This window comes from Lathyrus oleraceus, chromosome 3, assembly GCF_024323335.1.
Source record: "Lathyrus oleraceus cultivar Zhongwan6 chromosome 3, CAAS_Psat_ZW6_1.0, whole genome shotgun sequence".
In the NCBI taxonomy this organism is placed as follows: Eukaryota; Viridiplantae; Streptophyta; class Magnoliopsida; order Fabales; family Fabaceae; genus Lathyrus; species Lathyrus oleraceus.
The window spans coordinates 298,633,281-298,705,369 of record NC_066581.1 but is presented as its reverse complement, the minus strand read 5'-3'; the positions used below and the strand labels follow the sequence as shown (position 1 = coordinate 298,705,369).

Below are 72,089 nucleotides of genomic sequence, written 5' to 3'. Positions count from 1 at the left end.
GGTATTTTGTGAAAGTTTATTTGTGCAAACATGATTGAAGAGATGAGAAAAGAATATACGAGTTATTTACATTTTTGTGTTTGGATGGATAAACCCATTGCCTACGTACCATCTTAAAAAAGATTAGGATCAAAACCTCGTAGTTCGGGGTAAAAATTTCAAAATGAGTTGGTGAATTGATTGGTCCAAAAGCCTCAAGGTCTTTTGTTATCCAAGGGAGAAAACTCAACCTAAAACCACAAATCCACCATGTGAGGATAGCTTCAACATGCTAGTGAGGGGTTAACCCTATAATAAGCATGGAAGACTCATTGTCCATCACTAAGGATATAGGTGAGTATTACATCTACCTCAAGGATAACTCAAACCTGATAGCTAAAGGTTATGAAAAGATTTGATTAAGAAAGTGGCCATTGAAACCACAAAAGTATTTGAATGAGTGGTATTTACCAATGAAAAGTATTTACAAAATATGGTCAAAGTTGACTTAAAGATTCAATTCAAAATGAGTGTTATGAAAAGAAAGTTGATCAAACATGATGAATTGAGATACTAGGGAGGCATATTTGATGGATGAGAGCTTTGGGAATCATTTCCATGCTTGCTTTCATCTTCTCTTGGCCTTATCATTGCACATAGGATCTCCTAGAAACTTTTAACCTTGTGACTGCTCAAACTACAAACAAAAGATGTTAGTGACATATTTTTGTGCTTTTGGTTAGCAAATAAAAAGGAGAAAAGCAATAATATACAATTCAAGTATGCTTGGTGATCTCAACCCACTCACAAAGGGGTCCCACCTAAAGGGAAGAAGCCAAGATGGCTATGATCCTTGAGGTTATGCAAATGCCATGTTATGATGTCATGAGGGATCTTAGGGCCAAAATTGGGGTCTTACAAAAACATATCAAATTCAACAATTACATTTCAAAACCAAATACACATTAATCATAAAAGACATTGCAAAACACAACATCTTCAAATTTCCATGAAATTTCTCTGTTTTCAATTTGGTTTTCAAATTCTTGTTCTTCTTCCTTAATTCTTCATATAAGGTCTTCATATATCCCATAGGTGTCACAACTTCGAGCTCTGAGTTCATAATGCTTCCATCTTTATTTCCAAATTTTGCTCCAAGGTCTTCATCCCATATGAACAAATTAAACGTATCAACACTCCTCCAATAGGCACATCTCTAAAACAACATTCCTTTATTAGGTCCATTCTTGCATTGGTATAAAACCATATGAACCTGACACCCATAAAACTTCCCAACTCACGATTTTACAGAGGTAGACGATATTAGGTAAGGTAAGAATGAAGATTTTATGGTAATACGAAGGAAAGATGAAAAATAAGGAGGCTTGGGTGAAAGTGAACGAAGCTTTGAGGAAGATGAACGAAGAAGCTAGACGAAGAAGATGAAAAAAAACAAAGTTTAGGGGAACGAAGCAGACAAAGAGGAACAAAGCAGATGAATAAGGATTTAGGTAAAAATAAAAATGCATAAGCTTTAACTTATGGCATTTTCCACGATGTCATTCATGAAAAAAAATAAAAATTAATCCACTTGTCTTGCCACGTAAACATCTGTTAGTGGCATTTGACGTTAGGGACTAATTGTATGGATAAAAAAATTTAGAGGGACCATTACTTAAAGGAAATTTGTAGAGGGACTAAAAACGAAAATTTCTATATTTATAAGGACCAGAAACTTATTTAACCCTTACAAATACAAGACTTCATCTAAATCGTTGGATGTGATTCTTTATCTTCTGTCAAATCGTGGCATTCAAATTTAGCATTCTTATTGCCTATAAAGCGCGAAATTGGAGTTTATTTCCACTTTTTAATTTCTTCTTCACTTTTGAAACCAACCTCATGCATGATCGTAAGGCACATGGTGTTGTAATAAGCTTAGAACCTTTGTTCAAGTGTGAGGTTTATGAGGATGAGTTAAGGTGGTGGTTGGAAGAATGATCTAGATGTATGACTTATGGTAAGCATTTGTTGTTTGTATACATTGGAAGAAGGCACAACCACCAACATTATAGTTTCCTCCTTATGATGATGATTATCCCCAGGTGGATAAAACAGTTATGGGAATACCATCCTTCTATACTTGTGATAATATATTAGAGTATACTTTACAGGATGTGGTTCCGTCATTATATTGACAAATGACATTCTCTGACAATGATAAATGTATGCAGTCGATTTAAGGTGTGTGGATTCCCTGATATGAGTGTTTATTCTCCCATATGATATTAGTTATTTCTTTAAACAATCTTGGAAATGGAGTTTTGAATAATTTGGAAATTGCTCTTTTGCAAATGTATCCCATAAGGTGGACATAAGTGAAGATGTTCCAAGACTGATGAGAGTATAAGAATAGATCCTTTACGTTGACCTTGTTCTTCCATTTGTTCCATGTGTTAAGGAAATTTGTTGATCCTGACCATCCTCAAGGGTTAATCTCCTTGAAGAAATGTCGCAAGATCTTTGAAGTGTACATGGATAGTTACAAAAACTTCAAATATAAGTATTGCTTTGTTTCCTCCTCAATTGTACCGCCAACAAAGGCTATGTAATACTTCAACACGGGCCTTTGACGATAAAGAATGAGGGGTATCCTATTGAGAAGCGATGGGATAACTCTGAAACTATTATTTTAGACAACTGTTTCATGTCCATCTTGAGTTGGAAATAGGGGTATATCCACATGCTCATGAGTGTGGTACTTCCCCTTTACGGTGAACAAATATTTTGTAGTTTGGAACATCAATCCTACCAATTACTTTCATCAATATTTTGTATTATTTCATAAGGTAATTGCCATTATGTGCAATTAAGTTACAACCAATTTCTGCCAATTTGTGCAAAATGTGTCAACTTGTTAACATTATGTACACCAATTTGGATTGTCATATGCAAATTAAAACAATCTATTTCAACACCTTTCCTTAATAATACAAACCCAAAACACATCACATATCTTAACAAAACAAGCCCAAAATGCACATTAATTAGTTCAATACACTGCAAACTCTTCCCTGACATTGCATATTTCAAAGAAAACACATCAAATTCAACAATTACATTTCAAAACCAAATACACATTAATCATAAAAGACATTGTAAATCACAACATCTTCAAATTTCCATGAAATTTCTCTGTTTTCAATCTGGTCTTCAAATTCTTGTTCTTCTTCCTTAATTCTTCATATAAGGTCTTCATATATCCCATAGGTGCCATAACTTCCAGCTCTGAGTTCATAATGCTTCCATCTTTATTTCCAAATTTTGCTCCAAGGTCTTCATCCCATATGAACAAAATACACGTACCAACACTCCTCCAATAGGGACATCTCTAAAACAACATTCCTTTATTAGGTCCATTCTTGCATTGGTACAAAACCATATGAACATGACACCCATAAAACTTCCCAACTCACGATTTTACAGAGGTAGACGATATTAGGTAAGGTAAGAATGAAGATTTTATGGTAATACGAAGGAAAGATGAAAAATAAGGAGGCTTGGGTGAAAGTGAACGAAGTTTTAAGGAAGATAAACAAACAAGCTAGATGAAGAAGATGAAAAAAAAAACAAAGTTTAGGGGAACGAAGCAGATGAATAAGGATTTAGGTCAAAAGAAAAACGCATAAGCTTTAACTTGTGGTATTTTATACGATGTCATTCATGAAAAAAGAATAAAAATTAATCCACTTGTCTTGCCACGTAAGCATCTGTTAGTGGCATTTGACATTAGGGACTAATTGTATGGAATTTTTTTTAGAGGGACCATTACTTAAAGGAAATTTGTAGAGGGACTAAAAATGAAAATTTCTATACTTATAAGGACCAAAAACTTATTTAACCCTTACAAATACAAGACTTCATCTGAATTGTTGGATGTAATTCTTTATCTTCTGTCGAATCGTGGCATTCAAATTTAGCGTTCTTATTTCCTATAAAGCGTGAAATTGGAGTTTATTTCCACATTTTAATTTGTTCCTCACTTTTGGAACCAACCTCATGCATGATCGTAAGGCACAAGGTGTTGTAAGAAGCTTAGAATCTTTGTTCAAGTGTGAGGTTTATGAGGACGAGTTAAGGTGGTGGTTGGAAGAATGATCAAGATGTATGACTTATGGTAAGCATTTGTTATTTGTATACATCGAAGATTAGATTGGAAGAAGGCGCAACCACCAACATTATAGTTTCCTCCTAATGATGATGATTATCCCCAGGTGGATAAAAAAGTTATGGGAGTACCATCCTTCTATACTTGTGATAATAGATTGGAGTATGCTTTACAGGATGTGGGTCCGTCATTATATTGGCAAATGACATTCTCTGACAATGATAAATGTATGTAGTCGATTTAAGGTGCGTGGATTCCCTTATATGAGTGTTTATTCTCCCATATGATATTAGTTATTTCTTTTAACAATCTTGAAAATGGAGTTTTGAATCATTTGGAAATAGATCTTTTGCAAATGCATCCCATAAGGCGGACATAAGTGAAGATGTTCCAACACTGATGAGAGAATAAGAATAGATCCCTTACGTTGATCTTGTTCTTCCATTTGTTCCATGTGTTAAGGAAGTCTGTTGATCCTGACCATCCTCAAGGGTTAATCTCCCTGAAGAAATGTTGCAAGATCTTTGAAGTGTACATGGATAGTTACAAAAACTTCAAATATAAGTATTGCTTTGTTTCCCTTTCAATTGTACCACCAACAAATCCTCTGCAATACTTCAACCCGGGCCTTTGATGATAAAGAATGAGGGGTATCCTTTTGAGAAGCGATGGAATAACTCTGAAACTATTATTTTAGACAACTATTTCATGTCCATCTTGAGTTGAAAATAGGGGTATATCGACATTCTCATGAGTGTGGTACTTCCCCTCTACAGTGAACAAATATTTCCCATTTTTTTATCACGGGATCTTTTTATCTAGTCCTGAAACACACATTGATAAGAAGGTTTACCTATTTAATAAGGAAGTGAGGTTGAAGAATACCCTTGTGATGTTTTATGGCAAGTTTGAGTGTACTTAATAAGTCAACCTTGATAGTGTTAAGTCACCCAAAAAGAAATATTAATATATTTAAACTTGCATGTTACTTGAGGCGACTACCAAAGAGAAAAAAAGTAAGATTATGAATGAACTCACTATATGCTTTATTTTTTTTCTATCAAGTTTTATTATTCTCGTGACCTGATTATATTATTTCTTGTTGCATATACTATGAATATCATTCATGTGATATTATCATTGAAGAATGAAAGGAAGTCCACCCCTTCCCCATCAGTGATTCTAGAGGTACCTGTAACGGGGTATTCGTTACCATTAGAGATATTGACTAAATCCAAGGTAAATCATACAAGTCGAGTCGCCACCGCACTTCTATTTATCCAAAGGAATGGTTAGAAAGCGGACAAAAACCTAAAAGTTTTATCGAATAAAAAACTAGTAAAAATGTCAAAGATCTGGGTAAGGGGGTTGGTTATGCAATGGGAAGGTATTAGGCACCCAAAGCATCCTAGGTACTCCTAGGGAGCCCTTTTCACATTTGTTGCAAAGGTTGTTACTTTTTATTGTTTGAAAATTTATTTGTGCAAACATGATTGAAGGGATGAGAAAAGCGTGTATGTTTATCTAATGTACTACTTACTAAAAGAAGGGTCAAAAGAAAATGACTCGCACGGACGTCGCATCCACTGCATACGTATCTCATCTGAATCAGAGAATCAGAGTCTTCGTAGCTCGGCTACCTATGGGTTAAAGAGGAGTGTGCTCGCTAAGACATCGCGTCTTATGCCTACAAATCTCATCTGGGATGAAAATCAGAGCAAAACGTAGTTCGACCACCTATAGGGTAAGGGTTGTGTTTCGGGGTGAACGACGTTACTACGCAATCTACCGGATGCTCGACCTTTGGAGACTTACTCGCCTGTAGTAGAAGGAGATAATGTGTTCTTAGGAGAAGAAAAATCAATGAGTTTGGGGTTTTAGGGATGCTCATGCAAAAAGGCAGTCCTAGATGAAGGAACCGCGCTACCTTAAATGACATGCCACGAGAGGCTATACGAAACCTAAGAAATCGGTAACATGCGGGAAAAGTAAAGGGATCGAGAGATCTACCGTACGGATAAAGATCCGAAGTAACAATAATTAAAGAGATAAAAAACCCAAAGATCTCTCAAGCTAGCACCATCAAAGAAAGTGAGTCAGTACAGGTAATCGGAATAAACCTCCAGGTGGTATCCCATAAATAAAGTGGAACACCAGGCAAGCCATCTCTACAAGAGTCATATGAGCCCTCACAAAACAAAACTCAACAAACAGGTTAGGGAAACAAGATAGGGTAATCAAGAGTTGCCCCCAAATCAAAATGTAACCACATGAATCATGCCATTAAAATTCACAAAAAGCTCACATAAAGCAACCAAGGGTAGGAGGCCTAAACCTCTTGTCAAACACATGCATCAAAAGGGTATCAAATTCACCCATAATACCTCATACATTCAGAGCATTCAAATTAAAAGCATAAAGTAATGGGAATAAGGCAAACCTGACTGGAGAGATCGAATGAAATTGAGGTGCCCGGTTGGGTTTGCAAAGCAATCTGAGGGTTTATATGAGAGGGAATTGGCTCTTTGCCGATGAGTTCCCTTCAGTCTCTGGAGGTTGCTCTGAACTCTGTTAGCTCTTCTCTCACTATCTTTTTCCCTGCCAGGGTAATAGGAATAGAATTGTCTTTTGTTTCACTGAAACTCTGAATTTATAACCTGATTTTTGTGGACCTGTGGGCTCAAATGAGAGAGGCCCAAGTCCAAAATTTTTCTGTTATATTTTATTTATTTATTTATTTATTATTATTATTATTATTATTATTATTTTATTTTATTTTTTTCGTTTTTTGTTTATTTTTTTTAAACACGTGGGCTTCGCCTAGCCAGCATGACAATTCAAGAAATTCCTCTGAGCGTAGTTGATTCTGGTGGCTTTTCTTGGGACTCGCTAGGCGACCCATTCTGCTCGCCTAGCGAGCATGACAGCTCAGGCTCTGCTTTTCGCTCCTTCAAGATTAGTGTTCGGAATGATGATACTCAAGCTTCAAACAACAGATGCTAGTGACACATTTTTGTGCTTTTGGTTAGTAAACAAAAATAAGAGAAACAATGATATATAATTCAAGCATGCTTGGTGATCTCAAACCAATCACAAAGAGTCCCACCCAAAGGCAAAGGGAACCAAGATGCTAAAGATCCTTGAGGCAATGCAAATGCAATGTTATAATGCCATGAGGGATCTTAGGGTCAAAATTAGAGTCTTACAGATGCCCCTATTTAAGGTCATTCTAGCCGGAGAAGTGAAGGTTAAAATCTTCGTCTCGACGGGGTAGAATGGGCTTAAATAATAACAAAGAGACGAATTTTGGTCCCTAAGAGACCTCATGATGCAAATGTAGGTATGAAAAATGGTAGCACTCTGTGGAGATATGTGTCCACAAAAGCAAAGAAATCAGAAGCCACTGATAATCCATATGAGCAATTCACTCCATGGGACCAAGACCCTGGGGACTCTTATGGGGATAAGAAAGAAATGCGCGAGCAGGTCACAACTCAACGCGTGGGGAACAGAATTCCAAAGGGAATAAATCCATTGGAAAGACTTGAGCTGACTCGAAGATGCATGTATTGAGGAATATGCCAATAGAGCAAAAAACTATCCACAGCGGATACTTCGGATAGAATCCGGATGAAAACAATCCACTAAGGGACTTCGCTGGGGATGTCTAAAAAGGACTCTTCTGGGGAAGCAGCGAGATAAGGTATTACCGGTTACTGGGTAATAAGCTCAAAGAGACACGTGATCTGAACGCCAGGCATGAGGGCGAGAGATACAACATGCTCAGGAAGAGATGAATATCCAAGACCGGCATAAGGGTGAGAGATATCAAAACTTCAAAACGTCTGAGGAAAACCTAAAAGGTATACTTCAACTCAGGAACTCTGACTCCACAGGGGACAAAAAGTCATAATAGGGAGTAGAGAGGAAGGAACACCAGGGATACCGGTTACTGGGCATATAATAGGTGACCAACCAAGACGTGAATTGGGGAATATTCCCAAGACACTCATCATCCAAAAGAGGGCTAACAGCAAACTCGATTACAGGATGGATATTCGACCCCACAAAGGGGATACGAATCTTACTCAACTGGGGAAGAACAAAAGGCTTCAGACCCGAGAGTGCATGAGATATACTATCTATTACCGTCGGAACATAGATAATATACTCGCATGGACGATTATCGATAACCGGTTACTGGGTTAATAAAGGATAAATCGACCGAAAAGAAAAGGCATCGGGATACCGAAACTAGGTATATAATGATGACCAATTCAGGGGAGGAACAATCGTTACCAACAACAACAAGGTAGACGAGAGATGACCCGCTGAGGATAAATTGCATAATCAGGGCAATTATCCAAGCAGATGAGGGGATATCATTACCGAATATTGGATGAAGATAACTGTCACCAATTAAAGATGAGCAAAAATAGTTACTCTGCAAAAAGGGAAGAAATAGGGTTTACAACTACCTGTATGAGGGTAGAGAAACACAGACTCCGCCGGGGATAATAATTACTAATTATTGAGCAATTATTCATTTACCACGGGGAAACAGGAAAAGAGTCTCAAGAGACCAATCTAGGATCAAACTAGATAGGCACACCAAATCAAGACTTGTCCCGGTGAGGATATAACTCAATGGGGAAAACCATCCCAATATATGTGTTGGGAAGGAACAAAAACAATCAACATCCACGAGGATATGACCCGGTGGGGAATATGGAAGAAAGGATAGACGCTTTCTGCCTATGGAGCTGACTCTATATGGAAAGATCAGACACACACATCTGCTTGGGGAAATATATCACCAAATAGCAGGAGACAGCAAACAACGATATATGGCAAAGAATGCAACATGAATATCTGAATGTTATAATTATGCATGTATATGCGTGGTTTATGTATGATGTATGCTGACAAACAGACATATCTAACACAACCAGGTCCAGGAATCAACCACCCGGTACTACATCTCACGAGAGAAAGCCAAGTTCACCGAAGAGTATCCAATCTGCTGGGGATCATAGATACCAGGAAGCAAAGTACTCTGCAGGGGATGAATCATCAATCATTCCAAGCTGGGGACGAGAGTTATCACAGACAAGGTCCACCACACCAACAACTCTACTGGGGAATTTATCCGAGGAGATAAAGGATTTATCGGGATCAACCACCAAATACCGCTCTTGCCCAAAGAGATCCAAGTTGCTGAGGAAGAAAGATTGCTACTCTGCTGAAGGGAAGAGAGGTGACTCTCAATAAGCAATCCACTTGGTAGGATAAACCACAAGGGGTTCCGGAGGGAGGAGATACAGTCATGCCAGGAATATGGACAAAAATCTTACCCTGTTGGGGATCGTACCACCCTTGGGAGAGCACTGAGGATCTCCTAAGTATCCTTTCGTCATTGTGAATGTTCACTTTGTTTAAAAACAAATTATAAAAAATTTGATCGTTTAAAACAATGATATTTTCTTAATCAAAACATGCAAAACATTTGTTGAATAGAAACAGATAAGAGTGCCAATAATTGGATAAAAGGCTCAAATTTATTTGATAGAATGGTAGTCTGCGAATGGCAAGACTCCATAGATCTTTACAAATTTGAAATTGGTGATATATGTTGGAAAAGGGCTACATTGAACATAATGACCATTTCTCCACCAATTCTGAATCCGATGTATTTGAAGCTTTGGCTGATAATGAGCAAGGATCTCTGACGGACGACAGTTGTAGAACAAAGTCTTGTCAGGATGCAGTTACTTGCCAAATCCCTAGTTTTTGCCTAGATTGCCCCAGGATGAGGTACTCAATCTAGCGGGATACATATATCATTATTATATATTTTTTTGTGTGTCTAACTTTTGCCTGGATCGCCCTTTCGGGTTTTCAATCCACCGAGACGCTCATTTTTGCCTAAGCCGCCCTTTCGGGTTTTCAACTTAGCGAGCTATTCAATTTTTATTTTTAGGCGAAGTTTTTCTTGACTGCATCTGAATTCACAGGACGAGTGAAATCCTCCCCATCCATAGTTGTAAGTATCAAAGCACCGCCTGAACAGGCTCTCTTAACAACATATGGACCCTCATAGTTCGGAGTCCACTTGCCCCTAGAATCGGGCGCGAAAGACAAAACTTTCTTGAGCACAAGGTCACCTTCTCGGAACACATGAGGCTTGACCTTCTTATCAAAAGCTTTCTTCATCCTTTGCTGATATAACTGACCGTGGCACATGGCAGTCAATCTCTTCTCTTCAATCAAATTCAGCTGGTCATAACGACTCTGAACCCATTCAACATCAGTCAACTTGGCTTCCATCAAGACTCTCATTGATGGGATCTCCACCTCTACAGGGAGTACAACCTCCGATCTTGACTTAGCGATCATATCGTCAACGTACACCTCAATCTCCTTGTGCATCATATCTTGAAACAAGGTAGTCATAGCTCGTTGATACGTGGCTCCGACGTTCTTCAAACCGAAGGGCATCACTCGATAACAGAATGTTCCCCAAGGTGTGATGAATGTTGTCTTCTCCATATCCTCGGGTGCCATTTTAATCTGATTATATCCGGAAAATCCATCCATAAAAGAGAAGACTTTGAATTTAGCTGTATTGTCTACCAACATATCAATATGTGGTAGAGGGAAATCATCTTTCGGACTAGCTTTATTCAAGTCTCTATAGTCCATACACATCCGGACTTTTCCATCTTTCTTAGGCACGGGCACAATATTGGCCACCCATTGAGGATATATAGAAGTCACCAGGAACCCCGTATCAATTTGCTTCTGAACTTCCTCTTTGATCTTCACTGCCATATGTCGCAACGTGAAAAACAACCGGCGGAAAAAAACATGTTTACAGAGCCGCCACTGACGCTATTCATCCTATGACGGAAAGGGAGCGCAGGACTAACCTAAGAAAGGGAAAAGGAACGGTCTTACGACCAGAGATTACAAGGTACGTGAGTCGGTTACGCAAGGGGAAGGTATTAGCACCCCTCACGTCCGTCGTACTCGACGGGATCCACGCTCAAAAGAATAGGAAAAGGTTGCTAAATAACTGCTCAAAGAAATGCACGCACTGGAATAATAAACAGGTGGAAGAAGATGGAGGAAGAGGACTTGGCAGGATGTCGCATCCTGGGCCTACGTAGTTTGTCAGAAACAAACATCAGAGTCAACGTAGTTCGGGGAAATGGGAAACATGCTCGCTAGGATATCGCATTTTATGCCTACGTATCTTCTCTATCCAGAGAAAGAATCAGAGCACTCGTAGCTCGGCTAACGTACGCCGAAACAAAACACCGAACCGGAGACGCTGAGACACCAAAAGAAACACTCAACAGGAAACGAAATGCCAATATATGGACTTACACCCAACTCCTGACAAGCAACACACACAAAGGAAACAGAACGCCAATACATCGACTTATATCCGACTCCGAACAAACAACACAAACAAGGAAACATAATGCCAATAGATGGACTTACATCTGACTCCAAACAATGGCACACGCTAACCAGCGAACACCAAAGAAAAAGGTTATCAGATTGACAAACTAATAGGGAGTCTAGAACTCGAGCCTAATAGTTGTCACACACATGCAAAGAAGAGACGCTGAGACGTCAAAAGAAACAAAAAGGTTGAACACACAAACTAATAGGGAGTCGGGAACTCGAGCCTAATAGTCATGCAAACACACACAAAAAGAAAAAAAGGTTGCCCGGAGAGATCTCTCTCGATCTCCTGCCTACGTATCTCATCTGGTATGAGAATCAGGGCGACGTAGTTCCCCTGAACAGGGGAGAAACTCTTTCCTAACCAGAGACCAGGGAAATAACAAACTAAAAGGGAGACTGACTCGAGCCTAATAGTTGTCATGCAAACTATAACCCTAGGTTGAGGTCTCTAACAAGAGTTTGACCCACACAGGAAGTGAGTCAACTCAAGCCTATCTCTACGTACGTTCAACTTCCTCGAAAGTTGATCATACGACTCCTACAGAAAAGGAGGTAAGAAGTGGAAAGCAGATAAACATACCAGCAATCATCACACTCTATATACAAACAAGAGGCTCAGACAAATGGTTGGGCTTTAGTCAAGAGGGGTCATATCAACCTCGACAAACAAGCCAAAACTGTAGGGGTATGCTGAAGCTCTTAACCACTAACATTGAGAGTTAGGGTGAAGCTGATCAAATATGGAAATCAGGATTAGACCTCATGCTCTTAACCCTGGCCTGGGTGAGCTCAACTCAAAGAAAGCACGGGGATCCAGAAAGAGGGACCCTATTCCACTTGACCGACTCTATACAAGGATCTTGGGTACATTGTTCAAGAGCATCAGCACGTAGTGCGAGCATAATGAACGACTCACAGAATAACAGGGGATTGATTGCTAATCCCTTCTATCTGTCAATTGCCTCTTCACTTAGGAGGACTTAACAAGTAACATGCCTCACTTGGAGGTCTTAGGCACAAATGTAAACAATCACAATCATTGCCTCTTAAGGAGGACTTCAGCCAAATGCCTGCCAAAAAAGTGACAGGGCTTCCAGACTACATGGAGTGAGAAGGCTAAACTACCTCAGTGGTGTATCAACCACACTCCAAAGAAAAGCAAAAGCTAGCTAGCAAGCGACTAATGTACCTGTACAAAAAGCCAAACAGTTAATATTGTATTCAGAAGAACCAACAGACAACAAAGTGGAACTATCAAATATCTACACAATGCAAGCCACAAATGCAAGCACTCAAGTGAGTTCATCACATCAATGGACCTACAACACAACAATAGTTAGTAATCAAAAGCATCTTACATCTCAAATAATGAGACCACACCAACCATTAGTGCCAAATGCTCAACCCTGAAACACAAATCAATGTCAGTATGTGTACAAATCACTATTTCAAAGACTAGGTTCAAAAGCAAGTCAAATGACCAAAACAGAAGTCAATATTTCACATGAAACACATTCAATCAAACAAGAAAGAGTCCTCAAAAGGACCAAAGCCAATTCATAATACAAAGCCATCAAATGATTCATGTAAAACAAAGACCAACAAATGAGCACCAAATGGACAATCAAATTATAAAATCCAAATTAAAACAGAAATGTATCCAATGATCATGGAATTTTTTATCCAAGCACTTCATGTTATAAGAAAACATCATGCAAAAAATTAAATTCAGAAGAGCTCAGATGGTACATGAATGAAAATGCACAAAGGCAAGGCACAAAATGTTACACCAAATGTCACACTACATGTCCATGTGTCCAAAACAGTGGTATCAAATGATAAAAATGCCAAACCAAAGCCAGAAAATCAAATCACATGTTAAGATCAAGCATGCAAAATTTCAAGTCAATTGGATCAAGAATGAGTATGTCACAAGCAAATGAATGCAACATAGCAAAATGATACAAGGCTTCAATCAACAATTCACAATTAAAAATCCAGAAGCACACAAATCATGAAATTAGTATCAAAAAATACTAGACATCAAAACAAGAATGTGAAAAAAAGTTTGGATCAATTTGAAGCATCCTACTATTTTTTGTGATTTTCCAAAGTTGAATAAATAATATGAATTAATGTGAAAATGAGAGGGAAAATGGAAGTTTGAATGAAAATCAGAAGATACACATGCCAGGTTCGAACTCGCGCCTCAAGGATCAAAAGAAGCGCTCAATTAAAATTCAAAAACACATGCCAACGCCAGGAATCGAACATGCGCATACAAGGTCCATGAGAAATCAAAATAAAATTCAGAAATACATGCGTATGGAATCGAACTCGTGTATCCACGGTCCAAGAGCGCCTAAAGCGTTACGTTTCAATTAATGCGTGGCAACCTCGTCGACAGGTCAACAGCACACGCAGGCTTGGTCAAGAATGCAAGGCCAATCAAAAGGACACGTGAGCGCATAGTCAACTCTGATAGGGCAAACCCTAGGCACCAAAACCAAACCGCGGAGGACGGCGGTTTCAACCGTCTTCTCCGATGGTACAGGCGGCGATCATGAACAAAAATTTCCAGAAATTTACAAAATGCATATAGTTAGAACCGTCTTGCAACGAGGATCAAGGATATCATATTCATTTGTCCTAAAACTCCATGAATCAAGCGGATCGAAGGAAAACATTTTTTACATCCAAACTTTAAATCATCATAACTAACTCAATTCTTAACCAAATTCAAAACAGGACCTATCAACATGCTCAGTGAATCAAGATCTTCATGTTCATGGCAAGAAATTGGAGAAAAGAGAGAGTCGAATTTCACTTACTTGAACCTGCAGTGATCTATATACGCGTCCTCAGGTGCTCAAATTCTCCAGATCTGCTCCAGTACTTGTATCTTGAAGCTTTGTGTATAAAGAAGCACTTGAAATCCACTAGATCTTGTTCAATTTCAATCTTCCATCAATGTATGAATGTTCATGAACCAGCTCAAATCTCGCTCAATTCTTCAAACCACACGTTGAATCTTGCTCAGAACTCTTCCATGATCATGAATGTGCAAAGAAAATCAAGGTTTGTGTGAAGAAATTTTGAGTTTTGAAGAGAGAGAAAAATGGAGGGAAATGTGAATTCTAGATCTGAAATTGTTCTTCTGAGCCAAAACAGTTATGATTAGGCTTTTATATGAAGTGTTAATGACTGTGCTAATCTCAATTTGCCTTGGTTAATTAAGATTAAGGAGATGTGAGGTGGAATGCAAAAAATGAAAAATGTGATTATGCATGGACATGTGCACGTGAATAGTGCCATGCTGAGCTTAAATCTCACTTCAAATCATCCAATGAACACAATGGAAGTGGCATTTTGTTGGTAGCATCAACCAAATTTGAATTATTAAATTTCCCTCCAAAATGAACATGTATGGACACTTGATCATGTGAGCTTCTTTCATGCAAGGCAAGGCTTCATTTGAAAAGTATTGGTCAAGACAAACATTTTGCAAAAAGAGTGGACCAATTTGGAGTTTTGAATCAAAAGTTATGCCATGTTGAACCTCCATGCATACATTGTAATCATTTGGCCATAACTTCTCAACCAATTATCAGATGATCATGATATAGGACTTTTTGAAAAGGGGACAGAAAGATCTTCAACTTTCATGTTCACCAAAAATCCATTTGAAGCTTCTTTGATGTTTATAAGTCAGGTTGAATATGGACAAAAAACTTTCCATTTTTGGAAACTTTCAATTACAGGTCACTTTCCATTTTTGGAAACTTTTGCCATGACTTCAAAATCTTCAAGACATATGTTTGAAATGACAAATGAACCTCTTTTGAACATGATGGAGGTGTCTCAACTCATTTCCCCACCTCATAGCCCTCAGCTAACTGCACAGTTGACTTGTTTGTTCCTCAGATGACCTTGACATGCCCTGATCAGCTTGAACCTCCACCACTTGGGGAAATGGCTCAGAAATGAAACCCTAGATCAAATGAGCTCCTCATGATAATCATATGATCCTCATCTCAATATAATACCTCATCTCCTTGAGAAACCCTGGCTGAAAGAAAGTCATTGATTAGGGTTGACCAGAGGTCAAAACCCTAATCTAAAGGAACCTGAGCATGAACAATGAAATCCTGGATGATGACATAACCATGATGATGGTAATATATACTTGCAAACAAGATAATGCTCAAGACCTTTGAAGGATCAGGAAACCCTAATTGAAGTGCAAACCCTCAAATGGTTGATCATCAATTCATAGAAACCCTCAGGCTTGAATCATGTAACTTCCAATCTTCTGAAAAGACTTTGGAGGATGATCTTCTTATTTTCAGATGATATGCAAAAAATGCAAATGCCTAATGTCCTAAAATGAAATGCAATGTATCAAACTAGTCCCAAGAAGAGGAGGGCGAATTTTGAGGTGTTACACCATATCAGGATGAGTTCTTCTGAGCTTCTGCTTTACAGGCATGCACTCAGGCTTTAGAGGTAGGAAATGTTACACAATATCAGTATCTAGACCAGGCATGTCTTCATATGACCAGGCAAAGACGTCAACATATTCTCGTAGCAACTTAATCAACCCCTTCTTAACAGATTCTTCCAGAAGTGCTCCAATCTTTACCTCTCGCACACAATCTTCAGACCCCAAGTTGACTGTTTCCAGATTCTCAAGGTGCGGCTGAATGATCTTCTCTTCATGCTCAAGTAGCCGGGTGATCTCATCAGGAATCTCTTCAACATCATCTTCCTCTGCCTCAAATACAGGGAATTCAAAATTGGGAGATGGTGTTGGGTCATTATGTTCAATGGGTTTAGAAATCAACCTGCATAATGATTTTGGATATGAAAAGCTTTAGAATTCAAACAAGGCAAATCATTATGCAGATGAGAAGGTTGATTTTATTTTATTTTTTAGGGTTTTATGTGATCACCAATTTCATGCGAAAAGTGAAAAGGGAAAATAAATGGGAAAACAAACGTTTAACATGAATTTATTGAATGAAAATATCATTGTACTTATGCGCCATCAATGTCATCACTCCTCCTTTTGGCATGGGAGAAGGGTTTTTAAACAAAGTGATCATTACGTTGACTTATGGACAACTGTTGGAATATCCACAGCGGCCCAATTGTTGCAGACCCCTCCAGGGATGATGAAATTGCCAGAATCCTTTGTATCTTCTTCTAAGACAGCAACAACCTCCTCGTCCTGACCGGTGTGGATAAAACCTCTACTCTTGAATAGCCCTTGCTTGTTGCAAGTACCAGAAGAAAAACCTATGCCAGCCCGGGACTCGTTGTCTTCTAACTCAATCATTTTTCCTAAGCCAGTGGTTGCACCATACTCGATGGCCAGCTTTGCATCTTTGTAGGAAGCAAATGAAGGAGTTCTCTTCTCAATAGGCTCAGCAATAGATAAAGCTTGGAAAGGAGTTCCAACTTTAACCTCAGCATCTATATAAGAGAAGGAAGACAAATGGCTAACCAGGAGAGCCCTTTCTCCCCCTACCACCACCAGCTTCTTGTTTTTCACAAATTTCAATTTCTGGTGTAGGGTGGACGTCACGGCGCCTGCCTCGTGAATCCATGGTCTGCCTAAGAGACAACTATACGATGGGTGAATGTCCATAACCTGGAAGGTAATCTGGAAATCACTTGGTCCGATCTTGATTGGGAGATCAACTTCCCCAATCACAATTTTGCGAGACCCATCGAAAGCCTTCACAACAATTCCACTCTGCCTCATGGGAGGCCCTTGATATGACAGTTTCGAAAGAGTGGTTTTTGGCAATACGTTCAGTGATGACCCGGTGTCCACCAGCACATTGGACATTGCGTCGTCTCTACAACCCATATATATGTAATGCCAAGTTGTGGTCTCTTCCCTCCTCAGGGAGATCAGAGTCACAAAAGCTCAGGTTGTTACAAGCAGTAATGTTTGCAACAATGCTATCGAATTGCTCCAAAGTGACATCGTGATCTACATATGCCACATCCAACACCTTCTGCAGAGCCTCTCGGTGTGGTTCTGAATTTAAGAGCAATGATAACACCGATATTTTGGATGGCGTCTGTAGAAGTTGGTCTACAACATTGTACTCGCTCCTTTTGATGAGTCTCAGCATCTCATCACAGTCTTCTTTCTCATTGCCACTCGGGCCAACAAAAGTGGGAGTTTTCAGTACGGAGGAAGGCTTAACAGCAAGTGCCGGATTCGGAGAATTCACAGCGTTCCTGATCGGGCGTTCAACAAAATCAGCATTAATTTGAGGCTTCGGCGGTGCTGAAAATACACGTCCACTACGGGTCAAACCGCTAACATCGACAATATTCACAACAGAAGAAGAGGGCAAGGACACTTCTTTCCCATTCTCTACTACTACGGCGTTGTAACGATAGGGAACTGCCTTTTCAGAAGAGTAAGTCACAGGATCAGCATGCTTAATGATTAGAGCGGGAGAAGCCTTCTGCTTGCTGCCATTGTACTTGATGATAACAGGTTCGGGCATCCGGAACACTAGGGAGATCACATTGACCTCAGGCTCATTTTCATCAACATTCCTGTTTTGAAGAATCTCAATGACTCCTTCGCCTAGCATTTCCTGAACATCCTTGCGCACCTGGCAACAACCCAATCGGTTAACAGAGCAGACTTGGCATCTATCATGGTCATGCTCATAATGACTGTAGTCACACAACAAACGATGCATATGGACCAGAGACTGTTGAATATGACTGACATATTTGACCTTGTATTTGCCAGGGCAACCCTGGACCATGTTGACAGATTTCCCATGTTCGGGCAATGGGTTCTTCTTCACATTAGGGCCTATGTCCTCAAAACATAGAATACCACACCTCACAAGGTCTTGAACCTTGGTCTTAAAAGGGTAACAATTCTCCACGTCGTGGCCGAAGCACCAGAATGGTAAACACAATGTAACTCAGGCTTATACCACCACTGGGGGTTAGCAGGTATAGCCGGTGGGTCTCTCGGAGTAATCAACTTCCTTTCTATCAAAGAGGGATATAACTCTGCGTACGTCATAGGAATAGGATCGAAGGTGACCCTCTTCCTCTCATAACTCGTGCTGGTTTGATTACTGTTTCGAGGCTGGTAGGCCTGCTGCTGCGGTCGATGCTGTTGTTGCTGATATTGCGGATGTGGTTGCTGATTGTTACTATGTTGATGATACTGTTGATTGTCTCTAAAAACAGGTGTTATATGAGCCACATGGTGCTGGTTACTGGCGGGACGCACAGTCTTCCTCCTCACAGAGGGTCTTCTTGGTTTCTCATGGGAGATCACATCATGTTCCTCTCCATCTTTCTTCTTTGCAAACGTCCCATAACGTTTGGCAGAAGAGCCTTCTTCTCTGGTTAACCGTCCTTCACGGACCCCTTCTTCTAGACGCATCCCCATATTTACCGTCTCGGTGAAGTCAAAAGGAGCGCTAGCAATCATCCGCTCATAATAAAAAGAACTTAAAGTCTTCAAAAAGATATTAGTCATCTCTTTCTCTTCTAGCGGAGGCACGATCTGTGTTGCCACCTCTCGCCACCTCTGGGCGTACTCCTTAAATGTTTCTTTATCCTTCTGGGACATGGCTCTCAATTGATCTCTATCGGGAGCCATATCCAAGTTGTACTTGTACTGCTTGATGAAGGCTTCGCCGAGATCATTGAAGGATCGGATGTTCGCACTGTCTAAACCCATGTACCAATGCAAAGCGGCACCGGACAAAATGTCCTGAAAGTAGTGGACGAGTAGTTGGTCATTATCGGTTTGAGTCGACATCTTCCTGGCATACATGACCAGGTGGATGAGAGGACAAGTATTTCCTTTGTACTTTTCAAAATCAGGGACCTTGAATTTCACAGGGATCTTCACATTTGGAACCAAGCAGAGTTCGGCAGCAGACTTGCCGAAAAGATCCTTCCCTCTGAGAGTTTTCAATTCCTTGCGAAGCTCAAGAAATTGATCGTTCATAGCATCCATCTTCTCATAAACATCTGGACCCTCAGACGGCTCAGAATGATAGATGGTATCGTCTACCCTGGGCAAAGTATGCACGACAGGAGGAGGAACGGCAAGGACCAGGCTAGATGCCGGCAGAGAAGCAAAGGTAAGAACAGGACCCTCAGGCATGAAATTGGGAGGCATCCCCCACGGGAACCCGGTTGGCATGGCTGTTGGAACAAAGTGTGCACTGACAGCGGGCACAGTAGAGGAGACAATCTCGGAGATAACTGTCCTCTGGGGAGGAGTTGAAGGTGTCGGAGAAGACTGGCTCTGGGAAGCCATGAGTGACTCCATTAAGGCAGTCAATCTGGCCACTTCCTCTTTCAGCTCACGGTTCTCTTGTTCTAGGTGATCCATCAGTCTTGAAATGTTGGCTCTAGTGTAGTACCGGTGAGTCAACTTGCCTTCAAAATAAATGAAGGACACTCGTAAGGCATGAGATACTCAGACGCCCTCTTCCTAACCCAAACAGTGTAAGGCTCCATAGCAACACAATTCTTAGGACCCAACTCTTTCCTTCCTTTCCTATGAATCTTGCGCCAAGCGCGGACCATCCTAGCTTTCAAGCCTTGGGGATCTTTACCATCCTGAAAGAATACACCTTCTAACAGAATGTTATTGGGTTTATCCTTTAAGGGGAACCCAATTCATAATACAAAGCCATCAAATGATTCATGTAAAACAAAGACCAACAAATGAGCACCAAATGGACAATCAAATTATAAAATCCAAATTAAAACAGAAATGTATCCAATGATCATGGAATTTTTTATCCAAGCATTTCATGTTATAAGCAAACATCATGCAAAAAATTAAATTCAGAAGAGCTCAGATGGTACATGAATGAAAATGCACAAAGGCAAGGCACAAAATGTTACACCAAATGTCACACTACATGTCCATGTGTCCAAAACAGTGGTATCAAATGATAAAAATGCCAAACCAAAGCCAGAAAATCAAATCACATGTTAAGATCAAGCATGCAAAATTTCAAGTCAATTGGATCAAGAATGAGTATGTCACAAGCAAATGAATGCAACATAGCAAAATGATACAAGGCTTCAATCAACAATTCACAATTAAAAATCCAGAAGCACACAAATCATGAAATTAGTATCAAAAAATACTAGACATCAAAACAAGAATGTGAAAAAAAGTTTGGATCAATTTGAAGCATCCTACTATTTTTTGTGATTTTCCAAAGTTGAACAAATAATATGAATTAATGTGAAAATGAGAGGGAAAATGGAAGTTTGAATGAAAATCAGAAGATACACATGCCAGGTTCGAACTCGCGCCTCAAGGATCAAAAGAAGCGCTCAATTAAAATTCAAAAACACATGCCAACGCCAGGAATCGAACATGCGCATACAAGGTCCATGAGAAATCAAAATAAATTTTAGAAATACATGCGTATGGAATCGAACTCGTGTATCCACGGTCCAAGAGCGCCTGAAGCGCTGCGTTTCAATTAATGCGTGGCAGCCTCGTCGACAGGTCAATAGCACACGCAGGCTTGGTCAAGAATGCAAGGCCAATCAAAAGGACACGTGAGCGCATAGTCAACGCTGATAGGGCAAACCCTAGGCACCAAAACCAAACCGCGGAGGACGGCGGTTTCAACCGTCTTCTCCGATGGTACAGGCGTCGATCATGAACAAAAATTTCCAGAAATTTACAAAATGCATATAGTTAGAACCGTCTTGCAACGAGGATCAAGGATATCATATTCATTTGTCCTAAAACTCCATGAATCAAGCGGATCGAAGGAAAACATTTTTTACATCCAAACTTTAAATCATCATAACTAACTCAATTCTTAACCAAATTCAAAACAGGACCTATCAACATGCTCAGTGAATCAAGATCTTCATGTTCATGGCAAGAAATTGGAGAAAAGAGAGAGTCGAATTTCACTTACTTGAACCTGCAGTGATCTATATACGCGTCCTCAGGTGCTCAAATTCTCCATATCTGCTCCAGTACTTGTATCTTGAAGCTTTGTGTATAAAGAAGCACTTGAAATCCACTAGATCTTGTTCAATTTCAATCTTCCATCAATGTATGAATGTTCATGAACCAGCTCAAATCTCGCTCAATTCTTCAAACCACACGTTGAATCTTGCTCAGAACTCTTCCATGATCATGAATGTGCAAAGAAAATCAAGGTTTGTGTGAAGAAATTTTGAGTTTTGAAGAGAGAGAAAAATGGAGGGAAATGTGAATTCTAGATATGAAATTGTTCTTCTGAGCCAAAACAGTTATGATTAGGCTTTTATATGAAGTGTTAATGACTGTGCTAATCTCAATTTGCCTTGGTTAATTAAGATTAAGGAGATGTGAGGTGGAATGCAAAAAATGAAAAATGTGATTATGCATGGACATGTGCACGTGAATAGTGCCATGCTGAGCTTAAATCTCACTTCAAATCATCCAATGAACACAATGGAAGTGGCATTTTGTTGGTAGCATCAACCAAATTTAAATTATTAAATTTCCCTTTAAAATGAACATGTATGGACACTTGATCATGTGAGCTTCTTTCATGCAAGGCAAGGCTTCATTTGAAAAGTATTGGTCAAGACAAACATTTTGCAAAAAGAGTGGACCAATTTGGAGTTTTGAATCAAAAGTTATGCCATGTTGAACCTCCATGCATACATTGTAATCATTTGGCCATAACTTCTCAACCAATTATCAGATGATCATGATATAGGACTTTTTGAAAAGGGGACAGAAAGATCTTCAACTTTCATGTTCACCAAAAATCCATTTGAAGCTTCTTTGATGTTTATAAGTCAGGTTGAATATGGACAAAAAACTTTCCATTTTTGGAAACTTTCAATTACAGGTCACTTTCCATTTTTGGAAACTTTTGCCATGACTTCAAAATCTTCAAGACATATGTTTGAAATGACAAATGAACCTCTTTTGAACATGATGGAGGTGTCTCAACTCATTTCCCCACCTCATAGCCCTCAGCTAACTGCACAGTTGACTTGTTTGTTCCTCAGATGACCTTGACATGCCCTGATCAGCTTGAACCTCCACCACTTGGGGAAATGGCTCAAAAATGAAACCCTAGATCAAATGAGCTCCTCATGATAATCATATGATCCTCATATCAATAGAATACCTCATCTCCTTGAGAAACCCTGGCTGAAAGAAAGTCATTGATTAGGGTTGACCAGAGGTCAAAACCCTAATCTAAAGGAACCTGAGCAAGAACAATGAAATCCTGGATGATGACATAACCATGATGATGGTAATATATACTTGCAAACAAGATAATGCTCAAGACCTTTGAAGGATCAGGAAACCCTAATTGAAGTGCAAACCCTCAAATGGTTGATCATCAATTCATAGAAACCCTCAGGCTTGAATCATGTAACTTCCAATCTTCTGAAAAGACTTTGGAGGATGATCTTCTTATTTTCAGATGATATGCAAAAAATGCAAATGCCTAATGTCCTAAAATGAAATGCAATGTATCAAACTAGTCCCAAGAAGAGGAGGGCAAATTTTGAGGTGTTACACCATATCAGGATGAGTTCTTCTGAGCTTCTGCTTTACAGGCATGCACTCAGGCTTTAGAGGTAGGAAATGTTACACAATATCAGTATCTAGACCAGGCATGTCTTCATATGACCAGGCAAAGACGTCAACATATTCTCGTAGCAACTTAATCAACCCCTTCTTAACAGATTCTTCCAGAAGTGCTCCAATCTTTACCTCTCGCACACAATCTTCAGACCCCAAGTTGACTGTTTCCAGATTCTCAAGGTGCGGCTGAATGATCTTCTCTTCATGCTCAAGTAGCCGGGTGATCTCATCAGGAATCTCTTCAACATCATCTTCCTCTGCCTCAAATACAGGGAATTCAAAATTGGGAGATGGTGTTGGGTCATTATGTTCAATGGGTTTAGAAATCAACCTGCATAATGATTTTGGATATGAAAAGCTTTAGAATTCAAACAAGGCAAATCATTATGCAGATGAGAAGGTTGATTTTATTTTATTTTTTAGGGTTTTATGTGATCACCAATTTCATGCGAAAAGTGAAAAGGGAAAATAAATGGGAAAACAAACGTTTAACATGAATTTATTGAATGAAAATATCATTGTACTTATGCGCCATCAATGTCATCACTCCTCCTTTTGGCATGGGAGAAGGGTTTTTAAACAAAGTGATCATTACGTTGACTTATGGACAACTGTTGGAATATCCACAGCGGCCCAATTGTTGCAGACCCCTCCAGGGATGATGAAATTGCCAGAATCCTTTGTATCTTCTTCTAAGACAGCAACAACCTCCTCGTCCTGACCGGTGTGGATAAAACCTCTACTCTTGAATAGCCCTTGCTTGTTGCAAGTACCAGAAGAAAAACCTATGCCAGCCCGGGACTCGTTGTCTTCTAACTCAATCATTTTTCCTAAGCCAGTGGTTGCACCATACTCGATGGCCAGCTTTGCATCTTTGTAGGAAGCAAATGAAGGAGTTCTCTTCTCAATAGGCTCAGCAATAGATAAAGCTTGGAAAGGAGTTCCAACTTTAACCTCAGCATCTATATAAGAGAAGGAAGACAAATGGCTAACCAGGAGAGCCCTTTCTCCCCCTACCACCACCAGCTTCTTGTTTTTCACAAATTTCAATTTCTGGTGTAGGGTGGACGTCACGGCGCCTGCCTCGTGAATCCATGGTCTGCCTAAGAGACAACTATACGATGGGTGAATGTCCATAACCTGGAAGGTAATCTGGAAATCACTTGGTCCGATCTTGATTGGGAGATCAACTTCCCCAATCACAATTTTGCGAGACCCATCGAAAGCCTTCACAACAATTCCACTCTGCCTCATGGGAGGCCCTTGATATGACAGTTTCGAAAGAGTGGTTTTTGGCAATACGTTCAGTGATGACCCGGTGTCCACCAGCACATTGGACATTGCGTCGTCTCTACAACCCATATATATGTAATGCCAAGTTGTGGTCTCTTCCCTCCTCAGGGAGATCAGAGTCACAAAAGCTCAGGTTGTTACAAGCAGTAATGTTTGCAACAATGCTATCGAATTGCTCCAAAGTGACATCGTGATCTACATATGCCACATCCAACACCTTCTGCAGAGCCTCTCGGTGTGGTTCTGAATTTAAGAGCAATGATAACACCGATATTTTGGATGGCGTCTGTAGAAGTTGGTCTACAACATTGTACTCGCTCCTTTTGATGAGTCTCAGCATCTCATCACAGTCTTCTTTCTCATTGCCACTCGGGCCAACAAAAGTGGGAGTTTTCAGTACGGAGGAAGGCTTAACAGCAAGTGCCGGATTCGGAGAATTCACAGCGTTCCTGATCGGGCGTTCAACAAAATCAGCATTAATTTGAGGCTTCGGCGGTGCTGAAAATACACGTCCACTACGGGTCAAACCGCTAACATCGACAATATTCACAACAGAAGAAGAGGGCAAGGACACTTCTTTCCCATTCTCTACTACTACGGCGTTGTAACGATAGGGAACTGCCTTTTCAGAAGAGTAAGGCACAGGACCAGCATGCTTAATGATTAGAGCGGGAGAAGCCTTCTGCTTGCTGCCATTGTACTTGATGATAACAGGTTCGGGCATCCGGAACACTAGGGAGATCACATTGACCTCAGGCTCATTTTCATCAACATTCCTGTTTTGAAGAATCTCAATGACTCCTTCGCCTAGCATTTCCTGAACATCCTTGCGCACCTGGCAACAACCCAATCGGTTAACAGAGCAGACTCGGCATCTATCATGGTCATGCTCATAATGACTGTAGTCACACAACAAACGATGCATATGGACCAGAGACTGTTGAATATGACTGACATATTTGACCTTGTATTTGCCAGGGCAACCCTGGACCATGTTGACAGATTTCCCATGTTCGGGCAATGGGTTCTTCTTCACATTAGGGCCTATGTCCTCAAAACATAGAATACCACACCTCACAAGGTCTTGAACCTTGGTCTTAAAAGGGTAACAATTCTCCACGTCGTGGCCGAAGCACCAGAATGGTAAACACAATGTAACTCAGGCTTATACCACCACTGGGGGTTAGCAGGTATAGCCGGTGGGTCTCTCGGAGTAATCAACTTCCTTTCTATCAAAGAGGGATATAACTCTGCGTACGTCATAGGAATAGGATCGAAGGTGACCCTCTTCCTCTCATAACTCGTGCTGGTTTGATTACTGTTTCGAGGCTGGTAGGCCTGCTGCTGCGGTCGATGCTGTTGTTGCTGATATTGCGGATGTGGTTGCTGATTGTTACTATGTTGCTGATACTGTTGATTGTCTCTAAAAACAGGTGTTATATGAGCCACATGGTGCTGGTTACTGGCGGGACGCACAGTCTTCCTCCTCACAGAGGGTCTTCTTGGTTTCTCATGGGAGATCACATCATGTTCCTCTCCATCTTTCTTCTTTGCAAACGTCCCATAACGTTTGGCAGAAGAGCCTTCTTCTCTGGTTAACCGTCCTTCACGGACCCCTTCTTCTAGACGCATCCCCATATTTACCGTCTCGGTGAAGTCAAAAGGAGCGCTAGCAATCATCCGCTCATAATAAAAAGAACTTAAAGTCTTCAAAAAGATCTTAGTCATCTCTTTCTCTTCTAGCAGAGGCACGATCTGTGTTGCCACCTCTCGCCACCTCTGGGCGTACTCCTTAAATGTTTCTTTATCCTTCTGGGACATGGCTCTCAATTGATCTCTATCGGGAGCCATATCCAAGTTGTACTTGTACTGCTTGATGAAGGCTTCGCCGAGATCATTGAAGGATCGGATGTTCGCGCTGTCTAAACCCATGTACCAATGCAAAGCGGCACCGGACAGACTGTCCTGAAAGTAGTGGACGAGTAGTTGGTCATTATCGGTTTGAGTCGACATCTTCCTGGCATACATGACCAGGTGGATGAGAGGACAAGTATTTCCTTTGTACTTTTCAAAATCAGGGACCTTGAATTTCACAGGGATCTTCACATTTGGAACCAAGCAGAGTTCGGCAGCAGACTTGCCGAAAAGATCCTTCCCTCTGAGAGTTTTCAATTCCTTGCGAAGCTCAAGAAATTGATCGTTCATAGCATCCATCTTCTCATAAACATCTGGACCCTCAGACGGCTCAGAATGATAGATGGTATCGTCTACCCTGGGCAAAGTATGCACGACAGGAGGAGGAACGACAAGGACCAGGCTAGATGCCGGCAGAGAAGCAAAGGTAAGAACAGGACCCTCAGGCATGAAATTGGGAGGCATCCCCCACGGGAACCCGGTTGGCATGGCTGTTGGAACAAAGTGTGCACTGGCAGCGGGCACAGTAGAGGAGACAATCTCGGAGATAACTGTCCTCTGGGGAGGAGTTGAAGGTGTCGGAGAAGACTGGCTCTAGGCAGCCATGAGTGACTCCATTAGGACAGTCAATCTGGCCACTTCCTCTTTCAGCTCACGGTTCTCTTGTTCTAGGTGATCCATCAGTCTTGAAATGTTGGCTCTAGTGTAGTACCAGTGAGTCAACTTGCCTTCAAAATAATTGAAGGACACTCGTAAGGCATGAGATACTCAGACGCCCTCTTCCTAACCCAAACAGTGTAAGGCTCCATAGCAACACAATTCTTAGGACCCAACTCTTTCCTTCCTTTCCTATGAATCTTGCGCCAAGCGCGGACCATCCTAGCTTTCAAGCCTTGGGGATCTTTACCATCCTGAAAGAATACACCTTCTAACAGAATGTTATTGGGTTTATCCTTTAAGGGGAACCCAAGCTGCCGACGTGCCAAAACAAGATTGTAGTTAATCCCACCACATGTACCAAGAAGAGGTACATTGGAGAATTCGCCATAAGAGTCAATAATCTGCACACCATCATATACACGGTTGTACCAAAAGATATCATCATTAGTGAGAGACATAAGTCTCGTGGACCACCGTAGACATTCCCTGTTCTCCTTGAAAGCGACTGTTTGAGATAAGTGAGAAATAAACCACTTATACAACAGAGGCAAACAACACACAATGGCGCCACCACCCTTTGCATTCCTCATATGCAAAGAGAAGTAGGTATCACCCAACAGAGTCGGAACGAGATTAAGAGTAGAGAAAATCCTAATAGCGTTAACATCCACAAACTTGTCGATGTTGGGGAACAATACCAATCCATAGATGAGAAGTACAAATATGGCTTCAAAGGCATCCTCACTCATGGCCTTCCCATATATAGTAGCTTGAGCAATAAGGAACTCAGAAGGGAGACCTTGAATTCCACCTTTGGTAGTCATATGAGCATCAACCAAAGATTCATCTATGTGTAACATGTCTGCTATCTCTTGAGAAGTAGGAATACTCTCCAAGCCACTGAACGACAATTGCTCTAGAATAGGTATACCCACAAGGTAAGCATACTCCTCAAGGGTAGGCAAAAGCTGGAAATCCGGAAACGTGAAGCAACGGTACAAGGGATCATAAAACTGCACCAATACACTCACCAATCCTTCATCCACCTGAGTAGTTAGAAGAGAAAGAAGCTTCCCAAAACGAGCCTTGAAACCCAAAGGATCTAATACATAGGATGTCAGATTCCTTAACTCTTTCAAGCCTGGTTGCCTGAAGCTGTACTTCTTTGTATTCCTTCTTTGTCTTTCCATGTCTGAAAATTTTGCAAATAAACCCCTTAAGTTCCTTGAAAATTTTCTTATTTATTGATGATATGGATGCAAATGGGTGCATGAATGCATGAATGCAACAATCACACTCAAGGATCAAGCAAAGCACACCAAACAAAGGTCATGGGATGGATCATGTTATCCTTAATATCAATCATCCATTTTGGTGGATTATGGTTTACACCTTATCAACACCCAAGTTCCATTGATATTAAGGATACCTGAACGGATCAACCATGAATCAAGGGTTTGTTGTAAGTCACGAGAATGGAGTTTAGGTTAAGAACCACCCAAAGGGAGTGTACTAAGGTTTAAATCAGCCAAACATGTTCTACAAAAGGTTCCCATAGTCATCATCCCATCTTTCGGATATTATCGGAGGAACGACTACTCGTATTCCGAAAATATTCTCAAGAGAGACTCTTATGAGTGTAGTATCGCGTAACAATCTTATCAAATCTTACACTTGAACGACTTTCGCACTACATCCTAAGAACAGGCCAAGATGGTCTTGGTAAACTAAGGTCCTTGGCTTCTAAGGTCTATATTGGAAAGAGTAATGCCTAACCACAACTTACTTGTGTGACATTATTGATCCCAACATGACCTCCACCAAGTGAATGGACTTGCAAGTCAACTTGCTAAGGAATAACTCCACACAAGTCAACAAGACTATGCCATTCTCCTATCCTAAGTGCACTCGAGTCCGGGTATAGAACTCATCTCACAAAGATAACCAAGCATACAATGAATTAATATTCAAACAATTCAATCATTACATACAATACAGTAATCCCAAATTGCACAAAAACATGTCACACAAAGAAAAATATACAATACAACAAATATGAAAAGTAGGCAAAACCCACTAGGCAAATTGTTTTCCCCAGCAGAGTCGCCACTTTTCTGTAGCGGGGTATTCGTTACCATTAGAGATATTGACTAAATCCAAGGTAAATTATACAAGTCGAGTCGCCACCGCACTTCTATTTATCCAAAGGAATGGTTAGAAAGCGAACAAAAACCTAAAAGTTTTATCGAATAAAAAATTAGTAAAAATGTCAGAGATCTGGGTAAGGGGGTTGGTTATGCAATGGAAAGGTATTAGGCACCCAAAGCATCCTAGGTACTCCTAGGGATCCCTTTTCACATTTGTTGCAAAGGTTGTTGTTTTTTTTTTGTTGAAAATTTATTTGTGCAAACATGATTGATGGGATGAGAAAAGCGTGTATGTTTATCTAATGTACTACTTACTAAAAGAAGGGTCAAAAGAAAATGACTCGCACGGACGTCGCATCCACTGCATACGTATCTCATCTGAATCTGAGAATCAGAGTCTTCGTAGCTCGGCTACCTGTGGGTTAAAGAGGAGTGTGCTCGCTAAGACATCGCGTCTTATGCCTACGTATCTCATCTGGGATGAAAATTAGAGCAAAACGTAGTTCGACCACCTATGGGGTAAGGGTTGTGTTTCAGGGTGAACGACGTTACTACGCAATCTACCGGATGCTCGACCTTTGGAGACTTACTCGCCTGTAGTAGAAGGAGATAACGTGTTCTTAGGAGAAGAAAAATCAATGAGTTTGGGGTTTTAGGGATGCTCATGCAAAAAGGCAGTCCTAGATGAAGGAACCGCGCTACCTTAAATGACATGCCACGAGAGGCTATACGAAACCTAAGAAATCGGTAACATGCGGGAAAAGTAAAGGGATCGAGAGATCTACCGTACGGATAAAGATCCGAAGTAACAACAATTAAAGAGATATAAACCCAAAGATCTCTCAAGCTAGCACCATCAAAGAAAGTGAGTCAGTACAGGTAATCGGAATAAACCTCCAGGTGGTATCCCACAAATAAAGTGGAACACCAGGCAAGCCATCTCTGCAAGAGTCATATGAGCCCTCACAAAACAAAACTCAACAAACAGGTTAGAGAAACAAGATAGGGTAATCAAGAGTTGCCCCCAAATCAAAATGTAACCACATGAATCATGCCATTAAAATTCACAAAAAGCTCACAAAAAGCAACCAAGGGTAGGAGACCTAAACCTCTTGTCAAACACATGCATCAAAAGGGTATCAAATTCACCCATAATACCTCATACATTAAGAGCATTCAAATTAAAAGCATAAAGTAATGGGAATAAGGCAAACCTGACTGGAGAGATCGAATGAAATTGAATTGCCCGGTTGGGTTTGCAAAGCAATCTGAGGGTTTATATGAGAGGGAATTGGCTCTTTGCCTATGAGTTCCCTTCAGTCTCTGAAGGTTGCTCTGAACTCTGTTAGCTCTTCTCTCACTATCTTTTTCCCTGCCAGGATAATAGGAATAGAATTGCCTTTTGTTTCACTGAAACTCTGAATTTATAACCTGATTTTTGTGGACCTGTGGGCTCAAATGAGAGAGGCCCAAGTCCAAAATTTTTCTGTTATATTTTATTTATTTATTTATTTATTATTATTATTATTATTATTTATTTTTTATTTATTTTTTTAAACACGTGGGCTTCGCCTAGCGAGCATGACAGTTCAAGAAATTCCTCTGAGCGGAGGTGATTCTGGTGGCTTTTCTTGGGACTCGCTAGGCGACCCATTCTGCTCGCCTAGCGAGCATGACAGCTCAGACTCTGCTTTTCGCTCCTTCAAGATTAGTGTTCAGAATAATGATACTCAAGCTTCAAACAACAGATGTTAGTGACACATTTTTGTGCTTTTGGTTAGTAAACAAAAATAAGAGAAACAATGATATATAATTCAAGCATGCTTGGTGATCTCAAACCAATCACAAAGAGTCCCACCCAAAGGCAAAGGGAACCAAAATGCTAAAGATCCTTGAGGCAATGCAAATGCAATGTTATGATGCCATGAGGGATCTTAGGGTCAAAATTGGGGTCTTACAGTACCACCAAAAGTTGATCTCAGGGAGGATATATATAGAGATAAGTCTATGTTGGAACAAAATTGGGTTGTCCCATCCCTTGGATTTTGATGATAATAAAATATTTAAAGAACAATAGGGTATACTAGTGTTTATTCAAGTGTGCAGGATCATAAACTAAAATTCATATTAAATGAAAGTATTGATTATGACTCTGAACTTTCAAATAGAAGCATGAAGATCATATTCTGATATATTAGAAGATGAAAAACTGATTCTGGAAATGTCATCTTCCATAGAGGTCAACATTGAAATATCATACTCTGAAGGAGTCAACCTTTGAAAAATAGACTTTGGAGAAGTCTGCTTCTGGTGACCAGAACCCGAGCTAGTCAAAGAGCAAGAACCAAGGTGACATTGACGGGGAACTGTTCATTTTTTAACATACTTTATCACGTGATAACCTAAAGCTCTAGGATCTCCATAGAGTATGTTGGGATGCAACTACTAATTCCTTCCGTGGCAAAGTCTATTCAAACTAGATTTCACTTAAACTTATATTTTTGTGAAACATCTCAACGTCTCCCAATGTCTCTTTTGAAGCTTCTCAAACTAATCAAGGGTTTCATCTTCAATGACTCTTTTCATCATTATTTAAGTAACTAAAAGGCTTGAAGATTGACACAACATACAACACACAACACACAACACACAACACACAACACACAACACAACAATACAATAGTACAATATACAAGAACACAGCTAAAAGGAATACATGTTGTACATGCTAAAACAAAGATTGACAATAAAAGAAAAGCTACTATGTCAAAATTTTAGCATAAGTTGAGCTTATAATTTCTTATCCTTGAATATCTTAGAAATCCTTAAGTCCTAAAAGAGTCCAACTGTGTTGTATTATTTATACACCTCTGATTATATATAAAGTGTATTCACTCAACAATCATTTATCTGCAGATAAATTGTTCGAAGTCTCTTATTAAATGTTTGATCAAAGAAGTCTTGAGTTTGTGTGCTTGAGCAAGGAAGTCTCATACTTGTGTGTATGAGAAATGAAGTATTGAGCTTGTGTGCTTGAGCAAGAAAGTATCATACTTGTATGCATGAGCAAGGAAGTCTTGAGCTTGTGTGCTTGAGCAAGGAAGTCTCATACTTGTATGTGTGAGCAAGGAAGTCTTGAGCTTGTGTGCTTGAGCAAGAAAGTCTCTAAATTGTGTGTTTGAGCAAGGAGGTTTTATACTTGTGTGTGTAAGCAAATAAGTCTTTTTCTTGTGTGCTTAAGAAAATTGTAATCTTGTGTGATTATAGTGAAAATCTCTTATAAGTACAATGGGACTAGACTACTCTCGATTTGCGGGAGGAACCAAGATAACTATGTGTGTTGTTTATTCTTTCTTACACTTTATATTTTATGCATATCTCTAACTAACTCATATTCTATAAAATTGAGTTTAAAATATGACTTAAGAGTTTTAAAAGAAAGAAATAGCCAACATAATTCAACCCCCCTTATTATGTTTTTCTCACCATCAGCCTCCATAGAGGTTGACCTGGCCGAAGAGGTGGTATACACCAAGAAGAAGAATGACGTCGGGAAGAAGGTCAATGGTGGTAGAAATATGATTTAGGGAAGAAGGGTGACATTGCAAAGAAGATTGAGGTCGAGCTGGCTTCACATTCCGCTGATAAAGCATCACCAAGGGACACTCGTAATCATGACCAAAGGAAGAGGCATAAAAAAAATCATATGGTTGCCCATAAAAAGAAAAAGAAAATATAAAGGATACCGTTGAAGTTGCTCTACCTTCTGGGATTTTGGTTTTGCTGCTTGTCTCATTTATCGTTTATCTTTTTATTAATCGAGTCTCTTCTAAGTTATATTTCGCGCGTATCTTAAAATTGAGTGTAATTCGTTAGATGATATTTTGCATTAAATTGTGTTTTGCATGCATTAAATCGAACCTTTTAAGTCAAATTCGATGCAAAGTGGTTCAAGTCAAATTTGTCTATTATCTGGGTCAAGAAATGCATGAATGGATGGTTCCTATTATACTAGATTTATATTCAATCAAACACTTAATTTTTCTTAAAATAGTAGCTTTTGAAGTGTGATTCGAATTAGGGTTATGCATGATTTGAATAAATAAATGAATGTGAAAATAGGATTTTCCACTATCAGTATGATTCAAATCACAAGATTTTTGTGACTTAAATAGGAAGCAAGCTTGAGTCATATCAAACTAAAGGTTGATCCAAATAAAAAATTCATTTCAAAATCAGGATTTCAATTCTGTCAACATGATTCGAATCTGAGATTTACTTAAGTCAAATCACTTCTTCGAAACAAATTGTCAAATTCTAGGTTTTAAGTTCTTGATTCAAACCATTTCCTTATTCAAATTGAATCATACTGATTGCTATTGACTCAAATCTAAGGGTGTTATTTACTCTTTTTTTTTGTTTATCTCAAACACATATATAAATATTGTGTCATTTTTTCCAAAATTATATGATCATAACATCATAACGTTCAAAGTAGTTCAAAACTCAATTTTAGCTTTCAAATTACACCAAATTACAATTTTTTATTTCATCTGAAATCAGCTTGACCTCTAGAAATATTACCATAATTGGCTATTTCTCAGTTCTTAGAGAGTGTGAGATCTATCATACAAGAGGTTCATTCATTGTTAATGTTTATGAAGCTTTTGAGTTGCATATCAAGATTCATATTGTGTTGAGTTGCTAGGATTGATAAATATAGTAGAAGCAAAAATAAAGGATTTATTCTCCCTTAAATACTTTGGTATTACCAAGATAAGGTAGTTGTAGAACAAAGTTGGGAGTTTCAGTCTCTTCAGACAGGCTAAGAACTTAGACAAGGTATCGATAGGGCCGACTGAAGTTCGCTTCAAAATGAATGTTTGTAGCGAATCTTATATATGAGTAAGAGGACGTTCAAGACTGAGTGAATGTCTTAGAGACTTCAACTATGTAGACTTTGTACAATGGAATAATGAAAGATTCATATTTGAGTAGTTAATTTTGTTTTAAATTTGTGTGCAAATTGTTTTAGGTCTAGTGTTGATTAAGTCAACTAGATTATCTTTCTTGCGATTAAATCTGTGTGTAAATTGTAGTACTAGATTATTTAGTTGATTAATAAAAATTCAATTCAATATCATTGTTCAAATTTAATTAGTATTAATTAAGTTATTGATTGACTAAGACACTCATTGTTCATATTTCATTCTATCGTCTAAACATAAAGGAACTCATATATTCAATCCAATGCATACAAAAATTATTTATGATGCTCAATTTTATATAAAAGAAAACTCTTATTTTGAGAAAAAACAGTTTTGAAAAATATTTTTAGGATAAGGTTTATTTAACCCCCTTTTCAGACTTTTTCTCACCCATATTTTACTTGAAAATAATTTTTAAAGAGGAAAAGTTGACAAAATCCCTTTTAACAAAAAAAATTGAGCATGACAGATTGTTAGTTTAAATTTATGTACATGATATCATCTTTGGTTCCAATAACGAATCACTGTGCAATGAATTTTCTGAGATGAAGCAGAATGAGTTCGAGATGTCAATGACGTGAGAGCTTAGATACTTTCTCTACCTTCAAATTCATTAGTACAAAGAAGGCATATTTATTAATCAAGAAAATTATCACAGAGAATTACTCAAAAGATTCAACATGGACAAAGCTAAGGAATATCCATTATGATTGGCACTTCCCGCAGTTTGGACAATGATGAAGGAGGAAATCCAGTTAAAGAAAGAAAGTACCGAGTGTAGCGGTAAATTCATGATCATCAAGCTATGTATAAGCAAGACATCAATAAAACCAGAGTCGCCACCGCGCTTTTATTGTTTCCAAGGGAAAAGGGAAAAGTACGAACAAAACCCAAAAAGTAAGAAGTTTTCAAATCAAAACTAATAAAATGTCAGAGATTACAGGTAAGGGGGTTGGTTGCACATAGGGAAGGTGTTAACACCCAAAGTATCCTAGGTACTCCTATGGGGCCCTTTTTTGTGTGCATATGTATTTTGTACAAATTGATGTATACAAACAAATAGAATGGGGGATGAGAAAAGAATTCATTAATTATATTTTTGTGTTTGACAAGACCTTCGGACTTGTGCCTAAGTACCAACATAAAAATGAGGGATCAAAACCTCGTAGTTCGTGGTATAAATTTCAAAGTGGATGCATTGCTTTTAATAAAAAATTAAGTTTGAAAGGCACAAAGGCCTAAAATAAAATGGTTTGAATGAGTTAATTCTTTTTGTATTTTTCAAAGTTTTAGTCAAGTATAATTAAGTCTATTTACAAGTTTGATTAAGAAAAGGAGTTTAAAAATGCAATGGCATAAGGCCAAAGTTTCTAGTTTGTAATATAGTAAAAGTTTAGAAAACAACTAGTACAAGCAAGGAAGATTTTTTAAAAGGAGGAAGATATTTTGAAATTAAAGAAATGGGGGAGAGATGAAGAGACTAGTCCTAAGCATAAAATTAAAAGTTAAGAGTTGAAAAGATCTGACCAATGGGTAGCAATCCAATAGACAAGAATGACATATAGAAACCCAAATTCCCTTGGACATTTAGAATCAAGCAACAAGCAATATATAATATATTATCTTATAGAGCAAGGCATCAAATAAATATAGCCACATCTAAGCTTAGCCACTCCACGATCTTCTTCAAATTAACCCATGTAACAAATGAATTCGACAAGTTACAGGTTCAAAATAACAGCTTCACAATGATCATGTTGCAAATGAACTCAAAGGGATCTTCAATGATGTATCAAATGAAGTTTCAAATTGCAAGCACTTGGTTTCATGAAAAGTTGGCATTGGCTAAGTCCTTTAGCATAGGGAAGTTGTCTAGATTCTAAGTCCAATTGTCCATCTTCAAGTCAACAGTCCACACAAAAGTTTTTTAGGGTTTTTGTTGTTATTATGTACATTAGTGGTCAAAGGCCACACAAACAAACAAAATATACACAAACAAGATATATCACACAATATGGTCCAAGTGGACAAAGTGAAAATGAAATTAACATAAACAATTAGAATGGTATGAATAATGGAAAATGATTAAAGACTTGAAATTAAATTGCATTAAAGTAAATGACTTGAAATTAAATGTTAGTTGTTAATGGGTTAGAAGTTAGTATTGTTTTGGTTTTGGTTTTCATTTTAAGTCATTCTTTGGAGAATACTCAACCCACTTATCACAAGCATGGATCCTTGAACCAAGACATCTTCCAAAGGAAGGAAAAAATGCCAAGTTTCCACACAATACCATGAAAGGGGGGAGACTTACAATCTCACTAACTAGAACGCTATGCCTTTTGTATAAAAAATTTAGCGCCATGTTAAGCAATCGTAATTGGACTTATGTAGAAGTCACAACTATTTGAGGCTAGGCAATAGAATTTTGGTGTTAATGCATGTTAGAGACATAGTATGATGGACTATGCTCATGAAACATACCACACACAAAAAGAATATGCAAAAGGGGTGGCCTAATCTCATCCATACTTATGTTGATTTTGCAATCAACTAGCCTTAGGATTTAGAGATATCATAGGTCAAATGAAATGGATGCATAAAGAACGGGAGTTAGATGAATATGGATGGGAGTGCATCAAAACTCAAATTGGTCAAAGGAGGACTTTTACCAAATTAAGATCATTCATTCATTTTGGGAGATGAAATGTACATTCCATCAATCCCCTAAATCCAATGACCAAGGCCCAACAACACAAGTCAAACTTATACAAATCATCACAATAGCTCAACACAACTATTTGACATTTATTCAATTTAAAAAATACTAAAAATAATGCATTAAATTAAATATGGTTTGTCAAATTCATAAAACCTCATCAAAACACCAAAGAAATGGCCATGAGATTTATCATAGGTCAAACAAGGTCAAAGGACATTGGAGAAATAATTTCAGAATTTTTAAAGACTTAAAAGTATTTTTAAACAATTAAAAATAATCACAAAATCAATTAAATCATAAAAAATATTAATAATGATCTAAAAAATAATTTTAAATCAAAATATGAAAGAGGAATTTATTGATTTTTTTTTTGGTGAAACTCATATTTTTTGGATCAATATTAAAATTAATATGAATTAATGAAAAACAAATGAAATAAAATGAAAATCAAAAAATCAAAAAAACGTGGACTACTTGATCTCCCTCATTAATTGAGGTGGCAAATCAAGTGGATGAAAACGCGCGTTCCATGGTGGAACTTAGTCAGCGCGCCACACGCGTGGTAATCAAAACGAATGCCTAAGATTAAATCATTTCAAAAGGATGATGTGGTCTGGAGACGTGCCAACACACCTCCGGAGCTAGAGCTCCGGTCTTCTTCTCCGGTGGACCTCACCGGACTGGTCTACCCTCAACCATCACCAAAATAAAAAAGGAGGACATGATCTGAAAGAAAAAATGGCGTAGAGCACGAATCTGACCTCAATTTCAACTAACTCTAAATATAAAGATATGAGGAGTTAAATTTTGAGGTGTATCAAATGAGTTGCTTCGATTTGACCTCAAAGCAACTCAATCTTCTTGCCTACATTGGTAGGACTTCAGACAACCAAAGATCCACGAGAATTAATGAGAATTGAGTGAGAATCAAAGAGAAGAAGTTTTCTGAAAATTACCTTCAATGTTGTGCATAAATGGATCTTGCTTGCTTCAAACTTGATCTGATCACACTTGAGAAGCTTGCAGAAGAGGTTTGGCAATGGTACAAAGCTTTGGATCCTGGAGTTTTTGAATCTCCAAACAGTGAGATTCAAACTCAATTTTCAAGTTGAAACTTCTCAGGTTTTCCTTTGAATTGTGAGGGTTTGGATTGGGGGGCAAAGTTGGCACGCAAGGTGTGTTTGAATTGAGCTCCAAGGGCCTGTATTTATAGAATTTGAGACTGATATTTGCACACTTGAAAAATTGCTAAATTTGGACATGGTGATGCACAAGCTTGCATGGGCGTGTACAGGCCCATGAAGCAACCCAATTTGATCCATGTGCAACTGTTCGCAAGTTCAAATGAGGCTTGGATGTCAAGGCAATGTGAAATGGGATTTTGAACATTTGATTTCTTCCAATGGTGCAGACATGCTAAAGCCATGCGCAGCCCTAGAAAACCTTATTCAAAATGCATGAAATTGGGTTCTTTGGAAAGCTTAGATCAAGGGGAACAACTTTAATTTTGGAAACTTTTTCATTTGGAATTTGGATCATGCTGAATTTTGAGGTGGAAGTTTGGAAATTTCAACATGTTGAAATTTTTTCTAAGTGTAAAGTCATATATCTCAATATTCCATCTTGCTTAACTTTTTATGTGAGCTTTAAATGAGAAATATGTCTTCATCAAAGTTGTAGCTATTTCAAATACCTTCAAAATAGTCACAAATTTCATGTCATTTGGATTTAGAATGATAGAGTTATGCATTTTTGAAGTTGAGAAAAATCACTTGTTCAATGGTATAGGGCAAAAATGACCTATAATGTATCCTCATATCACATACTCATAAAAGTTGAATTGGCCTTCACTCCAAACATCAAAGTTGAATTAGACATATTGAATTTGATTATTCAACTTGGAAATCTTTCATATCATACAAATTGAGTAAGTTATGGCCTTGGGAAGTTGACTTTCAAATTAGGGTTTAGACAAAATGACCTATAATGTTTCAACATAGAAAATGATTTTCCGAGAAAAACTAGCTCTAGCTCTCGATATAAAAGTTGTTTGGAATGGAATTTAGAGTAACTTTTCTCTTGGAATCATTTTCATATGGTGAAAATTGTAGGAGATAGGGTCTAGGGAGACCCAGTTTTGATCAGATGAATTCATCCGGCCAACCACCATCAACCAACTTGCTAACCTTCAATTATATTAACTTTTTAAGCTCATGGTAGATCACATATGAATAAGATGATGAAAATTTAAGTGTACCTTGAACTATTTGATCAATTGGTGAGATAGCTTATTGGAGAAGTTACTCAAGATACCCAGTCAAACTAGGGTTTCCAAGGCAAATCACCTCCAAACTCTTGAAGAATACTTGATCAATATAACAGGTGGAGATCATTGGGACTCATATATGATGCTTAGGAACATTGTGGATAAATCCTTGGTTGTGCTCTTAGTCATGAGGGTCTTAAACCCAAGATATGAATTTGATAGATCAATGAGGATCACGCCCTACCTACAAAGAGTTAGGCAAATAAAAAGACATATTTTTGGTATTTTGGTTAGTAAAATGATAATATACAAGTATGATACAATCGCATGGTACTTGGTGATCTCTCCCAAAACAAACCCAATGAAAGAGGAGTAAGGAGGATGTCAAGGTATGATCCCAATGCTAATGCATATGATGAAATTGCATGAGGGATCTTAGGGTCAAAATTGGGGTCTTACACCGAGGTACGGTAAACTCTCTCCTTTATACCGCTGCATATTATCCTGATATTATGTTTGTTGTGTGTCTTTATGTATGTTTTCAAGCATCCCCGAAAGAATCACATATCTATGTGGTAAAACCCATTATGAGACATCTCATTGGCACACCATAAATGGGTTTATGGTACCCCTAAATGGACAAATTGTGTCTTAGTTGGGTACTCTAACTTTGATTTTGCTGGATGCAAATTAGATCGAAAGATCACTAGTGGTACGTGTCACTTGCTTGGTAACTCGTTCGTCTCCTAGCATAGCAAGAAATAAGAAAGTGTAGCATTATCCACAGTTGTGGTAGAATATGTTGTTTTGGATAGGTATTACATGCATATTATCTAGATGAAATGCCAACTAAGAGATTATGTAGTTAATATTGGTGTTGTCCCGATAGAATATGACAACACTAGCGCAATTGAAATTCTGGTATCAGATATGAGATGTCGAAGTAATGTCACGACACTAATATCTGAGTAAAACACACAGGATAAAGAAAAAGAATAGTAATGCAAGAGACACAAGCAATTGTTAACCCAGTTCGGTGTAACTCACCTATGTTTGGGGGCTACCAAGCCAGGAAGGAAATCCACTAAATAGAATCAGTTCAAAAACTCTCAATACACTCCATAAGTTACAGTCTTTTTCACCTAATCTCTACCCGTATGATTTCTACCTAAGAACTCTTAGATATAAGAACCCACTTACTCCCCCTCAATCACACCAGTGATTTTAAACAACAATTACTTATGAAAAGAAGACACTCTTCAAAGACACACACTTGATCTTACTTAGCAGCTTTAATCAAGTAGACACACACTTGATCTTACTTAACAACTTCAATCAAGTAGACAGACACTCATGCTTAACAACTTAGAGTGACAAATTACAACTCACAAATTAGACTAATCCAATCATCTATGGATGAATTGAATGGCTTAGAAGTCACACGACCACACAAGACAGAAACCCTTATTCTCTCTCAATATTTCGCTTTGTATTGGTTGTGTATCAAATCAGGTTTTCCATGTCCTATTTATAGAAGCATTCAGCTGGGCTTGGACATCTTGAAACCCTAAAACTATTTTCCATTCAAATCTTCTCGTGACAGCTGATTAGATCTCTTTGGAAAATAAGTAAATCTGGTTGTAATTAATGATTGAATGCGTTTGTAAATCAGATCTTCAATCATACATAGATTGCCATTAAAAGCGCAATCACATAACACATAACATTCACCCTGAATGTTTTGTGTACATATGTCATGACATCGGGTCTGACATCCTGGAACAATCTTGCATAATTCCATTTACAATTTCCAGCAGGTACATAATATCAGATGTCATGACATCGTGTATGACATCCTGAAACAATCCTGGATAATTATGTTTTTAAACTCCAGCAGGTACAAGATATCTTAAGTTAAGACATCACATGCAACATCTTGTGAACACTCTTTGTTTTACCAAAATTGCTGCCAACACTTAGAACCAACATAAACCTCACAAAAATTTGGTACTTCACCCTTGGACTAAATGTATTGAGGTTAGGCACCATTTTATTAAAGATCATGTTGAGAAAGGGGATTTCATAATTGAGCATGTGTCTTCATTTGAGCATGTGTCTTCCTAAATATATATTTTTCATAATTGCGTTAGGAATATTGAATCAACCATGCATGGGTTAATATCTACTAAATGCTTCTTTTATTCTTCTTATTCTCTTTCTCTATGTGGTATACATAATTTATGTGCTTTCCTTGTGTTTATTTTATACCTTTTTGATAAGGTTATATGGGAAAGGCGTACTCTTAGAAGGAGTAGGATATACTCTCTATATTTGTCATGGGGGAGTTTAACCACTTCAATATGTTATCAATGTTTTCTTATTTGTCCACCTCTTCGATAGATGCGCTGTCATCATTAAATAAGAGGGGAATGTGGATCTATGTGCTTACAGGTATAATCATATACAAATTATCTTAGTAACAAATTATCCTTGGTGGTTTTGATGATGACAACACCTAATGTCAAACAACAATCGATGAAGTCATTGAAGATCCATCATCAAGCAGTCTATGGTGCTGACATCCATCAAAGAAGCCATATTAATCCTCGTCATATAAAATAATTCAAGTCCCATATAAAATGTTGAATCCATGGTGAATCTAGCAAGGTATTTTAAAACTTCAAGGTTGTAAAATAGAGAAAGTGTAAAAACTCGTCTGATCTTGTGTCTACGCGATTCATGTCATGTGAAAATATAAGAGTATCTTATAAGATACTAATGTAACTCTCACATACACACTAAAATATTTTATATGTATATTTGCTTTTATAAAATCACTAGCAAATATTTTACGTAAGTATTTAATTAGTTACTAGCTTGAATAATCCTTTATGAGTTTAGTTTACAATATATAATTGACTACTGCATTAGGGTTAATCGATTATCTCTTTTGTGATGCCACATAATTGATTATTAAGGCTTAAAATTGATTTGTAACGATTCCATTTAAAAACCTTTCACTACTATCCTTTTCTAATTTCTCTCTTTTCTCCTTTTTTCATTTTTTCACTAAAAGTTACCTCAATGCCTTTTGAGTGAAAAATACATCCGATAGGTGCTTGGTTGTATTGGTGTTCGTAAATAATTGTTTTTCATCAAGAGTGTGATAATTTTACTTGACATATTTGGTTATTGAGATTTCCATATAAAAACTTAGTTTGGTTCGGGTGATTAGCTAGTAAAATCCCTGTATGGTTTGTGAACTCAATCATCAAAAACACCATTTATTTTGGGGACCATCCTATGTAAAATCTCTTGTATTAATAAGTTTCATGGAAATATTGATAAAAGCTCAAGATATTTTATAGTAGAATTCCCAGGAAGAAATTCTTGAGGAGAGGACCTAAGTTAAATTGTTTAGGCTGAATCTCTATATATCCTGCTTTAATCTCTCTATCCATATCTCTCTTATATGTTAATTTATTTTCTTTCATCACTATTTCCTTCTCTCTTAATTTCTGATGCTTTTATCTTTGTAATATCATAAACCGTTTTCAAAGTGAAAAACTTTTTTAAATTAATCACGATTCATGCACTTCACAATTCACGCCCTATTGTGTTTGGAGTCACGTTTTCAACAAAATATTCTCCCTATTGGTTTCTCCATTAGAGTTCTCGTCTTTAAATACTAAGCTAGGCAGTTAAGTAAATTATTCACTTCTTAGCGATCAGAACACTAAGACCTCTTGTGTATCTTATTGCATGCAAAATATCATATATTGTACTCACTACAAGTACATAATGCAAAATAGTAAAATAAATTAGGCTAAAATAGTCAATTGGTTCCTATAAGTTGACGTGTTTTTATTTTTCGTCATTCTATCTTTTTTTTATGAAGTCTTTAAATGTTGAATTTTATTTGATTTTAGTCTCTAAAGTTAAAATTCGTAGGAAAATTTGCATATTTATGCGGGTTTTAACCTTAACGATTAAAATCAAAAGGATTTTAGCGTTCAAGAATTATTTTCACACAGAAAATACAGGGACGAAAACAAAAAACACATCAACTTAAATGAACCAATTGACTATTTAATCCAAAAAATTACTATTTTATATATTTCTTTTTTAAATATCCATTTATGTCTATATTGATGTGTACATTTTTAAATATTTTTTCCTTGACTACCTTCATTGTATTCAAAATTAAAAGTTTAATGAGACATCACCTTTTTGCAGATATGCATTTAGCCAACTTGGTTGTTTTCAAAATTTATAATTTAATACTATGAATTCAATACATAATTATAAATGTTGAATGGACTATAGTATAATAATATTAAGTTTTGCCTATTAAATTAAATAAACATGTTTATCTTTCCAATTTTAAAATCTTATTTAATTAGGGATGAGGTGACCAATGGGAAACACGCTCTGACGTGTTTTCCTTTTTATTTACGAGAGTTTCATTTATGTACTATGTATAAAAGGGTTTGAAGCTCAATTGCGTACAACAAAGAGAATAAAGTAGACAAGATAGTTCAATCGTGTACAACAAAGAGAGTAAAGTAGACAAGATGGCCGCAAAGAAATTAGGAATGCAACGAGGAAACAATGAAGAAGGTTTTATCCGACCTAAAAGTTCCAATGGCTTACCTATGTCACTATCAAGTAAGATTTCGTATGCTTATATACTCCCTCTTTTAATTTTGTTAATTTTAAGATGTATTATCATGCCTATCATATCATTATCAATATATATTTTTTAAAATTAAGTATCAAATATTTAACATATAATTTTCTTGTATATGTTGTTTTTGGATATTGTTTTTCCCTAATTGCCTTGAGTTTTGAAAATCTATTGTGTTTTAATGCAAATGATTTTCACCGTTGTGGATTTTGGGACTGTTTTTGAAGCTGAACCATGGCCGATAAGTTACCGGATGGAAAGCCTTGTCATTTGCCCTATGTTCCCATTCGATTTTTCCTATGTTGAAATATCAATTTTGTTTATTTAAGTTTCATTTGATTATTGAGATGGTTCTCATGTATGAGGAAATTTACTTGTGTTGAAAAACCACCATAATTGCAACAATTTTGAGTGACCATTATTACAATTCCAACATGTTCATAGTATTGAGTTCGAGGTGGTGTGTTGAGTTTCTAATTGTCCAAATATATAGTATTGCTTATAAGGCTTCCATTTTTCAAGTCAACTTTGAGGTTTTAAGTTTTATCTCATGTCCAATTTCTAAGATGGTATCAAGGTTTATTTAAATTTGTTGTTGGTCCACCCGCACCTTCCACGCTCCAAGCGCATAATATTGGGCATAATTGTTGGAAAGTCTATTTAATTGTTCATTGTCCCTAGTCACCTTTATCATAAATAATTTAGATTTTACTGATTATAATCTCAAATACCTTCACTATACTAGTGTGGATTTAGTTACACATACTCTAAAAACAATGTTGTATTTTAAGGAAAATCTCTTTCTTCAATTATTATACTATTTTGAAATGTTCCTTTATCTCATGATTTTAAATGATATTATTATATAAATGAGAATAAAATTATCTGCAATCTTATTATAGATATTCTAAATCGTCTTAACATTGTCATTGTAGCAGGGAAGAAAATGGAAAACGATATTGATTTCAGCCAACTTCCTAAGAATGTGCTTGATACCATTTCCCAAAAACTAAATTTTGATGATCTCTTTGATTTTGCAAGTGTTTGCAGAGAGTGGAGGGTAGTTAAGATGATTTATTGGAAAAAATTCCTAGAATCTCAATCACCATTACTTGTGGAAACAACATCATATGCTAAGAAATTTTATTCTTTTTACAGCATACCTGATCAACGAGCTTACCTCTCTGAGATGAGTTATTTTTGGGGATTATACTATTGCGGTTCTTCTAGTGGATATATAATCATGGCAGGTGCCAACAATACACTTCAACTAATGAACCCATTTACAAGAAAGCAGAAAATCATTGATATCTCAACAATTAGAAATTATTTGAATTATTGTGCATGTCGTGTCTTACTTGCTTTTGCCAAAGGCTCTAGTGAGTTTGTTATAGTGGCTTCTTGCAAATCTTCATTTAGCCTGCATGTCTATCAGTCACGGAATTCTAGTTGGGTAACTTATATCGAAAGAGCAAATCCATTGAAGGTTGTGGACTTTGTTGTTTTGCATAATATAATTTATGTTATCACTGACAAGGCTCAAGTCGGGGTACTTAGCTTGAACTCTTCAAGTTTGAAATTTCTAAAACTGAAAAATACTCCAAACATAACTTATTCTTTCTTGAATTTACTTAGTTGTGATGGAAAGCTTCTAGTAGTTGTGTTTACACCAGGGAGACTATTGGATGTCTACATGATAGACTTCAGAACAATGAGTTATGCCAAGCTAGAAAATTTAGGTGACATTGCATTATTTTATTCACGTAACAAGTGTTATGCACTAGCAAACCCGAGAAAATGGGGTTATGAGAGCAACTCTGTGTATTACATTAATTGTATGTCTATTGAATGTGAAGTGTATTCAGGGAGTAATAATGAACTGTTGAAGTGCATTGTGCCTGCTGGTAGACGTCGGCCTCATCGTAGATCAAGTAGATCAAGAACTTATTGGCTAGATTGGTGTTTTCGAAATCTACATTATGAAGTAGATTATTCTCTTGTTGAATAGTCTGTTGACTTTTGTACTATGTAGCTTGTTGTGTGATCTTTCGTACTTGGATCATATTGTTCCCCGTATTTTCCTTTTGTTTCCTTTTACTTTAAATATACCAGAAACCTTTGTTATGGTTTCTTTAGTTTCACAGTCTTGGCTTAGATTACGTGGCTTTTGATGAATATTACTCGTGAACATGACAATTTTGGGGTTTTCTAAAATATCTTGGAAGTTTTAGACTTAAATGGCTTTATGATTATGTTTTATAAAATTTATTTAAATGTTCTAGGCAGTGTATTATGTCATTTTCTTAACATATCAATCTCAAAGTCATGTGAGAAAAAATGTAGCATGTGTCTCAATTATTCTCCATTTTTTCAATCTCAAGTCCCCGTGCATGTTACAAAAAACTTTTATGTTTGGTTTTGCAATGAGTTTGAATTTGTATGTTTGGACTCATGACGTGTACAATATCATAATGACTATGTCAAATCTACTTTTATTTCAAAAATGTATGAAGCTAGAAAATGAAATAATCGAATGGTTGTCATCTCTGAAAATATGGAGTGGTATTCATATTTATGTATGCAAATTAGACGTTTGACTAAATAGACTGTATTACTTTTTGTTATAGATCAAATAAAGTGTGTGATGCGACACTTCTTCGCCACCGTTTTTTTAATTTTAGTTTATTTAAGTTTTTATACTTTACAATTCAACATTTTATATATATATATATATATATATATATATATATATATATATATATATATATATATATATATATATAATTCATAATGTTAAATTATAAAGTATATAATGTTGAGTACATTACGAAAATCATATAGATAATTATTTCTGAAAATATACTTTTTGGGGAGAGTAAATAACTATTAAAGTGTTTTTTCTAACATGATAAGAGATTTAAGAAATAATATATCAAGAGAAAGGATCCACTTTAGTGACTAAGAAAAACTACTAGATCTAATTTGACCAAATAAAAATTAAATTAAATTTTCTATTAAAAAAATATAATAACTTAGTCTCTATTCAAACCATTTTCAAAAGAGGGACAATTATGCCATTTACAATAATTTAAAAATATAATTTTTTGTTTGTAAAAATAATTATAAAGAGACAATGTAATTTTGACATGATACTTTTTTTAAACAGTAAAGCGATGTGGATTTTTATAAAATTACGATGTTAAAGTTAATATTATGTATCTTTTGTAATTGTGGATCTTTTTTTTTAATATGTTATGATTTATTTTCAAGAGTACAAGAAGGTTAAAGCCCGAAGAAAGGGAACTAGAAAGTAACTAGTCGAGGAGTCAAGCCTCCTGAGACATCAACATCAAAGCGATCATTGATTTAATTGGGACACACCTCATAAATAGAGATATCACAGTTTAAAGTAATGACATACTAGCTAGTCTATATACATAAAAGTTCACTTTCTAATAAACATGACTCATCTTCACCTCCCAATGGAGATCCGTCATTTGGTGAATTTTTTAGACCAACCTATACTTGTGACATTACCACCATTTCCATTTTGGATACTCGAGATGACTATTGTAGAATCCAAACACACATTTATACTGTTAAATCTTGAGCTTTGACAAGCTTTAAACCTTCCAACACACCCCACGACTACACAATAAATGTATTACAACACCCATTGAATTTCGAAAACACTCTTAACCACTTTCTATTTGCACCTCTAATCAAACCTTCACACTCCACATAATTTTTTATTTTCCTCACCCATAACTATTTAGTTTACCCTACCCATCAAAGGAGAAACCAAACTCACAAAATTTTGAGTCTTGTTATTGTTTGTCATTATATATGACATCCTCACAACTTGCTAATAATCACGAACAAGCTTCCCAGTCCACACCCACTGGTCCAACGAATCACATAATTTTTTGTTGGTGTAAGCCATAGAGACTAATACTTTTGGTACTTGTATCGAATTATTTATTAATAATAAAAGGCTTTTTCTTTATTATGTTTGTTTAATAAAGTTCCTAGAATAGCTAGTCCGTTTAATGTATCAAGTGTGACTTAATCGTGAGATCCCATTAAACATAAAGACATTATTCTTAAAGTATTCGTAGTCGAGCTTTATTGTGAAATGGGATAATATTAAAGCATTAAGACTATTATGTATATAGACTGATGATCACATCTCATGGATCATGGATAAGGAGTTATCAAGTCTTAAACATATGTATGAATATTAGGAGTAATATTTATACTAGATTGACCCGCTTTGAGAATACTACATAGAATGTTATGCAAAGTGTCATAAGTTATTCTCATGGTGATAGTGGTGTATATCACCCTTCGACCTGAAACCACTATGGACCTTAGATGTATAATCAAGTGCTTTATTGCTGATCAAACATTGTCCGTAACTGGATGACCATAAAGACAGTTGGTGGGTACTCCACGAAGCATGCTGAGGGACATGAGTGAGCTAGATGGAATTTTCCCATCCTGCATAACAAGATAAATTTCTAAGGGCTCAATATTGAACTGGACAAGGATGACACGACCTATGCCTTGTGTTTAATATAGACATAAGGGAAAAACGGGTAATTGTACACACAAGTATTATCACAAAAAAGGGATTTGTCAGATCACATGACATTTCTGTGTCTTGGGTGTAAGACCCCAATTTTGACCCTAAGATCCCTCATGATATCTCACCATTTGCATTGGCTTTAGGATCACACCTTGACATCCTTCTTACCCCTTATTCATTGGGTTTGCATTGGGAGAGATCACCAAGCACATTTGATTGTGTCGTACTTTATTTTTCTTTGTTTACTAACCAAAATGCCAAGAATATGTCTATGTATAACTTTGTTTCTTTTGTAGGTAGTGTGTGCATCCACCTATGCCTCATCAAGCTCATATATAGGGTTTGAGACCCTCATGACAAAAGATCAATCAAGTAATGTTTCACATTGGTTATAAATATCATATATGGATCCCCGTGATCTTCATTTATCATTTTGATCAAGAATTTATCAATAGTTTAAAGCTTGTTTGCCTTGGAAGCCCTAATTCATCTGGGTATCTTGTGTGACTTCCTCAGCAAGTTTCTTCAACAAATTGGTCAAACATTTCAAGGGATGCTTAATTATACATCATCTTATGCATTTATGATCCTCCATGAGTCCCAAAGATCCATAGAACTTCAAGTTTGCAAGTTGGTTCAAAGAGGTTGACCAGAGAAAGTCAACTGGTCAAAACTAGGGTTCCCTAGACCTTATCTCCTACAATTTTTATCATATGAAAATTATTCCAAGATAAACGTTACTCTTTATGGCATTCCAAACAACTTTCATGTTTACATAAAGAGATAGTTTTGCTTAGAAAGTCATTTTTTATGGTGAAAGATTATAGGTCATTTTGTTTGTGCCCTAGTTAAGAGGTTAACTTCCAAGAACCATAATTTGCTCAATTTTTATGATATGAATACCATCCAAGTTTCATGATCAATTTCAATATGTCTTCTCTAACTTTTATTCTTTGAGAAATTTCAAATTCAACATGCAAGGGCATGTTCCAAGAGGAAACATTATAGGTCATTTTGGGCCATCATCATTGAACAAACAATTTTCCTCAACTTCTAAAATGTATAACTCTCTAATAACAAATCCAAATGATGTAAAATTTGTGACCAAATTGAATAGGGATGAAATAGATACAACTTTGGCGACGGAAACGTTTCCATTTGAAGCTCATAGAAAAAGTTATTCAAGATGGAAGAAGTGATCATTTGACTTGGTACTTAGAAAATTTTCAATTATGTTTAATTTCTCAAACTTCCACCTCAAAATTCATCATGATCTAAGATTCAAATGGAAAAGTGTTCAAAATAAAGGTTGTTCCCCTTGATGCCACCTTTCCAAAAAGTCCAGGATCACCTCATTGAGACAAATATTAAGGGACTTGTGCATGGTTCCTTTCATAGGTTTTTTGGCAAGATTTGAATTCAAATAACCATTTCCTATCGCATGCTTGCGTGTTAATGTTTAAGTACTCATTATGCACGAATTGGAGCAAGATCACATCAGGAATTGGGCCCAAATCAATGTCCATGCATCCATGCACCAAACTTGCTAATTTTGGCAAAATTTCAAATGGTGTAGAAGGCATTTCCCTTGCCTATATAAACAAGTGCAATGCATCAGAACTTGACACACACCTTGCCCAAGCCTTGCCAAGCTATCTCAGACCCTCACACCATAGAATTCCTTGAAGGTTTCTTTGAAACCAAGTTTGAATTTCACCTTATGTTTTGAGATTCAAACTCCAAGGATTCATTGCATTTTTCATCTCAATTGGTCACTGCAAGCAAGAGGAGGAAGAACCAGGTGAATTCAGATCAAGAACAAGCCAAATCAAAGCTACCCGAAGGTGAATTTTCAGAAACTTTGAGTCTTCGATTCTCTCTCAATTCTTCACCATTCTATTTGATTCTTGGTTGGTTGAAATCCTACCAATGTATGCAACAAGATTGAGTTGCTTTGAGGTCAAATCAAAGCAACTAAAATCATGAACCTTAAATTTCAAATCCATGTATCTTTTAATATACTTGGAATTGGATGAAATGAAGGTCAAATTCGAGCTCCTGAGCATTTTTCCTTTAAAACCATGTCCTTACTTTTTATTTTTATGGTGACTTGTGGTGGACTAGTCTGGTGAGGTCCACCGTCAAAATCCCTGTAAAGTCAAAATCCCTTATTCTCTCTCAATATTTCGCTCTGTATTGGTTGTGTATCAAATCAGGTTTTCCATGTCCTATTTATAGAAGCATTCAGCTGGGCTTGGACATCTTGAAACCCTAAAACTATTTTCCATTCAAATCTTCTCGTGACAGCTGATTAGATCTCTTTGGAAAATAAGTAAATCTGGTTGTAATTAATGATTGAATGCGTTTGTAAATCAGATCTTCAATCATACATAGATTGCCATTAAAAGCGCAATCACATAACACATAACATTCACCCTGAATGTTTTGTGTACATATGTCATGACATCGGGTCTGACATCCTGGAACAATCTTGCATAATTCCATTTACAATTTCCAGCAGGTACATAATATCAGATGTCATGACATCGTGTATGACATCCTGAAACAATCCTGGATAATTATGTTTTTAAACTCCAGCAGGTACAAGATATCTTAAGTTAAGACATCACATGCAACATCTTGTGAACACTCTTTGTTTTACCAAAATTGCTGCCAACACTTAGAACCAACATAAACCTCACAAAAATTTGGTACTTCACCCTTGGACTAAATGTATTGAGGTTAGGCACCATTTTATTAAAGATCATGTTGAGAAAGGGGATTTCATAATTGAGCATGTGTCTTCATTTGAGCATGTGTCTTCCTAAATATATATTTTTCATAATTGCGTTAGGAATATTGAATCAACCATGCATGGGTTAATATCTACTAAATGCTTCTTTTTATTCTTCTTATTCTCTTTCTCTATGTGGTATACATAATTTATGTGCTTTCCTTGTGTTTATTTTATACCTTTTTGATAAGGTTATATGGGAAAGGCGTACTCTTAGAAGGAGTAGGATATACTCTCTATATTTGTCATGGGGGAGTTTAACCACTTCAATATGTTATCAATGTTTTCTTATTTGTCCACCTCTTCGATAGATGCGCTGTCATCATTAAATAAGAGGGGAATGTGGATCTATGTGCTTACAGGTATAGTCATATACAAATTATCTTAGTAACAAATTATCCTTGGTGGTTTTGATGATGACAACACCTAATGTCAAACAAAAATCGATGAAGTCATTGAAGATCCATCATCAAGCAGTCTATGGTGCTGACATCCATCAAAGAAGCCATATCAATCCTCGTCATATAAAATAATTCAAGTCCCGTATAAAATGTTGAATCCATGGTGAATCTAGCAAGGTATTTTAAAACTTCAAGGTTGTAAAATAGAGAAAGTGTAAAAACTCGTCTGATCTTGTGTCTACGCGATTCATGTCATGTGAAAATATAAGAGTATCTTATAAGATACTAATGTAACTCTCACATACACACTAAAATATTTTATATGTATATTTGCTTTTATAAAATCACTAGCAAATATTTTACGTAAGTATTTAATTAGTTACTAGCTTGAATAATCCTTTATGAGTTTAGTTTATAATATATAATTGACTACTGCATTAGGGTTAATCGATTATCTCTTTTGTGATGCCACATAATTGATTATTAATGCTTAAAATTGATTTGTAACGATTCCATTTAAAAACCTTTCACTACTATCCTTTTCTAATTTCTCTCTTTTCTCCTTTTTCATTTTTTCACTAAAAGTTACCTCAATGCCTTTTGAGTGAAAAATACATCCGATAGGTGCTTGGTTGTATTGGTGTTCGTAAATAATTGTTTTTCATCAAGAGTGTGATAATTTTACTTGACATATTTGGTTATTGAGATTTCCATATAAAAACTTAGTTTGGTTCGGGTGATTAGCTAGTAAAATCCCTGTATGGTTTGTGAACTCAATCATCAAAAACACCATTTATTTTGGGGACCATCCTATGTAAAATCTCTTGTATTAATAAGTTTCATGGAAATATTGATAAAAGCTCAAGATATTTTATAGTAGAATTCCCAGGAAGAAATTCTTGAGGAGAGGACCTAAGTTAAATTGTTTAGGCTGAATCTCTATATATCCTGCTTTAATCTCTCTATCCATATCTCTCTTATATGTTAATTTATTTTCTTTCATCACTATTTCCTTCTCTCTTAATTTCTGATGCTTTTATCTTTGTAATATCATAAACCGTTTTCAAAGTGAAAAACTTTTTTAAATTAATCACGATTCATGCACTTCACAATTCACGCCCTATTGTGTTTGGAGTCACGTTTTCAACAAAATATTCTCCCTATTGGTTTCTCCATTAGAGTTCTCGTCTTTAAATACTAAGCTAGGCAGTTAAGTAAATTATTCACTTCTTAGCGATCAGAACACTAAGACCTCTTGTGTATCTTATTGCATGCAAAATATCATATATTGTACTCACTACAAGTACATAATGCAAAATAGTAAAATAAATTAGGCTAAAATAGTCAATTGGTTCCTATAAGTTGACGTGTTTTTATTTTTCGTCATTCTATCTTTTTTTTATGAAGTCTTTAAATGTTGAATTTTATTTGATTTTAGTCTCTAAAGTTAAAATTCGTAGGAAAATTTGCATATTTATGCGGGTTTTAACCTTAACGATTAAAATCAAAAGGATTTTAGCGTTCAAGAATTATTTTCACACAGAAAATACAGGGACGAAAACAAAAAACACATCAACTTAAATGAACCAATTGACTATTTAATCCAAAAATTACTATTTTATATATTTCTTTTTTAAATATCCATTTATGTCTATATTGATGTGTACATTTTTAAATATTTTTTCCTTGACTACCTTCATTGTATTCAAAATTAAAAGTTTAATGAGACATCACCTTTTTGCAGATATGCATTTAGCCAACTTGGTTGTTTTCAAAATTTATAATTTAATACTATGAATTCAATACATAATTATAAATGTTGAATGGACTATAGTATAATAATATTAAGTTTTGCCTATTAAATTAAATAAACATGTTTATCTTTCCAATTTTAAAATCTTATTTAATTAGGGATGAGGTGACCAATGGGAAACACGCTCTGACGTGTTTTCCTTTTTATTTACGAGAGTTTCATTTATGTACTATGTATAAAAGGGTTTGAAGCTCAATTGCGTACAACAAAGAGAATAAAGTAGACAAGATAGTTCAATCGTGTACAACAAAGAGAGTAAAGTAGACAAGATGGCCGCAAAGAAATTAGGAATGCAACGAGGAAACAATGAAGAAGGTTTTATCCGACCTAAAAGTTCCAATGGCTTACCTATGTCACTATCAAGTAAGATTTCGTATGCTTATATACTCCCTCTTTTAATTTTGTTAATTTTAAGATGTATTATCATGCCTATCATATCATTATCAATATATATTTTTTAAAATTAAGTATCAAATATTTAACATATAATTTTCTTGTATATGTTGTTTTTGGATATTGTTTTTCCCTAATTGCCTTGAGTTTTGAAAATCTATTGTGTTTTAATGCAAATGATTTTCACCGTTGTGGATTTTGGGACTGTTTTTGAAGCTGAACCATGGCCGATAAGTTACCGGATGGAAAGCCTTGTCATTTGCCCTATGTTCCCATTCGATTTTTCCTATGTTGAAATATCAATTTTGTTTATTTAAGTTTCATTTGATTATTGAGATGGTTCTCATGTATGAGGAAATTTACTTGTGTTGAAAAACCACCATAATTGCAACAATTTTGAGTGACCATTATTACAATTCCAACATGTTCATAGTATTGAGTTCGAGGTGGTGTGTTGAGTTTCTAATTGTCCAAATATATAGTATTGCTTATAAGGCTTCCATTTTTCAAGTCAACTTTGAGGTTTTAAGTTTTATCTCATGTCCAATTTCTAAGATGGTATCAAGGTTTATTTAAATTTGTTGTTGGTCCACCCGCACCTTCCACGCTCCAAGCGCATAATATTGGGCATAATTGTTGGAAAGTCTATTTAATTGTTCATTGTCCCTAGTCACCTTTATCATAAATAATTTAGATTTTACTGATTATAATCTCAAATACCTTCACTATACTAGTGTGGATTTAGTTACACATACTCTAAAAACAATGTTGTATTTTAAGGAAAATCTCTTTCTTCAATTATTATACTATTTTGAAATGTTCCTTTATCTCATGATTTTAAATGATATTATTATATAAATGAGAATAAAATTATCTGCAATCTTATTATAGATATTCTAAATCGTCTTAACATTGTCATTGTAGCAGGGAAGAAAATGGAAAACGATATTGATTTCAGCCAACTTCCTAAGAATGTGCTTGATACCATTTCCCAAAAACTAAATTTTGATGATCTCTTTGATTTTGCAAGTGTTTGCAGAGAGTGGAGGGTAGTTAAGATGATTTATTGGAAAAAATTCCTAGAATCTCAATCACCATTACTTGTGGAAACAACATCATATGCTAAGAAATTTTATTCTTTTTACAGCATACCTGATCAACGAGCTTACCTCTCTGAGATGAGTTATTTTTGGGGATTATACTATTGCGGTTCTTCTAGTGGATATATAATCATGGCAGGTGCCAACAATACACTTCAACTAATGAACCCATTTACAAGAAAGCAGAAAATCATTGATATCTCAACAATTAGAAATTATTTGAATTATTGTGCATGTCGTGTCTTACTTGCTTTTGCCAAAGGCTCTAGTGAGTTTGTTATAGTGGCTTCTTGCAAATCTTCATTTAGCCTGCATGTCTATCAGTCACGGAATTCTAGTTGGGTAACTTATATCGAAAGAGCAAATCCATTGAAGGTTGTGGACTTTGTTGTTTTGCATAATATAATTTATGTTATCACTGACAAGGCTCAAGTCGGGGTACTTAGCTTGAACTCTTCAAGTTTGAAATTTCTAAAACTGAAAAATACTCCAAACATAACTTATTCTTTCTTGAATTTACTTAGTTGTGATGGAAAGCTTCTAGTAGTTGTGTTTACACCAGGGAGACTATTGGATGTCTACATGATAGACTTCAGAACAATGAGTTATGCCAAGCTAGAAAATTTAGGTGACATTGCATTATTTTATTCACGTAACAAGTGTTATGCACTAGCAAACCCGAGAAAATGGGGTTATGAGAGCAACTCTGTGTATTACATTAATTGTATGTCTATTGAATGTGAAGTGTATTCAGGGAGTAATAATGAACTGTTGAAGTGCATTGTGCCTGCTGGTAGACGTCGGCCTCATCGTAGATCAAGTAGATCAAGAACTTATTGGCTAGATTGGTGTTTTCGAAATCTACATTATGAAGTAGATTATTCTCTTGTTGAATAGTCTGTTGACTTTTGTACTATGTAGCTTGTTGTGTGATCTTTCGTACTTGGATCATATTGTTCCCCGTATTTTCCTTTTGTTTCCTTTTACTTTAAATATACCAGAAACCTTTGTTATGGTTTCTTTAGTTTCACAGTCTTGGCTTAGATTACGTGGCTTTTGATGAATATTACTCGTGAACATGACAATTTTTGGGGTTTTCTAAAATATCTTGGAAGTTTTAGACTTAAATGGCTTTATGATTATGTTTTATAAAATTTATTTAAATGTTCTAGGCAGTGTATTATGTCATTTTCTTAACATATCAATCTCAAAGTCATGTGAGAAAAAATGTAGCATGTGTCTCAATTATTCTCCATTTTTTCAATCTCAAGTCCCCGTGCATGTTACAAAAAACTTTTATGTTTGGTTTTGCAATGAGTTTGAATTTGTATGTTTGGACTCATGACGTGTACAATATCATAATGACTATGTCAAATCTACTTTTATTTCAAAAATGTATGAAGCTAGAAAATGAAATAATCGAATGGTTGTCATCTCTGAAAATATGGAGTGGTATTCATATTTATGTATGCAAATTAGACGTTTGACTAAATAGACTGTATTACTTTTTGTTATAGATCAAATAAAGTGTGTGATGCGACACTTCTTCGCCACCGTTTTTTTAATTTTAGTTTATTTAAGTTTTTATACTTTACAATTCAACATTTTATATATATATATATATATATATATATATATATATATATATATATATATATATATATATATATATATAATTCATAATGTTAAATTATAAAGTATATAATGTTGAGTACATTACGAAAATCATATAGATAATTATTTCTGAAAATATACTTTTTGGGGAGAGTAAATAACTATTAAAAGTGTTTTTTCTAACATGATAAGAGATTTAAGAAATAATATATCAAGAGAAAGGATCCACTTTAGTGACTAAGAAAAACTACTAGATCTAATTTGACCAAATAAAAATTAAATTAAATTTTCTATTAAAAAAATATAATAACTTAGTCTCTATTCAAACCATTTTCAAAAGAGGGACAATTATGCCATTTACAATAATTTAAAAATATAATTTTTTGTTTGTAAAAATAATTATAAAGAGACAATGTAATTTTGACATGATACTTTTTTTAAACAGTAAAGCGATGTGGATTTTTATAAAATTACGATGTTAAAGTTAATATTATGTATCTTTTGTAATTGTGGATCTTTTTTTTTAATATGTTATGATTTATTTTCAAGAGTACAAGAAGGTTAAAGCCCGAAGAAAAGGGAACTAGAAAGTAACTAGTCGAGGAGTCAAGCCTCCTGAGACATCAACATCAAAGCGATCATTGATTTAATTGGGACACACCTCATAAATAGAGATATCACAGTTTAAAGTAATGACATACTAGCTAGTCTATATACATAAAAGTTCACTTTCTAATAAACATGACTCATCTTCACCTCCCAATGGAGATCCGTCATTTGGTGAATTTTTTAGACCAACCTATACTTGTGACATTACCACCATTTCCATTTTGGATACTCGAGATGACTATTGTAGAATCCAAACACACATTTATACTGTTAAATCTTGAGCTTTGACAAGCTTTAAACCTTCCAACACACCCCACGACTACACAATAAATGTATTACAACACCCATTGAATTTCGAAAACACTCTTAACCACTTTCTATTTGCACCTCTAATCAAACCTTCACACTCCACATAATTTTTTATTTTCCTCACCCATAACTATTTAGTTTACCCTACCCATCAAAGGAGAAACCAAACTCACAAAATTTTGAGTCTTGTTATTGTTTGTCATTATATATGACATACTCACAACTTGCTAATAATCACGAACAAGCTTCCCAGTCCACACCCACTGGTCCAACGAATCACATAATTTTTTGTTGGTGTAAGCCATAGAGACTAATACTTTTGGTACTTGTATCGAATTATTTATTAATAATAAAAGGCTTTTTCTTTATTATGTTTGTTTAATAAAGTTCCTAGAATAGCTAGTCCGTTTAATGTATCAAGTGTGACTTAATCGTGAGATCCCATTAAACATAAAGACATTATTCTTAAAGTATTCGTAGTCGAGCTTTATTGTGAAATGGGATAATATTAAAGCATTAAGACTATTATGTATATAGACTGATGATCACATCTCATGGATCATGGATAAGGAGTTATCAAGTCTTAAACATATGTATGAATATTAGGAGTAATATTTATACTAGATTGACCCGCTTTGAGAATACTACATAGAATGTTATGCAAAGTGTCATAAGTTATTCTCATGGTGATAGTGGTGTATATCACCCTTCGACCTGAAACCACTATGGACCTTAGATGTATAATCAAGTGCTTTATTGCTGATCAAACATTGTCCGTAACTGGATGACCATAAAGACAGTTGGTGGGTACTCCACGAAGCATGCTGAGGGACATGAGTGAGCTAGATGGAATTTTCCCATCCTGCATAACAAGATAAATTTCTAAGGGCTCAATATTGAACTGGACAAGGATGACACGACCTATGCCTTGTGTTTAATATAGACATAAGGGAAAAACGGGTAATTGTACACACAAGTATTATCACAAAAAAGGGATTTGTCAGATCACATGACATTTCTGTGTCTTGGGTGTAAGACCCCAATTTTGACCCTAAGATCCCTCATGATATCTCACCATTTGCATTGGCTTTAGGATCACACCTTGACATCCTTCTTACCCCTTATTCATTGGGTTTGCATTGGGAGAGATCACCAAGCACATTTGATTGTGTCGTACTTTATTTTTCTTTGTTTACTAACCAAAATGCCAAGAATATGTCTATGTATAACTTTGTTTCTTTTGTAGGTAGTGTGTGCATCCACCTATGCCTCATCAAGCTCATATATAGGGTTTGAGACCCTCATGACAAAAGATCAATCAAGTAATGTTTCACATTGGTTATAAATATCATATATGGATCCCCGTGATCTTCATTTATCATTTTGATCAAGAATTTATCAATAGTTTAAAGCTTGTTTGCCTTGGAAGCCCTAATTCATCTGGGTATCTTGTGTGACTTCCTCAGCAAGTTTCTTCAACAAATTGGTCAAACATTTCAAGGGATGCTTAATTATACATCATCTTATGCATTTATGATCCTCCATGAGTCCCAAAGATCCATAGAACTTCAAGTTTGCAAGTTGGTTCAAAGAGGTTGACCAGAGAAAGTCAACTGGTCAAAACTAGGGTTCCCTAGACCTTATCTCCTACAATTTTTATCATATGAAAATTATTCCAAGATAAACGTTACTCTTTATGGCATTCCAAACAACTTTCATGTTTACATAAAGAGATAGTTTTGCTTAGAAAGTCATTTTTTATGGTGAAAGATTATAGGTCATTTTGTTTGTGCCCTAGTTAAGAGGTTAACTTCCAAGAACCATAATTTGCTCAATTTTTATGATATGAATACCATCCAAGTTTCATGATCAATTTCAATATGTCTTCTCTAACTTTTATTCTTTGAGAAATTTCAAATTCAACATGCAAGGGCATGTTCCAAGAGGAAACATTATAGGTCATTTTGGGCCATCATCATTGAACAAACAATTTTCCTCAACTTCTAAAATGTATAACTCTCTAATAACAAATCCAAATGATGTAAAATTTGTGACCAAATTGAATAGGGATGAAATAGATACAACTTTGGCGACGGAAACGTTTCCATTTGAAGCTCATAGAAAAAGTTATTCAAGATGGAAGAAGTGATCATTTGACTTGGTACTTAGAAAATTTTCAATTATGTTTAATTTCTCAAACTTCCACCTCAAAATTCATCATGATCTAAGATTCAAATGGAAAAGTGTTCAAAATAAAGGTTGTTCCCCTTGATGCCACCTTTCCAAAAAGTCCAGGATCACCTCATTGAGACAAATATTAAGGGACTTGTGCATGGTTCCTTTCATAGGTTTTTTGGCAAGATTTGAATTCAAATAACCATTTCCTATCGCATGCTTGCGTGTTAATGTTTAAGTACTCATTATGCACGAATTGGAGCAAGATCACATCAGGAATTGGGCCCAAATCAATGTCCATGCATCCATGCACCAAACTTGCTAATTTTGGCAAAATTTCAAATGGTGTAGAAGGCATTTCCCTTGCCTATATAAACAAGTGCAATGCATCAGAACTTGACACACACCTTGCCCAAGCCTTGCCAAGCTATCTCAGACCCTCACACCATAGAATTCCTTGAAGGTTTCTTTGAAACCAAGTTTGAATTTCACCTTATGTTTTGAGATTCAAACTCCAAGGATTCATTGCATTTTTCATCTCAATTGGTCACTGCAAGCAAGAGGAGGAAGAACCAGGTGAATTCAGATCAAGAACAAGCCAAATCAAAGCTACCCGAAGGTGAATTTTCAGAAACTTTGAGTCTTCGATTCTCTCTCAATTCTTCACCATTCTATTTGATTCTTGGTTGGTTGAAATCCTACCAATGTATGCAACAAGATTGAGTTGCTTTGAGGTCAAATCAAAGCAACTAAAATCATGAACCTTAAATTTCAAATCCATGTATCTTTTAATATACTTGGAATTGGATGAAATGAAGGTCAAATTCGAGCTCCTGAGCATTTTTCCTTTAAAACCATGTCCTTACTTTTTATTTTTATGGTGACTTGTGGTGGACTAGTCTGGTGAGGTCCACCGTCAAAATCCCTGTAAAGTCAAAATCCCTTATTCTCTCTCAATATTTCGCTCTGTATTGGTTGTGTATCAAATCAGGTTTTCCATGTCCTATTTATAGAAGCATTCAGCTGGGCTTGGACATCTTGAAACCCTAAAACTATTTTCCATTCAAATCTTCTCGTGACAGCTGATTAGATCTCTTTGGAAAATAAGTAAATCTGGTTGTAATTAATGATTGAATGCGTTTGTAAATCAGATCTTCAATCATACATAGATTGCCATTAAAAGCGCAATCACATAACACATAACATTCACCCTGAATGTTTTGTGTACATATGTCATGACATCGGGTCTGACATCCTGGAACAATCTTGCATAATTCCATTTACAATTTCCAGCAGGTACATAATATCAGATGTCATGACATCGTGTATGACATCCTGAAACAATCCTGGATAATTATGTTTTTAAACTCCAGCAGGTACAAGATATCTTAAGTTAAGACATCACATGCAACATCTTGTGAACACTCTTTGTTTTACCAAAATTGCTGCCAACACTTAGAACCAACATAAACCTCACAAAAATTTGGTACTTCACCCTTGGACTAAATGTATTGAGGTTAGGCACCATTTTATTAAAGATCATGTTGAGAAAGGGGATTTCATAATTGAGCATGTGTCTTCATTTGAGCATGTGTCTTCCTAAATATATATTTTTCATAATTGCGTTAGGAATATTGAATCAACCATGCATGGGTTAATATCTACTAAATGCTTCTTTTTATTCTTCTTATTCTCTTTCTCTATGTGGTATACATAATTTATGTGCTTTCCTTGTGTTTATTTTATACCTTTTTGATAAGGTTATATGGGAAAGGCGTACTCTTAGAAGGAGTAGGATATACTCTCTATATTTGTCATGGGGGAGTTTAACCACTTCAATATGTTATCAATGTTTTCTTATTTGTCCACCACTTCGATAGATGCGCTGTCATCATTAAATAAGAGGGGAATGTGGATCTATGTGCTTACAGGTATAGTCATATACAAATTATCTTAGTAACAAATTATCCTTGGTGGTTTTGATGATGACAACACCTAATGTCAAACAAAAATCGATGAAGTCATTGAAGATCCATCATCAAGCAGTCTATGGTGCTGACATCCATCAAAGAAGCCATATCAATCCTCGTCATATAAAATAATTCAAGTCTCGTATAAAATGTTGAATCCATGGTGAATCTAGCAAGGTATTTTAAAACTTCAAGGTTGTAAAATAGAGAAAGTGTAAAAACTCGTCTGATCTTGTGTCTACGCGATTCATGTCATGTGAAAATATAAGAGTATCTTATAAGATACTAATGTAACTCTCACATACACACTAAAATATTTTATATGTATATTTGCTTTTATAAAATCACTAGCAAATATTTTACGTAAGTATTTAATTAGTTACTAGCTTGAATAATCCTTTATGAGTTTAGTTTACAATATATAATTGACTACTGCATTAAGGTTAATCGATTATCTCTTTTGTGATGCCACATAATTGATTATTAAGGCTTAAAATTGATTTGTAACGATTCCATTTAAAAACCTTTCACTACTATCCTTTTCTAATTTCTCTCTTTTCTCCTTTTTCATTTTTTCACTAAAAGTTACCTCAATGCCTTTTGAGTGAAAAATACATCCGATAGGTGCTTGGTTGTATTGGTGTTCGTAAATAATTGTTTTTCATCAAGAGTGTGATAATTTTACTTGACATATTTGGTTATTGAGATTTCCATATAAAAACTTAGTTTGGTTCGGGTGATTAGCTAGTAAAATCCCTGTATGGTTTGTGAACTCAATCATCAAAAACACCATTTATTTTGGGGACCATCCTATGTAAAATCTCTTGTATTAATAAGTTTCATGGAAATATTGATAAAAGCTCAAGATATTTTATAGTAGAATTCCCAGGAAGAAATTCTTGAGGAGAGGACCTAAGTTAAATTGTTTAGGCTGAATCTCTATATATCCTGCTTTAATCTCTCTATCCATATCTCTCTTATATGTTAATTTATTTTCTTTCATCACTATTTCCTTCTCTCTTAATTTCTGATGCTTTTATCTTTGTAATATCATAAACCGTTTTCAAAGTGAAAAACTTTTTTAAATTAATCACGATTCATGCACTTCACAATTCACGCCCTATTGTGTTTGGAGTCACGTTTTCAACAAAATATTCTCCCTATTGGTTTCTCCATTAGAGTTCTCGTCTTTAAATACTAAGCTAGGCAGTTAAGTAAATTATTCACTTCTTAGCGATCAGAACACTAAGACCTCTTGTGTATCTTATTGCATGCAAAATATCATATATTGTACTCACTACAAGTACATAATGCAAAATAGTAAAATAAATTAGGCTAAAATAGTCAATTGGTTCCTATAAGTTGACGTGTTTTTATTTTTCGTCATTCTATCTTTTTTTTATGAAGTCTTTAAATGTTGAATTTTATTTGATTTTAGTCTCTAAAGTTAAAATTCGTAGGAAAATTTGCATATTTATGCGGGTTTTAACCTTAACGATTAAAATCAAAAGGATTTTAGCGTTCAAGAATTATTTTCACACAGAAAATACAGGGACGAAAACAAAAAACACATCAACTTAAATGAACCAATTGACTATTTAATCCAAAAAATTACTATTTTATATATTTCTTTTTTAAATATCCATTTATGTCTATATTGATGTGTACATTTTTAAATATTTTTTCCTTGACTACCTTCATTGTATTCAAAATTAAAAGTTTAATGAGACATCACCTTTTTGCAGATATGCATTTAGCCAACTTGGTTGTTTTCAAAATTTATAATTTAATACTATGAATTCAATACATAATTATAAATGTTGAATGGACTATAGTATAATAATATTAAGTTTTGCCTATTAAATTAAATAAACATGTTTATCTTTCCAATTTTAAAATCTTATTTAATTAGGGATGAGGTGACCAATGGGAAACACGCTCTGACGTGTTTTCCTTTTTATTTACGAGAGTTTCATTTATGTACTATGTATAAAAGGGTTTGAAGCTCAATTGCGTACAACAAAGAGAATAAAGTAGACAAGATAGTTCAATCGTGTACAACAAAGAGAGTAAAGTAGACAAGATGGCCGCAAAGAAATTAGGAATGCAACGAGGAAACAATGAAGAAGGTTTTATCCGACCTAAAAGTTCCAATGGCTTACCTATGTCACTATCAAGTAAGATTTCGTATGCTTATATACTCCCTCTTTTAATTTTGTTAATTTTAAGATGTATTATCATGCCTATCATATCATTATCAATATATATTTTTTAAAATTAAGTATCAAATATTTAACATATAATTTTCTTGTATATGTTGTTTTTGGATATTGTTTTTCCCTAATTGCCTTGAGTTTTGAAAATCTATTGTGTTTTAATGCAAATGATTTTCACCGTTGTGGATTTTGGGACTGTTTTTGAAGCTGAACCATGGCCGATAAGTTACCGGATAGAAAGCCTTGTCATTTGCCCTATGTTCCCATTCGATTTTTCCTATGTTGAAATATCAATTTTGTTTATTTAAGTTTCATTTGATTATTGAGATGGTTCTCATGTATGAGGAAATTTACTTGTGTTGAAAAACCACCATAATTGCAACAATTTTGAGTGACCATTATTACAATTCCAACATGTTCATAGTATTGAGTTCGAGGTGGTGTGTTGAGTTTCTAATTGTCCAAATATATAGTATTGCTTATAAGGCTTCCATTTTTCAAGTCAACTTTGAGGTTTTAAGTTTTATCTCATGTCCAATTTCTAAGATGGTATCAAGGTTTATTTAAATTTGTTGTTGGTCCACCCGCACCTTCCACGCTCCAAGCGCATAATATTGGGCATAATTGTTGGAAAGTCTATTTAATTGTTCATTGTCCCTAGTCACCTTTATCATAAATAATTTAGATTTTACTGATTATAATCTCAAATACCTTCACTATACTAGCGTGGATTTAGTTACACATACTCTAAAAACAATGTTGTATTTTAAGGAAAATCTCTTTCTTCAATTATTATACTATTTTGAAATGTTCCTTTATCTCATGATTTTAAATGATATTATTATATAAATGAGAATAAAATTATCTCCAATCTTATTATAGATATTCTAAATCGTCTTAACATTGTCATTGTAGCAGGGAAGAAAATGGAAAACGATATTGATTTCAGCCAACTTCCTAAGAATGTGCTTGATACCATTTCCCAAAAACTAAATTTTGATGATCTCTTTGATTTTGCAAGTGTTTGCAGAGAGTGGAGGGTAGTTAAGATGATTTATTGGAAAAAATTCCTAGAATCTCAATCACCATTACTTGTGGAAACAACATCATATGCTAAGAAATTTTATTCTTTTTACAGCATACCTGATCAACGAGCTTACCTCTCTGAGATGAGTTATTTTTGGGGATTATACTATTGCGGTTCTTCTAGTGGATATATAATCATGGCAGGTGCCAACAATACACTTCAACTAATGAACCCATTTACAAGAAAGCAGAAAATCATTGATATCTCAACAATTAGAAATTATTTGAATTATTGTGCATGTCGTGTCTTACTTGCTTTTGCCAAAGGCTCTAGTGAGTTTGTTATAGTGGCTTCTTGCAAATCTTCATTTAGCCTGCATGTCTATCAGTCACGGAATTCTAGTTGGGTAACTTATATCGAAAGAGCAAATCCATTGAAGGTTGTGGACTTTGTTGTTTTGCATAATATAATTTATGTTATCACTGACAAGGCTCAAGTCGGGGTACTTAGCTTGAACTCTTCAAGTTTGAAATTTCTAAAACTGAAAAATACTCCAAACATAACTTATTCTTTCTTGAATTTACTTAGTTGTGATGGAAAGCTTCTAGTAGTTGTGTTTACACCAGGGAGACTATTGGATGTCTACATGATAGACTTCAGAACAATGAGTTATGCCAAGCTAGAAAATTTAGGTGACATTGCATTATTTTATTCACGTAACAAGTGTTATGCACTAGCAAACCCGAGAAAATGGGGTTATGAGAGCAACTCTGTGTATTACATTAATTGTATGTCTATTGAATGTGAAGTGTATTCAGGGAGTAATAATGAACTGTTGAAGTGCATTGTGCCTGCTGGTAGACGTCGGCCTCATCGTAGATCAAGTAGATCAAGAACTTATTGGCTAGATTGGTGTTTTCGAAATCTACATTATGAAGTAGATTATTCTCTTGTTGAATAGTCTGTTGACTTTTGTACTATGTAGCTTGTTGTGTGATCTTTCATACTTGGATCATATTGTTCCCCGTATTTTCCTTTTGTTTCCTTTTACTTTAAATATACCAGAAACCTTTGTTATGGTTTCTTTAGTTTCACAGTCTTGGCTTAGATTACGTGGCTTTTGATGAATATTACTCGTGAACATGACAATTTTTGGGGTTTTCTAAAATATCTTGGAAGTTTTAGACTTAAAGGGCTTTATGATTATGTTTTATAAAATTTATTTAAATGTTCTAGGCAGTGTATTATGTCATTTTCTTGACATATCAATCTCAAAGTCATGTGAGAAAAAATGTAGCATGTGTCTCAATTATTCTCCATTTTTTCAATCTCAAGTCCCCGTGCATGTTACAAAAAACTTTTATGTTTGGTTTTGCAATGAGTTTGAATTTGTATGTTTGGACTCATGACGTGTACAATATCATAATGACTATGTCAAATCTACTTTTATTTCAAAAATGTATGAAGCTAGAAAATGAAATAATCGAATGGTTGTCATCTCTGAAAATATGGAGTGGTATTCATATTTATGTATGCAAATTAGACGTTTGACTAAATAGACTGTATTACTTTTTGTTATAGATCAAATAAAGTGTGTGATGCGACACTTCTTCGCCACCGTTTTTTTAATTTTAGTTTATTTAAGTTTTTATACTTTACAATTCAACATTTTATATATATATATATATATATATATATATATATATATATATATATATAATTCATAATGTTAAATTATAAAGTATATAATGTTGAGTACATTACGAAAATCATATAGATAACTATTTCTGAAAAAAATACTTTTTGGGGAGAGTAAATAACTATTAAAAGTGTTTTTTCTAACATGATAAGAGATTTAAGAAATAATATATCAAGAGAAAGGATCCACTTTAGTGACTAAGAAAAACTACTAGATCTAATTTGACCAAATAAAAATTAAATTAAATTTTCTATTAAAAAAATATAATAACTTAGTCTCTATTCAAACCATTTTCAAAAGAGGGACAATTATGCCATTTACAATAATTTAAAAATATAATTTTTTGTTTGTAAAAATAATTATAAAGAGACAATGTAATTTTGACATGATACTTTTTTTTAAACAGTAAAGCGATGTGGATTTTTATAAAATTACGATGTTAAAGTTAATATTATGTATCTTTTGTAATTGTGGATCTTTTTTTTTAATATGTTATGATTTATTTTCAAGAGTACAAGAAGGTTAAAGCCCGAAGAAAAGGGAACTAGAAAGTAACTAGTCGAGGAGTCAAGCCTCCTGAGACATCAACATCAAAGCGATCATTGATTTAATTGGGACACACCTCATAAATAGAGATATCACAGTTTAAAGTAATGACATACTAGCTAGTCTATATACATAAAAGTTCACTTTCTAATAAACATGACTCATCTTCACCTCCCAATGGAGATCCGTCATTTGGTGAATTTTTTAGACCAACCTATACTTGTGACATTACCACCATTTCCATTTTGGATACTCGAGATGACTACTGTAGAATCCAAACACACATTTATACTGTTAAATCTTGAGCTTTGACAAGCTTTAAACCTTCCAACACACCCCAAGACTACACAATAAATGTATTACAACACCCATTGAATTTCGAAAACACTCTTAACCACTTTCTATTTGCACCTCTAATCAAACCTTCACACTCCACATAATTGTTTATTTTCCTCACCCATAACTATTTAGTTTACCCTACCCATCAAAGGAGAAACCAAACTCACAAAATTTTGAGTCTTGTTATTGTTTGTCATTATATATGACATCCTCACAACTTGCTAATAATCACGAACAAGCTTCCCAGTCCACACCCACTGGTCCAACGAATCACATAATTTTTTGTTGGTGTAAGCCATAGAGACTAATACTTTTGGTACTTGTATCGAATTATTTATTAATAATAAAAGGCTTTTTCTTTATTATGTTTGTTTAATAAAGTTCCTAGAATAGCTAGTCCGTTTAATGTATCAAGTGTGACTTAATCATGAGATCCCATTAAACATAAAGACATTATTCTTAAAGTATTCGTAGTCGAGCTTTATTGTGAAATGGGATAATATTAAAGCATTAAGACTATTATGTATATAGACTGATGATCACATCTCATGGATCATGGATAAGGAGTTATCAAGTCTTAAACATATGTATGAATATTAGGAGTAATATTTATACTAGATTGACCCGCTATGAGAATACTACATAGAATGTTATGCAAAGTGTCATAAGTTATTCTCATGGTGATAGTGGTGTATATCACCCTTCGACCTGAAACCACTATGGACCTTAGATGTATAATCAAGTGCTTTATTGCTGATCAAACATTGTCCGTAACTGGATGACCATAAAGACAGTTGGTGGGTACTCCACGAAGCATGCTGAGGGACATGATTGAGCTAGATGGAATTTTCCCATCCTGCATAACAAGATAAATTTCTAAGGGCTCAATATTGAACTGGACAAGGATGACACGACCTATGCCTTGTGTTTAATATAGACATAAGGGAAAAACGGGTAATTGTACACACAAGTATTATCACAAAAAAGGGATTTGTCAGATCACATGACATTTCTGTGTCTTGGGTGTAAGACCCCAATTTTGACCCTAAGATCCCTCATGATATCTCACCATTTGCATTGACTTTAGGATCACACCTTGACATCCTTCTTACCCCTTATTCATTGGGTCTGCATTGGGAGAGATCACCAAGCACATTTGATTGTGTCGTACTTTATTTTTCTTTGTTTACTAACCAAAATGCCAAGAATATGTCTATGTATAACTTTGTTTCTTTTATAGGTAGTGTGTGCATCCACCCATGCCTCATCAAGCTCATATATAGGGTTTGAGACCCTCATGACAAAAGATCAATCAAGTAATGTTTCACATTGGTTATAAATATCATATATGGATCCCCGTGATCTTCATTTATCATTTTGATCAAGAATTTATCAATAGTTTGAAGCTTGTTTGCCTTGGAAGCCCTAATTCATCTGGGTATCTTGTGTGACTTCCTCAGCAAGTTTCTTCAACAAATTGGTCAAACATTTCAAGGGATGCTTAATTATACATCATCTTATGCATTTATGATCCTCCATGAGTCCCAAAGATCAATAGAACTTCAAGTTTGCAAGTTGGTTCAAAGAGGTTGACCAGAGAAAGTCAACTGGTCAAAACTAGGGTTCCCTAGACCTTATCTCCTATAATTTTTATCATATGAAAATTATTCCAAGATAAACTTTACTCTTTATGGCATTCTAAACAACTTTCATGTTTACATAAAGAGATAGTTTTGCTTAGAAAGTCATTTTTTATGGTGAAAGATTATAGGTCATTTTGTTTGTGCCCTAGTTAAGAGGTCAACTTCCAAGAACCATAATTTGCTCAATTTTTATGATATGAATACCATCCAAGTTTCATGATCAATTTCAATATGTCTTCTCTAACTTTTATTCTTTGAGAAATTTCAAATTCAACATGCAAGGGCATGTTCCAAGAGGAAACATTATAGGTCATTTTGGGCCATCATCATTGAACAAACAATTTTCCCCAACTTCTAAAATGTATAACTCTCTAATAACAAATCCAAATGATGTAAAATTTGTGACCAAATTGAATAGGGATGAAATAGATACAACTTTGGCGAAGGAAACGTTTCCATTTGAAGCTCATAGAAAAAGTTATTCAAGATGGAAGAAGTGATCATTTGACTTGGTACTTAGAAAATTTTCAATTATGTTTAATTTCTCAAACTTCCACCTCAAAATTCATCATGATCTAAGATTCAAATGGAAAAGTGTTCAAAATAAAGGTTGTTCCCCTTGATGCCACCTTTCCAAAAAGTCCAGGATCACCTCATTGAGACAAATATTAAGGGACTTGTGCATGGTTCCTTTCATAGGTTTTTTGGCAAGATTTGAATTCAAATAACCATTTCCTATCGCATGCTTGCGTGTTAATGTTTAAGTACTCATTATGCACGAATTGGAGCAAGATCACATCAGGAATTGGGCCCAAATCAATGTCCATGCATCCATGCACCAAACTTGCTAATTTTGGCAAAATTTCAAATGGTGTAGAAGGCATTTCCCTTGCCTATATAAACAAGTGCATTGCATCAGAACTTGACACACACCTTGCCCAACCCTTGCCAAGCTATCTCAGACCCTCACACCATAGAATTCCTTGAAGGTTTCTTTGAAACCAAGTTTGAATTTCACCTTATGTTTTGAGATTCAAACTCCAAGGATTCATTGCATTTTTCATCTCAATTGGTCACTGCAAGCAAGAGGAGGAAGAACCACGTGAATTCAGATCAAGAACAAGCCAAATCAAAGCTACCCGAAGGTGAATTTTCAGAAACTTTGAGTCTCCGATTCTCTCTCAATTCTTCACCATTCTATTTGATTCTTGGTTGGTTGAAATCCTACCAATGTATGCAACAAGATTGAGTTGCTTTGAGGTCAAATCAAAGCAACTAAAATCATGAACCTTAAATTTCAAATCCATGTATCTTTTAATATACTTGGAATTGGATGAAATGAAGGTCAAATTCGAGCTCCTGAGTATTTTTCCTTTAAAACCATGTCCTTACTTTTTATTTTTATGGTGACTTGTGGTGGACTAGTCTGCTGAACTCTGTTTGGTCCCTAACGTCAAAATCCCTGTAAAGTTCAAGGTACCTGACTTTGAAAAGTACAAGGGAAATACTTTCCCTCTCAGCCACCTGGTCATGTATGCGAGGAAGATGTCGACTCAGACCGACAACGACCAACTTCTCATTCACTACTTCCAGGACAGTTTGTCCGGTGCTGCCCTAAGATGGTATATGGTCTTGGATAGCGCGAACATCCGATCCTTCAACGACCTTGGCGAGGCCTTCGTCAAGCAATACAAGTATAACGTGGATATGGCTCCCGATAGGGATCAATTGAGAGCCATGTCCCAGAAGGACAAGGAAACTTTCAAAGAGTACGCCCAAAGGTGGCGAGAGTTAGAAGCACAAATTGTGCCCCCGCTGGAGGAGAAGGAAATGACCAAGATCTTTCTGAAGACCTTGACCTCATTTTACTATGAGCGGATGATTGCCAGCGCTCCTTCTGATTTCACTGAGATGGTGAACATGGGGATGCATCTGGAAGAAGGAGTCAGGGTGGGGCGCCTGACCAGAGAAGAAGGCTCTTCTGCCAAACGGTATGGGACGTTTGGAAAGAAGAAAGATGGCGAGGCACATGTTGTGTCCTCCCATGTTAAATCAAGAAGACCCTCAGTAAGGAGGAAGACCGTGCGGCCTGCCAGTAACCAGCATCAGGTGGCTCACATAGCACCTGTTTTCAGAGATAATCAGTAGTATCAACATCACAACAATAATAAGCAACAACAACATCCGCAATATCAACAATAACAACACCGTTCTCAACAGCAGGCCTACCAGCCTCGAAACAATAATCAAGCCAGTACAAGCTATGAGAGGAAGAGGGTCACCTTCGATCCTATTCCCATGACCTATGCCGAATTGTATCCCTCATTGATAGAGAGGAAATTGATTACTCCACGAGACCCACCGCCTATACCTACCAACCTTTAGTGGTGGTATAAGCCCGAATTACATTGTGTTTATCATTCCGGTGCTCTCGGACATGACGTGGAAAACTGCTACCCACTGAAGACCAAGGTTCAAGACCTTGTGAGATGTGGTATTCTGTGTTTCGAGGACGTAGGTCCTAATGTGAAGAAGAACCTATTGCCCGAGCATGGGAAATCCTCCGTCAACATGGTCCAGGGCTGCCCTGGTAAATACAAAGTCAAATATGTCAGCCATATTCGACAATCTCTGGTCGAGATGCATAGATTGCTGTGCGAGTACAGTCATTACGAGCACGACCACGATAGATGCCGAGTTTGCACTGTCAATCAGAGAGGATGTCGCCAAGTCCGCAAAGATATTCAAGAAATGCTGGATGAATGAGTCATTGAGTTACTTCAGAATCGAAATGTTGATGAAGATGCTGATGAAGTCAATGTAATTTCTCCGATGTTTCGGATCCCTGAGCCTGTTATTATCAAGTATGATGGTAGCAAGCAAAAGGCTTCTCCTTCTTTGATCAT

The 72,089-nt window shown here is 36.1% G+C and overlaps 2 protein-coding genes across 5 annotated transcripts; both read left to right on the top strand.

Annotated features, from left to right (window-relative positions):
* The first annotated feature begins 43,699 nt into the window (after positions 1 to 43,699).
* Positions 43,700 to 56,066, top strand: LOC127127200 (uncharacterized). Of its 4 annotated transcripts, none has more exons than XM_051056328.1 (3): positions 43,700 to 43,928; positions 54,864 to 55,664; positions 55,782 to 56,066. In XM_051056328.1, exons 1-3 carry the CDS (start codon positions 43,835 to 43,837, stop codon positions 55,931 to 55,933), a joined length of 1,047 nt encoding a protein of 348 aa, XP_050912285.1. In that variant the 5' UTR covers positions 43,700 to 43,834; the 3' UTR covers positions 55,934 to 56,066. The 4 variants fall into 4 exon arrangements, with proteins under 4 accessions (XP_050912285.1, XP_050912283.1, XP_050912284.1 ...); XM_051056326.1 differs by having other exon boundaries at positions 54,861 to 55,664; XM_051056327.1 differs by lacking the exon at positions 43,700 to 43,928 and adding an exon at positions 53,674 to 53,906.
* A 5,807-nt stretch (positions 56,067 to 61,873) lies between these two features.
* Positions 61,874 to 66,105, top strand: LOC127130949 (uncharacterized). The gene is made up of 3 exons (XM_051059899.1): positions 61,874 to 61,890; positions 63,748 to 63,890; positions 64,845 to 66,105. Exons 1-3 carry the CDS (start codon positions 61,874 to 61,876, stop codon positions 65,915 to 65,917), a joined length of 1,233 nt encoding a protein of 410 aa, XP_050915856.1. The 3' UTR covers positions 65,918 to 66,105.
* Positions 66,106 to 72,089: the final 5,984 nt, after the last annotated feature.

What these genes read in the sequence shown, in the direction of transcription:
- LOC127127200 (XM_051056326.1), top strand. Translation starts at nt 43,835, where the DNA reads ATGGCCGCAAAGAAATTAGGAATGCAACGAGGAAACAATGAAGAAGGT. An exon ending in CTTACCTATGTCACTATCAA is followed by an intron (nt 43,929 to 54,860) that starts GTAAGATTTCGT and finishes TTGTCATTGTAG; the next exon opens with CAGGGAAGAAAATGGAAAAC. An exon ending in TGCCAAGCTAGAAAATTTAG is followed by an intron (nt 55,665 to 55,781) that starts GTGACATTGCAT and finishes TTGAATGTGAAG; the next exon opens with TGTATTCAGGGAGTAATAAT.
- LOC127130949 (XM_051059899.1), top strand. An exon ending in CTTACCTATGTCACTATCAA is followed by an intron (nt 63,891 to 64,844) that starts GTAAGATTTCGT and finishes TTGTCATTGTAG; the next exon opens with CAGGGAAGAAAATGGAAAAC.